Source organism: Belonocnema kinseyi, chromosome 5 (assembly GCF_010883055.1).
Source record: "Belonocnema kinseyi isolate 2016_QV_RU_SX_M_011 chromosome 5, B_treatae_v1, whole genome shotgun sequence".
Classification (NCBI taxonomy): domain Eukaryota; kingdom Metazoa; phylum Arthropoda; class Insecta; order Hymenoptera; family Cynipidae; genus Belonocnema; species Belonocnema kinseyi.
Window position 1 is genome coordinate 127,959,365 of NC_046661.1, and position 72,089 is coordinate 128,031,453.

At 27.2% G+C, this 72,089-nt stretch overlaps 2 protein-coding genes across 3 annotated transcripts in view; one reads left to right on the top strand and one right to left on the bottom strand.

Annotated features, from left to right (window-relative positions):
- Positions 1-7,855: 7,855 nt before the first annotated feature.
- LOC117173045 lies at positions 7,856-31,321 on the bottom strand. 2 transcript variants are annotated; one of them, XM_033361415.1, is made up of 5 exons: positions 31,200-31,321; positions 12,623-13,286; positions 11,695-12,150; positions 9,915-10,178; positions 7,856-8,307 (listed from the first exon to the last, which is right to left on the bottom strand). In XM_033361415.1, exons 2-5 carry the CDS (start codon positions 13,237-13,239, stop codon positions 8,136-8,138), a joined length of 1,509 nt encoding a protein of 502 aa, XP_033217306.1. In that variant the 5' UTR covers positions 13,240-13,286; positions 31,200-31,321; the 3' UTR covers positions 7,856-8,135. The 2 variants fall into 2 exon arrangements, with proteins under 2 accessions (XP_033217306.1, XP_033217307.1); XM_033361416.1 differs by lacking the exon at positions 31,200-31,321 and adding an exon at positions 28,804-28,950.
- A 26,090-nt stretch (positions 31,322-57,411) lies between these two features.
- The window catches only part of LOC117173313 (tumor necrosis factor receptor superfamily member 10B-like), a 34,735-nt gene continuing 20,057 nt past the window's right edge, over positions 57,412-72,089 (top strand). The window contains exon 1 of the mRNA XM_033361805.1: positions 57,412-57,956. Within this exon, the coding sequence (XP_033217696.1) occupies positions 57,891-57,956 (66 nt within the window). The 5' untranslated portion in view covers positions 57,412-57,890. The remainder of the gene's footprint in view (positions 57,957-72,089) is intronic.

The window sequence follows — 72,089 nt, forward strand, 5'->3', positions numbered from 1 at the left end:
TTATGTCTTTTTACTGTGCTTATTGAGCTTATATATATGTTTGCGCTTATTCTCTTTTGCTTTGCCAAATGTTGGCACTTATACCCTATTAAAGTTTTAAACTTTGGTGCTTCTAAACTTTTGCTAGGTCAAACGTTCGCACTTAGGTCCTATTGTAATTTCAAACTTTGGTGCTTATGTCCTTTTACTGTGCCAAATGTGGGCGCTTATGCCCTTTTGCTCTGCCAAATATAGACTTTTATACCCTTTTACTTTACCAAATGTTGGCGCTTATGTCCTTTTGGAATTTCAAAGTTTTGGCACTTTTACCCTTTTTCTTGGCCAAATGTTGGCGCTTATGCCCTATTGGAATTTGAAACTTTGGTGCTTATGTCTTTTTACTGTGCTTATTGCGCTTATATATATGTTTGCGCTTATTCCCTTTTGCTTTGCCAAATGTTGGCGCTTATGCCCTATTAAAGTTTTAATCTTTGGTGCTTATTGCCTTTTGCTTGGCCAAATGTTGACACTTTTATAACCTATTAGAATTTCTGACTTTGCCACTTGTGCCCTTTTGCTATGCCAAGTTTGGACGCTTATGCCCTTTTGGAATTTAAAACTTTGTGCGCTAATACCCTTTTACTGTGCCAAATGTTGGCGCTTATGTCCTTTTGGAATTTCAAAATTTGGCACTTTTCCCCTTTTTCTTGGCCAAATGTTCTCGCTTATCCTCTATTAAAGTTTTAAACTTTGGCGCTTATTACCTTTTGCTTGACATAATGTTGGCGCTTATGCCCTATCAGAATTTCAGGCTTTGGCGATTTGCCTTTTTGCTTGGCCAAGTGTTAGCGCTTATGCCATATTGGAATTTGAAACTTTGGCACTTATGGCCTTTTGCAATGCCAAATTTTAGCGCTTATTCCCGTTTGAAATTTCAAGCTTTGGCGCTTGTCCGCTTTTAAAGTGTTAAATGTAGGCGGTTTTGTATTTTTTCTGTGTCAAATATTGGCGCTTTTCCAATAAGGAAATATCAAATTCGGATCTTGTGTATTTTTACTGTGCCAAATGATGGCGGTTATGTACTAATGGAATTTCAAAATTTTGTACTTATGACCTTTTTCTGTGCCAAATGTTGTCGCTAATGCCCTTTTATTGTTCTTAATGTTTGCGCTTATTTCCTTTTGCTTTGCCAAATTTTGCCGCTTATGCCCTTTTTTAAATTTAAGACATTGGCCCTTATGCCGTATTGCTATGCCAAATTTCGGCCCTTATTCGTTTTTAAAGTGCCAAATTTTGGCGATTTGCCCTTTTGCTGTGCCAAATGTTAGCACTTATCTCAAAAATCCCAAAAATCGAATTTTTAATAAAAAGAAGAATTAAAAAAAATTTTTGATTAAATTGTGCTAAATTCAATCCTGAAAAATTTTTTTATAAGATATATGAAATTTGTATTTTTAATTAATAAATAATATTTTTGTAAGTAATTTTCTTAATTGTTTAAATTCGGAAATTTTCTGTTCGAATTTTATAATTCGGGAATTTGCCTATTCAGTTATATTATTAACTGTTTGGGAGTTTTAATAAATAAAAATTTTATTATTCAGAAATTTTCCATTTCGGAGATTTTAGTCTTCTCATAATAATATTCCCGACCAAAAATTTTCGAATTATAAAATAATTGATAGTAAAATTGCCGAATTTGAAAAATTGAAGAAATTGTTTTTTACTCAATGTTACTTATTAATTATAAACACAATAATGAAATTGTTGCCTCAATACATATTTTTTATTGTTAATTGAATATTTCATTATTGTATTAAAAATAAATAATACTTACTAAAAAACCATTTTGTGAATTGTGTTATTTCGAGAATTTTTTAATTTGGCACTTTTATGTCGGGAATTTTATTATTGTGGAATTTTTCAATTCGTCATTTGAATATTTATTATTATTTTCATTAAATGAAACTTGTTTTGAGAAACAAAAAAAAAAATATTTTACTTTTATTTTACTTTTAATTACTTCCCCAAAATCTCAGCTCACGTAGACGCTATTTGCTGTGAATTGGGTTAAAATATTATAATTAATGAATAAATTTGATTAATAATCCTCTTTGTAAGCTTTCTTTAATTTTTTTGTCCATTCCTCGGGTTTTTCAGGACAAAAGTTCATAGCCTTGTCTAAAGCTGCGCATCTTGTTTTTCATTCCTTAGCGTCATCACACCAGGCAATGAATTCATATTGCAATAAAGACTTATAAAAATAAACGATCACTTAATAATTTTCTGTTTATGATTAGAAAACATAAAAATAAAATAAAAAATGCTGCTAATCTTATTTTGTGCAAAATGAAATTATCTGAGTGATTATCGTGCAAGTAAATGAAATTTAACATATATGCTTTAGATATGAATTTTAATATACGTTAGTATTTTAAATTTTATACTATCTTAAGAGCGAGGCCTTTTAAAATTCAAGGGCAACAAATCGACAACTGTAAGTTTGTGATTGTGAATTCTCTTTTGTTAAAGCAGCGTCGGTTTTAAAGAAGTCATTTTCATCACATATCTTGTATTTCGCACAAGATTTTATCTAAAATGTCAACTTTTCTACACTATGTGCAACACCATGATATCAAATGTGTAGTATATTCATTTCTGCACCTCGCGTTGTTAGTGCTTATTCCGATATTGCAAAAGAATGTACAAATTTTATTCATCATAATTACTTTAATATTTGCTCCTTATTTTGCACTAATTTTTATTCTCAGCTACCATAAGAAACATATCATTTTAATAAATTTATATTATTACAATTCGTGGTATACATTGGTATTGAAACATACGTATTCAGATTATCTTGTTTTTAAAATTTAAAAAAGTGCGCATCATTTAATTTGTTTATTTTCAATGTCATTTTCTATGATTTAAACCAAAAATAAGCGTCTTAGCGTAAAGTGGCTCCAAGAAAATTTGTAGATACAAGCCCAGTGGGCACAAAGTTTGGCGACGTCTTTACGACATATTTACGACAACTTTACGACATCCTATGTCTATGTCGTTAAGGCGTCTTTACGATATCGTAAATAAGTCGTATGATCTAACGATGTCTTTACGATATCGCAAAGACACCGAAACGACATGGAAATAGGATGTCGTAAAGTTGTCATAAATATGTCGTAACAATGTCGTAAAGACGTCGCTAAATTTCGTTCCCACTGGGAGGCGAGCAATTTTATTAATTAAAATGTTATTGTAGCTTTTGTCGTTTTATCAGAATGTGAATAATAACGAATTTGTAGTTTTTTAGTGTCCGAAATTTTCATCCATTCTTCTTTTGTCGTATCTTGCATCCCGTGTAATAATCCATTTTGGGATCCGGTCAGGTAATCCAGCCACAAAGCGGTTAAAAAATTTTGCTTCAAACAAGAAACTGGTAACTTGCTTTGTCTTTTAAGGCTCATCGTAAATATTACGGTGAACTTTAAAAGTCAAATCAAGTGAGCCAATTCTGGCATAAAATTGGACCAAAATTTCAATCCCAGATGACGGAATCCCGTAGCAATTTGGAAACCACGTGGTGATTTAAGGTTAGGAAGGAATAAAGGAAAAAAACATACACCACAGTATTTTTTATATAGAGTAATAATTATTTGTGCACTAAGTGGAGTTTTCAAACTAATTACTGAAATAAGGTTCATTTGAATTGCGAGTCTCGATTTTAGTAGCGAATTTCAAACAGACGACGCGACGTGAGTGCCAGACCATCCTAGTTCCAGATGTGAAATTGAAAATTCCTGAGTGTCTATGCAGAAGGCGCAGACGCAGAAGGCGGTATAAATGGCGTTAAACTTGAAAGTCTACAGGCTAAACACTGTCTGGAAATAGAGAAGTTTATAAAAATTGTAACATTTCTATTGTTGCTCATAGCAGAATCGATAACAGTTTAATTTAAAGAATTGAATCATTCGAAAAAACTTAATTTTTTTGTTAAAGAATTAAAAAAAGGTAATTTCTGTTGCACTGATCTAATAAATCTTTAAATTTAAATTTTCAAATAATAATTCATCTGGCATCCATAATTACGTATTTGATAATATCGCGGCTCTTAAAAAATATGTAATTTCTACAAAAACATTAACCTGACCAGTGCCCGGTCGGCTCCCGACCATGGGATATAACCAGGGTTGGCCCGGTCAGTAACAGGTCGGCCCCGGACTACGTGATTGGAGAAAAATGTAGCCCGGGCTGCTCCCGCCCAGTTCCTTTCCATGAAACCCAGTCAGGGGTTGCCAGGCCGGGATCCGACCAGAAACCTTGTTGTATTAGGACCGACCGGGAAAATTTATATACGGGATAGTTTCACGAAATTATCAGAAAAGTGGCTAAAGCCTGACATTTGTTTATCAGATTATTTTATTCTCCAGAAATTCACTTGCTGCAGGCATCACCGTGATTTTTGGATTGTTTTCAAATATTAGAAGATTGCTTCTTACACTTTAGCGCTGAATTTCTAATCTCAGGAGATTTTAACACCAGAAGTGTTTGGTTATTTCAAAATGCTTTATTAAATGACATGAAATCATCTCTATTAAACTCTATAATTATAAATCTGAAACTAACACAAGTTAATAATATTGGTAATAAGTGTGGTCGCGGTCTTGATCTAGTTTTTTCAAGTCTCTACCATTGTGAAGTGAATTGTTCTGACCCTATGGTTAGTGAGGATCCATATCATCCATCTCTGAGTACTAATCTTGCTATTTCTAAATTGAAATCTCAGAATAAATAAATGATTAAACCTCTGGTTGCTAAATTTGATAACAAAATTTTTATGTAACTTGCACTCACTATTAAGTGGAGTTTTAAAAAAATTATCATTTGGTTGTTTAGCCCTACCAGGTGGGGTAAAATAAACAAATTCTTTTTTTTGTTGCTAAATGAGTGTGAAAAATTGTTATCACAACGATTTTTATTGTTTACAAACTGCAAATTTTGACAACAAACAATTAAATACTGAATCTGCTCTATTCGTCGCTTTCCTCCTTACTTTCTTCAATGTAAGCTTTCTTGGAACGACCACGTTTAGACCGGCTAGATAATATTTTTTTCCCTTTTTTTCATCAGGAATTTCACTTAACCAAATCTGAAAACGTCACCTTCTTACCACAAAATACAAGAGTGTTGACTTTTGTGCAAGAAATGCGGCAAAGATGACGAAATATCTCTGCGTGTACTATGCAAGTGTCCGGCATTAGCTAGTCTCAGGCAGCAAACACTTGAGGTCCACTTTATGGAACCTGAGGAATTTACTACGCGATTAGTGATTGACATACTAGTCTTAATCAAGTGTTCTGGGATCAACTATTAAGAGCAAACAAAAAGGGGCGTGGCACAAAGGTTTAACAGCTTGAACGTCAGTGGAGCTACTCAACAAAATTTATCCAAAGAATCCTTTATTCAATAATTCAACTTCTATAATTTTCCTTCCTTAGGTGATATAAATCTAAAATCTGATCCCATCCTCACAAACTCAAACTTTCAAATATGATCTCTTTTCTAATAAACTTGCTACAAAGCTTGTCTGCAATCCTTTTTCTCTTCAAAAAGATCAGCCTCGAACAATTAATTAGTTCCTTAACTAATACGAGTATTAAAGCTCGAGTTAGAAAATAATTTATCAACTTTGGATCTCTTCTGTATATCCTGATTTTAATAATAGGATATCTCCTTCTTTCAATTCCAATGAGTAACGACTGATGATGGCAATAAGAGAAGATATTCCTTTGTGTCAAGTCTCTGTCTATGAAGTTCCTGAGCATTTTGATACTTTTGTTCTCTCTATCCCATCTAACTGGAGTGATCTCCTCAAGTTAATGTCTTCAAAAATCCTAGAGCTCTAAATGACAGCTTTAACTGGGAAATTTTCTATGATTTTTTCGCGGGTCTTTGAATTCTTTTCTAATAAATATAATCTTAAAAAAGTCTTTTGAAGTGTCTTTCATGATGCTCTCAATGAAGTTAAATTGAACAATTTACAACCTCGTGAGACGCCCTTTTCGGCTCTTCATTTCGACGTGAATCTTTTTGAAATAATGAATAATGCCCTTCATAAAGCTCGACCTAAAATTGAAATTTAGCCTCAGCGAGATTATCCAAATTCCCCTCTATAGTGGAAAGAGGTGTGTACTAAATCTGAGAGACTAAGGAGGGCTAAACTTGGTAGATTCTGGCATATTGATTTTACTTATGAAAGTTTTTTAGATCTCCAAACTACTAAGACTTCTAATGTTTGGAAAAAGATTTTTGGTTTCGGGCATGGAAATTTGACCGGTTCTTCACCAACCACCTATTTGGCTAACACAAAAACTGAAAAAAATATGGAACAGTTCATTGACACATTCTATGAGTTCAGCTCTCCTTCAAATGATCTACCTGCTGTTCCATCTTTCCCGGATACTCCACCTCCCTCTGTAGAGACCCTAGATTCTCAACCTCTCCCCTTGCCTCTTGAGCTTCAGGAATTAAAACGGGCTATCAAAAACTCAAAAACTAAATCCTCCTTAGGATTAGATAAAATCAATTACGAAATCATTCAAAACCTCCCAAAAAATATCCTCAACCAACTCCTAACAATTTATAATTTAATTTTAGATGAAGGCTCGTGTCCTTTATCATGGACTAAATATTTAGTCTTTCTCATTCCTAAACCAAACTCGGTTAAATTGTGGCCTACTGCAATTGATTTTTGTTTCTTGAAACTCCTTGAAAGGTCACTCATAAACGTTTGAACTGCTAGTTGGAAAATCAGATGATTATAGACGATTCGCAATTTGGATTCAGGAAAAAGCGATCCAGTGCTGATGGTTTGTTTACTTTTCCCTACTTCCTCTGCACAATATTTTTATACAGCTCTTCTATTTCAAGAGAGGTCTCCCTTAGGGATGAATCTCCAGCCCTTCGTTATATTTCATATGTACAATAGACTTTCATAAGCGCATCCATCCTCTTTGCAAAATTTTACAATATTCTGATGATATTTAATATCCTTCAGAGCAGTCTAAACTTACCTTAAAATTTTCTAAAATCTAGAGGACTTAACATCTTAGTTCATAAGACTGAATCACCCTCGCATTCCAAAGATACGAGCTCCAAATATACGAGCGTCCCCACTTCAAAGGAGCAAGCGGAATTTTTTCCCTTTTACCCTTGCCTGATTTGAGAGCCAGGTGCGCGCGACTGCGCGTTGCCTTAAATTCGGCGTACGCGTGCGCATGCGCGCAGTAGGCCTGTGTGTGTGTTCTTACGCATTATCCCGAATACTAAACTTTGCAGGAGTTTCAGCTTCCTTCGTCCTCGCATCTTCGGAGTTTATGATTCCTGATCTGCTCGTATATTTGGATTTCAAGTGTACTTATATTTAATTCAAACAAGAATTGCTACTCTCATGAGACCAATGTTTATTAAGACTTATCCTTAGTTACTGTAGATCAACGCTTATTCTAGTTATGTTTGCCGAACTTAAAGAACCTTGTTTCCAGTTTTAAATTATTTTTGAATTATTTTAAACTCCAAAATATTTCTTCAACTTTCCTGAAGTTTTTCTAAAATATTATAATCTTTTGAATCGAGTTTTCAATTTAAAAGTCCAAATTTCATCTTAAATTATTTTAAATCTTTTCAAAATTTAAATTATTTTTGATTCATTTCATAAATTCCAAATATCTTTTGAAATAATTCATTTCTTCTGACAAAATTTCAAATAGTGCAATTTAAAAAAAAATGGTTTTAATATCTTCTAAATTATTTTTCGACATATCATGTAACGAGATTGATTGATTTCAGTTTATTCAACAAGCAATATTTACACAAGAATTAACAAACATTAAAAATTTTTTCTATTATTTCTATCACTTCGCTTTCCAAAAATACATAAAATATAATATCACTTCAAGTTTGCTGAAAACAATTATTAATATGTATCTCTATCACAGGCAATAGCACCAAAAACTCGTAAAATACAATTCTTTTTTTAAAATATTTTAGTTTGGAAATGATATATTTATATTACAGCAATGTAATATTTATCTCATCCCCATCTTGTTATAAACAACCTTATATCGACCCAAAAACATAATTTGGTAAAAATATTATAATTAAGGACTAAATTTTATTGACGATCCTCTTTGTAAGCTTTCTTCAGATTTTTTTTGTAATTCCTTGTGTTTTTCAGGACTAAAGTTCAAAGCCATTTCAAAAGCTGCATCAAGTTTGCTGTTCATTAACGACATCATACCAGGCAATCGACTCGTATAACAAAAAAAAGTCCTATAAAAATTGATAATCAATTTATTTTATGTTTATTCGTATAAAATACAAAATAGGTGAACGTTCTAAAGAAATATTTAAACTCGGCACTCAGTTATACCTGTCTTTATCTTTTTAATTGAGAATAAACTGAAAATTGAAAAGATTTTAACACGTTTCCTTAGATTGTTGTTTCTCACTATGATATGCGCTAAAAACACATAGGACTAAATTTTTAAAGCACAAAAAACCTGTAGAATTATTCCTACTAGAAGACTTTGCAAGTAATAGTTTACGAGAAGTTAATTTGTTAATTAGGGGTAGCCAATTTTTTTGAAAAGAAAAATATACTATCCAGTTGTTTATATATGCTACAAGACAAATTAGGTTGAGAGTGAAATTATACTTTTAGTGAAAAGTTTTTTTGCAACTCACAAAATAAACAAATTGTATAAACAATTTTTGTTCATCAATTAAAATTTGAAATTAGTATTTATTCGCGAAAAGTCACATCTTGATTAAAGGCTTTTTTTTGAATATTAACTTCACTGCTATGTCTATTCATTTACTTTATCAATTTAAAATTCATATCAATTTTAAATTCATGGCAATTTTTCGTTACGAAATTTCATTCTAATAATGAATTACAACGGCTTCTGTTCAAAAACATGTTTTTATACAACCAATAAGTTACAAATAAATTACTTAAAACAATTTTATAAAATTTTTGAATTAAGTAGGTTTTATTTAAAGCTCTCATGTCCTACAAGTAATTCGTTAATTATAACAAAAAAATGATCGAATTTGTTAAGGTACTGCAATATTTCTATTTAACATTTTTTTAATATATACATTTTTTATCAATTTTTAATTTATTATGATTTTTCCTTACCAAATACAATTCCAATATTAAATCGCAACAATATTTTAAAAAATTCTATCATAATTTGTTTCGCTTCTACAAAATTGTTAATTAACATTTTTAGCAAAATATATTTTTCTAACTAATCTTTTTTAACTGGAAGATTCGGAAAAATACAATTGTCATCCTACTTCCTCAATGGTTATACCCAAGTTTTTTCACATTTTTCTGACAATTGTAAGTATAAGAACAAAATTATTGTTTGTAACAATTTGTTATTCGAAATGTAAATAAATTTGCTTATATCAGCACATTGTATTTTCCCATAGTACGCTTATTGGTCAGATGATTGTTTATAATTAATTTCAAATAAAAATTTAATTACTTTCAATTACTCTCTTTCCGGATTTAGCAAGAGAAATTTGATCGGAGAATTTTTTATAACAATAAAAATGCATTAAGTCGCAGACTTCTCCGAAAAAAGGCTATCGTTAATTAACAAATAAATTTCTCATAAACTATCAGTTTAAAAAAGTTCTATTTCGGGCCATTTTAGAGGAATTATTATGCTCTAATAATCGTGTATTATGTTCTATTTACGTACATCCTAACCAGAAGCAAGAATCCAAAGAAATGTGTTTAAAAATCTTTATGATTCCAGCCTTCTTTGAGTTAATTTGACTGAACTGTAGGTCATTTTTTGTCTAGGTAATTTTAATTTTTATCCATTATTATTTTATTTATATTGTTTAGATCATATACATACTTCAACATTTTATGCCTGATCCAAGCCCCATAAGATAAAGTTGAATACAATCTTGGCGTGTTCAGATTAAGTAACTCGGACAGATATAAGATAGACGATTCATAAGTGGACCCAGGCAAATAATAGTTAGTGCCTTCCACAACACACCTCATCATATGCTCACATTCAGGTGTCAATTCTCTGAAATTAGGTTTTGCCCAAAGTTCCAGAATATCTCTGCATCGTTGTCTTACATCATTCAAGGATCCTCGACAAAGATTAAAACTGTCAAAAATAAGGAAGAATCTTAAATATTGTTGAAAAGTGAAAATGGAAAGAAAGGAGAGCGATTGTAAGAAATGAAGAATGAGGGAAGAGCAGGATGTTGAAAGAAGGAGGAGGAAAAAAGAAGAAGGTCGAAAGAAGAAAAGGAAGGTGGAAAGTAAGAGGAGAACATTAAAAGAAGGAGTAGATATAAAGTTGGAGAAGGTGGAAAGTCGAAGTAGAACGTGAAAGGAAGAAGCAGACAGTGGTAAAAATAAGGAGAAGGTGCAAAGAAGAGGAAGGTGAAATGAAGGAGGAGAATGTGGAAGGACTAAGGAGAAGTTGGGAAAAGGGCGAGAATGTGCAAAAGACAAGTAGGAGAAACATAAATTGAAAAAGTGGCAAGAAAAAGTGGAAGTAGTGAAGGAAACGAAAGATAGGAAATGAGAGGGGAAATTGAGGAAAATTAAACAAACAGTCAATAGGAAGAGGGTGGAAAGGAGTAGGAGAAGATAAGAAGAAGAATTACAAGGTTGAAAGTCGTAGAAGAAGTTAAAAAGTCCAGGAAAAAATTGAAAAGTAGAATCGGAAGAAGGAAAGGCAAAGGTAAAAAGAATAAGTTGAAAAGAAGGAGTGGATGGAAAGAAGAACTGTGTTGTGGAAAGAAGAAGAAGGAGGTAGAAAGAAAGAGAATGAGAAAATAAAAAGAAGGATTAGAAGGTTAAAAGTCGAAGGAGGAAGTGAAAGAAAAGGGTAAAAAGCAGAAGGTTGAAAGTCGAAGAATAAAGTAAAGGTGAAAACAATAAGGTAAAGGTGGTAAGAGGAAGGAGAAGTTGGAAAGATGAAGTAGATGGACAGAATAAGTAGGTACAAAGTAGAAGCAGGAAATAACAAGAAGAAATGCAAGTTTGAAATTTGAAAAAAGATAAACATCCAAAGAGAAGCTGAAAAGTAGAATCGGGAGAATGGGGAGAAGGAAAGGAAAAGGTGGAAAGATGAAGAAGTTGAAAAGAAGGTGTAGATAGTAAGAAGGAGTAGATGGAAAGCAGGTTGAAAGTCAAAAAAGAAGGTGAACAGTGCAAGGAGAAGATGTAAAGTACAATAGATTAGAGGAAAGAAAAATGTTATAAGAAGAAAGAGAAGTTCGGAACAAGGAGTTGTTTGACAGAAGAGGAAGGTACAAAGTAGAAGGAGGAGATCAAAATAAGAATTAGGAGGATGAAAGTCGAAAAAGCATGTTAACAGTCCAAGGAGAAGGGGGAAAATAGAATGCAGAGAAGAGAACAAAAAGGTTGAAAGAAGAAGGAGAAGTTAGAAAAAAAGAGTAGTTGGAAAGAAGGTTGAAAGTCGAAAAATAAGATGTACATTTTAAGGAGAAAGTGGAAAGTAGAGTTGGGAGAAGGAATGTAAAATCTGGAAAGAATAAGGGGAATCTAGAAAGAGGGAGAAAATGGAAAGTATGAACAGAGGGAGAGGGAGAGGGATGGGAGAGGGGGAGGGAGAAGGAGAAGGGTGAAAAATGAAATCATAAACCTACTCATCATCCATTCCAAGAAGATATCCCAGTCCCCGCCAAAGGTGACAAAAAGCCTCTAAATCTTCCTCAGTTGCATAATGAGCACCAAATGATTTAGGGTACAAAATCATTAATCCTACAAATCCAAATTGGGTAGCCACCATTTCTCCCTGATGTAATCCTTTGGGTCTCGTACCTTTAAAATCAGGATTTCGAAAAACAATATAAGGACACTGTCCGGGGACAGGTGCAAGACAAGCTGATTGAAAATCTTCTAGAAGAATATCCCTTGTAGGACAATATAGATTCTTAATTTTAGCCTCTTCATCTATATCCTCATTTTTGGTTTTTTCCAATCTCTTTCGAATGTTTGTATGCATTTTCCTGACTGCTTGAATGTCATTGTAAGCTGATGTATCCTTCTTCCAAGGATCCTCTAGGTTCCAATTTCTTACACGCGTATTTGTTGATAGGTATCTTGAAAGAAAAATATAATCATAAATATATGTCTTTCTCCTTTCTGCATTTAGTCACACTTCATTTGTCATTTCTCTGTGTCCTTTTCTCCCTTTTCAACCTTTGCTAACTTCTTTTGTATCAAAACTATCTTAATTTCTCTAATTTTAATTTTCCCGCTCCTAACTCTTTTATCGCTTTCCTTTATCTCATTGAGACCTTGCCAAGTTTTCCCCTTCTTTATTTAATAATTCATTTCTTAATCCTTCATTTTCCTTCCCACTTTTCTTTCTTCCGCCTACCATCCTACCCTTTTTCTTCTATTTGCATCCATTCTCTATTTCTCTACTCCTTCTACATTCTTACCTTCTCTTTTTTACCTTCATCTTGCTTCTTTTTATACATCTTTTTCTCAGTTCTCCACTTTTACCCTCCTCTTGCTAACTTTTTCGCTCCGCCTGATCTAAAGTATAAAACTTAAGCAAAATCTCACCTTTTAAAGGCCGTATAAGGCGTACTTGACTTCCCAGTGATAATCAAAGGTTTTAATGCATCCTCAAACGAAAATAAAACAAAAAGTGACAACATCTGCGAATACGCCAATCCAAATGCATAATCCCTACCAAATTTTTGTCCCCTTTTAAATTTCTCCATGTCTAACCAATCCGGTCTTTCTTCAGGTGATCTTCCACAATCTCCATCAAAAGCAATTCCAATCATTAAATCTGCTAGACTATCGGGTGTATCTGGTAACTGCATCTTTAGATTATTGTACAACCAATCTTTTTTCTCTCTTTTGGACCAACTCTGAAAATTTTCGGGATATTCGCTTTTGCTTAACCATTTTTTTAACTTGGCATCTAAATAGTTCTCCTGTTTCTCGGAAGATTCCAAATTAAGATTAATTTCATCAAGGTTTGATGTTTTGTTACTTCCTCTGCTTTCCTGAATTTTCTCTCCCTTTTCAATTTCATTGTTTAATTTTCCTGAATCTGCGGTAAAACCATTTTCATTATTACTGTCTTTTATTAGTTTTGCTTCTTGGAAATTTTTGGTTTTTGTTGGAAAATTTCGAATTTCGAGAATACGGGGAGAAATTTGGTCCTTCATTTTTACAGGATCTTAGAGATTTTTTTATTGTTTTGTAGTCTTTTTACCTAAAATAGAAAAAAATAAATTGAAATAGAGATAATAAGAGACAAAAGGTGAAGAAAGAATGAAGAATTGCAAAATTTAATTGTACTTAATAATTCTCTAATTATGCTTGAATAAGAATCAGGATTAAAAGAAGAAGGAGTGGGGAAAATAGAAAATTTAAAGAAGTATACAAATTGAAAATTAAAATAAAAGTTGATAGATGATGGTTTTGAGTCGAGAAAGGAAAAAAAGAAATGAAAATGGGAAGAAGTAGAAAGAAAAGAGTATAGAGTATTCAAGAAATAGTCCAAAGTTTTTAAGGAGATAGGAGAAGAAAAATGGAAATTAAGGCTAATAAGGGAAGAACGATAAGGAAGGTAATAAACGAAGTCTGTTTTGAAAACAGGAGTGAAAGATTCTATTTTTAGTTGGAAAAGGATTGAAATAAGATTGGAAGGAAAAAACGATTGAAGATAGGAAAATAAAGAGGAATAAAAATGAGAAAGAAAGTGTTTAAAGTAGGGGAAAGAAGAAGGGGTGGAAAAAAGTCAAGGATTAATGAAGTAGATAAATTGGGAATTAAGTCTAAAGACTTGGGAATAAAAAAAATCAATGAAAATTGTGAAAAGTATTGAAAAAGGGTGTGAACTCCACAATGAATACTTCAATGTTCTAAAAGAGACAGGAAAAGAAATACCTTCAAAACTGGAATTAGACGACAGGAAATTAGAACCCAGATAGTTAGAAGAAAAGAGAGAAATATAGAGTAATGAATTGAAAAAAAAGCAGAGAGAGGAAAATAGAAGCAAGGGGAAATTAGGAACAAGTATGTCAGTCAAAAAGAAAGAATTCCTAAAAGGGGGAGAAAAAACTACGGATGAAAGAGTAGAGGAAATAAAAAATAAGAGTTGGAAGAAAAGTAGAAAATATAAGAGTATGAATGATATAAATGGTAGAGGAATGTTAAAATGAAAAAAAAATATAAATGTAAGAAAGAAAAGAAGTTTATATTAGTATAGGATTCTGAAAAAAGATATAAATAAAGGTGCATTTCCTACAACAGGAAGGTATCGGTTTCAAGAAAGGAATAAGGAAAAATTTAGATATTGTTCTCTAAGGTAAACTAAACGAAAACCAAAAATGTTGATATTTGATGTAGAAGAGAATTTTATAATAATGAAAAATCAAAAGAAATGAAGAGAAAAATGTAGGGGCGGAGTAAAGTGAAAGATTAAAGAAGAAGTAGATAAATTAGAAATTAAGGTCAAGGGTGCTGGAGAACAACAAAGAGCCAAGAATGGAAAAAGAAGAAATGGAAATAGTAAAAAGTTGAGAAGGGAAGGGTATAAGGTCCAAAAGAAGTAACCCAAAGTGGTAAGAAGTGTTAAGAGAAGTATCATGGAAAAAGGGGAAGAAGGGTTTGTAAGGAAGGAAAGAAATGAAGTAAGTTTGAATGGAGAAAACCAATGCAAAAGCGATAAAGTAGTGAATAAGAAAGGATATAACATTCACAAATATAGAAAAATAAGAGAAAAATATTGAATTATAAATTGAAGGAAGGGGAAAAGTATAAAAAAGAGGAACTTCAGGTTTGGAAAGAGAGGTAGAGGAAAGTCTGTACGCGAAAAAGGACTAATCAAATGAGGAGAAAATCTTGGATGAACGGATAATAGAAAATAAAAGTGGAAGAGAAGTAGAAAATAAATAAGTTGGAGTAATAAAATAGGATAAAAGATTGTAAAAAAATATAAAAGAAAAAAAGGTAAGAGAAGAAGGAAGCAAAGAAGGAAAAAAACTGAGTGAAAATATGCAAATATAACGGAAGATGAAAATTTTATCTTTCATAAAGAAAAAAGAGTTTCAAAGAAAGAAGGAGGACCATTGGAAGTAGTAATGAAAAAATAAAATGAAAGAAAAGTGAAAAAATGAAAATTTGGATAAATTGGGAGTCAAGATAAAAGGTGATAGAGGGCCATAAAGAGTCCAAATGAAAAAAAAACATTGCAAAAATAGTGGAAAGTAGAGAAAAATAGTATGAACTTTAAAAGGAATAATCCGAATTGGTAAAAGAGATGAGAGAAATAAAATGTGAGGGAGAAGCGAAGCATTTTTAAGGAAGAATAGAAACGAAGTAAGTTTTAATGAAAAACTGTAAAAAAGAGAGTAAGAATTTAGAAGAGAGAATAAGGAAGGATATGAAATGAACAATGTAAAAAAAATAATCTTCAAGAAACTGGAATGAGACGAAAGGCAAGTATAATAGATAAAATAATAAGGGACGCGAGAAATATAGAATGAAGTATTAACGGAAAAGGAAAAGTAGAAAGAGAAAACAGAATAATTAAAGTTTAGAGAAAAGGAGGAACAGGAAAGGAAGTGAGTGAGAAAGAAGTGCCCAAAGGGGAAGAAAACATCATAATAAAAGTAGGAAAAGGAATAAGAAAATTAGAAAAATAATTAAGGTATCAGAGGAAAGAAGTTTATGTGAAGACAGGAATCTGGAAAGGAAAACATATGATGAACAGAGATTTCCTTCAGGGGTAAAGAAAAGACTTTCAAAAAGGAATGAGAAAAAATAGAGGAAGGGAATAAATTTAAGAATCAAAGAAGTCGAAAACTTGGGACTATACAGATGCAAGAATGAAAAAAGTGGAAATAGGGATATTAAAAAGTAAAGGAGAAAGGTACATGGTATAAAAAGAATAGTCAAAAGTGGCAAAAGAGGTAGGAGAAGAAGAATGTATATTAAAGAAGAAGAATTTGTGAGAAAGGAATATCTGTTTATTTTATATCCGTTCTTATTATCTATAAGAAAGGATAGAAAATGAACATATTTATCAAAGATAAGATATTAAGAAAGTGGGATAATATGAAGAAAAAAACTAGCATTCTGAAAGTAAGAAGGAAACAGGGAGATATAGAATGATGAATTGAAGGAAGGGAAAAAGTGGAAAATTTAAGTGTCGGAAAGAAGAGGAAGAGAAAAGTCAGTGGGAGAGAAAGTAGTAATAAAATAAGAAACATGAAAAAAAAAATTTGTAAATCATGGAAAAATAAAGAAGGTAGGAGAGGAAGGAATTTCAAGTAAGGGCAGGGTTTTTGAGGAAGGAGGGAGGCTAAGGAAAGTAGTAATGAAAGAGTATAATGGAAGAAAACTGAAGGATTAATGAAGAAGTTGACATTTTGGGAATTAAAATAAAAGATTATAGAGGACGAAAAAGAATGCAGAATAGAAAAAGAGGTAATTGGAATAGTGATAAGTAGAAGGAAAGGGAGTGTAAGGTGCAGTAGGAATAATATTAAGTTGTAAAATAGGTGGGAGAAGGAAAATATAAAGAAGAAAAGAAGTATTTGCATGGTATTAAATAATGGAAGTAAGTTTAAATAGAAATGCTATAAAAAAAACAGGGAAATTTAAGTAGTAAGAGAAGAAACAGGAAATCAATAAAAGAGAATAGATTCCTTAACGGAGGAGGAAAAGGGGTGAACGAAAGGATGGTAGAAAAAGAAAAGGAAAAATAGTAAAGAGAGGCATAAAATTACTATGGTAGAGTGATAAAAGATAAAAAATAAGGAAAATAATGATCCTTGATAAAAAATAAAGTTTTAAAGTAAGGAGAAGGGCCAAGGGAACTAGTAAGGAAATTTTATCATGGAAGAAAAGTGAAGGATTGCAGAAGAAATAGTTAACTTGAAAATTGAGATAAACGTGTATACAGGACCATAAAGAGTCAAGGATGAGAAAAGAGACAATCAAAATAGTGAAAATTAGGAAGACAAGGGGTATAAGATCCAATAGGAATAATGTCAAAATTGTAAAATAAGTAGAAGAAGGAAATCTCACAGAAGAGAAGAAGGATTTGCCTGGAAGGAAACAGAGGAAGTAAGTTTCAACGAAACAGGAATAAAAACAACAGAAAATTTTAAGTGATCAGAAAAAGAAGAAGATATTTAGTAAAAAGAAAGGGTTCCTCAAAGAAGGAGAAAAAATCGTAAATGAAAGAGTAATGGAAAAATGAAAAGGAAGATGGGAATAAAAGTATAAAATGTATAAGTTAGCCTGGTGAAGGAGGGAAGAAGACTGTAAATAATAGACAAATAAAAAAGTTAAAAGAGGAAAGAAGTTTAAATGGAGACAGTAAAGATGAAGACCAATGGAAGAAGTAATGAAATGGAATATGAGGGAAGAAAAGTGAAGGATTAGAGAAGAAATAGACAAATTAAGAATTAAGATAAAAGGTTATAAAGGACCATAAAAAATCAAGAATGAGAAAATGAAATTAGTGAAAATTAGGAGGAAGTGGGGTATAAGGTCTAATAGGAATAATGTAAAAATTGAAAAATAAGTGAGAAGGAAAACGGACAGAAAAGAAAGAGGATTTTTATGAAAGGAAATAAAGAAATTAAATTTGCATGAAACAATAATGAAAACAACAGGAAATTGGAAGGGATGGGAAAAAGAAGAGGAAAGTCAATAAAAGGAAAAGGATTCCACAAAAGAGAAGAAAAAGTGACGAATAAAAGTATAAAATAAAAGGAAGAGGAAAAATGGGGAAGAGAAGAAGAAAATGAATAAGTTAGAGTTATCAATGAGAGAAAAGGAATGTGGAAATTATAAAAATATGAAAGGCAAGAGAGGAAGGAAGTTTAAATGAGGACAGGAAATAATAAGAGAAAATGAAGAGAAATAAACGTAAAATTATTCTGCAAGAAAGAGATTATGGCAAAAATATGTTGTAAGAGTCCTGGCTTTTTTCTGATAATGTGACGGATTGCTAAATTGATTTCTGTATGTTCTAAATCATTACGTTTGCGGTTGCAATTGCAACTGATTGTGAGAAATAATCAGCATGTCCTCGCCACGATTTTAAACGCATAAAACCATGAGCGAATTAAAATTACTATTATTTTCTATTGTAGTCGACCATGTTGAGCAACCAGTCTGTTGTAAAACTCTGATTCTAACTTTTAAGTCTTGTGAAAATTTTAATGCAATCATGCGGTCGTTGAATAAATAATAATTTTAAAAAAATTGAATACGACTTTTTTCAAATGATGAAAATAAAAAATTTATGATAGCACCCGTGGCATTGATTTGATTTATCGTTCATTTATAAGTTATTATTTCAAATTTTTAAAGCGATTATTATAAATATCACATTTCTTGGTGAATATTATTATTTTTTTTTCTTATTAAAAATACTTTTTTACGAACTTTTCTTTGGAACAAATAAATCTTACAGGCATTAAATTAAATTTATTTTTCATTTTGAATAGTGAATTTATTTTTTGATCGGATCAAAATTTCTTCAATCGATTTTTAATTCATTTCAAAAGCTTGGACTTTAAAACATTCAATTTAATTATAAAATTAAAATTCTCAATTTTTAAATTTGTAGTCTGAACATTTTATATTTTGAGATATTCTAATTAAAAAATCTTTAATTTCAAATTATTCAATTTCGAACATTTTTATTAATATTATAAATTATTCAAGTCTAATTATTTTTCAATCGATTCGAAATATTGTTCTTTTTTGAAATTTTTTCCTAGCCTGAAATTGTTTGATTTGAAACATTTTTAATTCAAAATCATTTAACACATATTTTTAAAAATTATATTCGCTTTCGTTTCGAAACTATTAATTATTGATACGAAAATTTGTAAAACTTTATATTTAAAGTTTAATAATGGATTCTTAAATCTTCCGAGTTGTATTTTTTGTGAAAGACAGTTTGCAATTATTTAAACAAATAAAATCGCTTGCTCTTTTTCATACGAAAAATGAAGAAAGTTCTAGTTTTTTTGAATATTTTACAATATTTCACTCACGAATCAGTATTTTCTTACCTCAGAGAAATCGTTTTGGAAGAATAACTGATAATAATGTAACTAAAAAGAATGAAATAAAAAATTATTATTGTTAAAAAATAGTGTGAGTTGAAATTTTAACTAGATAAAATCACTTTTCGAATAAAAATATACATTTTTGCTCTAAAATTATTAAAATTAAAATTAATTATAAATTTTGAAAAAAAAAGTTTAACTATAAACCCTGTAAACCAAAGAAGTAAATTTTTCAACCTTATACATGAATCTTGACCCAAAATAAATTAATTTTCAAACAAAAAGTTGCGTTTTTTACTAACAAGGATGAAATCGCAAAAACAAAAAATAATTTCCTACCAGAAAAGACTAAATTTTAATCCAAATTAATTAATTGTTAACCAATTAGTTGAAATTTCTAGCAGAAGAGATCAATTTTAAATTAAAAATGTACTTTTTCAACCAAGGAGATGAATTTTCTACTAAAAATAATCTTTCTTTTAAATAATACATTTCTTACAAAGCAGTTTGAATTTAAACGAAAAAATCTTTAACCAGAACAGATTAATTTTCAATCAAATTTGCGTTTTTTTCGAAAAGGGATGAATGCTTAAAAATAATTTTCTACCAGTAAAGACGAGTAAACAACCAAATAGTTAAAATTTCAATGAAAAAAGATCAATTTTTCAAATAAAAATATACATATTAAACAAAAATGAAATAGTTATATGCTTAGTTCAAAAATTAATTTTCAATAAAAAAAACTCCACCACAAACGACGAATGTTGTAAACAAATAATTGAATCGTCAACCAAAACAAGTTAAGTTTCAACCAAAAAATTGCGTTTTCCCCCAAAAAGGATGAATTTTTAACAAAAAATAATATAATAATTTTCCACAAAAATGGAATAGTTAGATTTTTAGGTTTAAAAATTAATTTTTTTAATAAATATTTGAATCATCAACCAAAACAAATTAAGCTTCAACCAAAGAATTGCATTTTTTATCAAAAAGAATGCATTTTCAGCAATAAAAAATAATTTTCTACCAAAAAAGATTCATTTTCAACATAAAAAAATCAATTTTTAACCAAGTATGTTAAACTTTTAATTAAAGAAATGAAAAATGAAATAATTAAATTTTTAGTTCAAAAATTAATTTTGTATCAAAAAACTAATTTTCAAACAAAAAGTTTAAGTTCCTATCAAAAAGGTACACATTTTCAAGAAAATAGATGAATTTCTAAGAAAGATAAATTTGCAACAAAAAATATAATTGTTTAATTTTAAATTAGAGAAATTAGTGTTTGAACAACATAATATAAATCTTCAACGAAATTGCTAAATTTTCATCCAAAGGAATAAATTTCGATCAAAAATGGAATAGTTGAACTTTCTGTTAAAAAAATTAATTTTCAACCAAAGAAATGAAATTTCATCCAAGGAGCTAATGAACTACCCAAAAAAGATCAATTTTGAACAAAATATAGATGAATTTTTAACTAAAAAGGTAAATTTTCAACAACAAAAGTAAAATGACAGAATTTTAATTTAGAGAAATAAATTTTTCAGCCAAATAAAATAAATTTTCAACGAAATAGTTACATTTGCAACCAAGCTGATTGATTTTCCGCAAAGAAGACTAAATGCCCATTAAAAAGTGTTGATAAAAATTGTAATAGTGAAATTTTTAGTTAAGAAATAGTTTTCAATTATTTATATCATTCAAATTGAATTTACTAGAATTTCCTTGCTATAATAAGGAAACTTTTGCAAACCATATATGGTTTACAGAAGTTTTCTGATTTGATATTTATATCATTCATATTGAATTTACTGGAATTTTCTCGCTATAATAAAAAAACTTCTTTAAACCATGTCTGGTTTACAGAAGTTTTCTGATTTGCGATTTGGGTCTTTCATATTGAAATTAGTGGAATTTTCTTGTTATAATGAAGAAACTTCTGTAAGCCACCCGTGCAGACATTTTGGTGGGGCGCCAGTCAGGCCCCAATCGGGAAACACGTGGCCCCGATAGGGTAATCTGTCTAGCGTTAGACCGTAAATGAAACGTCTTACTTTACAAGGCCCAGATCTGGGCATGCAAAATGGGGGCCCGGTCTGGCCCAGATATAGCCCCTTCAATTTTTTTCTGTAATTCGTAAAATTTAAAAAGTATTTTTAGTAATATTTTGTTCAGATTTTGTGTATTACAAAACTTCAGTTTTTCATTATTCTACATTATTAAACTGTTTGTGTTCCTTGAATTAATCGTTAAGAGTTTGCATTTCGGAGAAAACTATTATGTTTTAAAAAACAATGTTCAAATTCAGATCTATTACACACACACAAACACCTTCATAAATGAATTTCAATAATAAATATTTTTAAATCTTTTTGATATTATTTTGGAATGTCTTTTGTTTGACTGGCGCACACAGGGCACGTGGAATGAAATTCTAAAAGTGAGGTTATCTTCGAATAAATATTAAAATCATTTAATCTATAATGTTACTAATTCGGAAATTTATATTTTTTGTATAAAGTAATGTTTTCAAGTCATGTGAACCTAGTGGGCACAAAATTTGGCGACGTCTTTACGACATCGTTACGACATGTTTACGACAACTTTACGACATCCTATGTCCATGTCGTTTCGGTGTCTTTGCGATATCGTAAAGACATTGTCAGATCATACGACACATTTACGATACCGTAAAGATACCTTAATAACATGGGCATAGGACGTCGTCAAGTTGTCGTAAAGATGCCGTAACGATGTCGTAAAGACGTCGCTAAATTTTGTGCCCAATGGGAATGCATAGGAAGTTGACGAACAACTTTAGGAATGGAAATGATTTTCTTGCAAATTGAGAGGAACAAATGAATTCGGACGTGCCCAATCTAAAACGTCACTAATTTCGCAATTTATGACATTCGACCTTGACAATATAAATATCTGAAGAATCTTTTAAAAATATTCCAAAATCAGGTAAAAATTATTATATCTTTTAAAAATACATATGGTCGTTATAATTTTATAATTTTTTCATACAATTTAAGTTGAACTGCTAAAAAGGTTGAAGTATTTCTGTGATTTTTCATACTTATCGTATACTTTCTCGAAAACTATGAGTCGTAGGGTATAAACATATTAAACATAAAATGTGTGTTATTAAAGATCTAAAACTTTTATTGACAACTTTTTTGTAAATTTTTATTATTGACTGAAATAAACGGAAAAACATTAAATTTTCATAGGTTTTTGGGGGTTTGACCTTGAAAATAAAATTTGCGGGTATTTTCACCATCATATTCGTTATCAGCGCATTAAAATACATGGATATAGGAAGTTTCGAATGAATCGAGGGTAACCCAGTGGGCACAAAGTTTGCCGACGTCTTTACGACAACGTTACGACATCTTTACAACAACTTTACGACATCCTATGTCCATGTCGTTAAGGTGTATTCACGATATCGTAAATAAGTCGTATAATCTGACGATGTCTTTACGATTTCGCAAAGACACCGAAACGGCATGGACATAGGCTGTCGTAAAGATGTCGTAAATATGTCGTAACGATGTCGTAAAGACGTCACCAAATTTTGTGCCCACTGGGAAGCTCTTTTAGTAAGTTTATTCTCGTCTTATTGCGGATATAAGACATCTCACTAACAATTCTATGCTTCCGAACTCGCAATGTACTTTTTGCTTTTGGCATTTTATTTTCGATGTAAACAAAACAATATCACGATCACAACAGAAAACTTGACATAATCTTGTCTAACCTAACCCGACCCATCGTGGTTCCGACGCGAGCCACACCATCTACCCCCTTGCGGCCACAAGTGGAAGATCCGATCAAGTCCAAACTGAGAAAAAGATCTTTTTAATTCAAGCAAAAAGATTTGATTGAATAAATATTTTTAATTAAACACACCTTCTTTATCTCAATTAATAAAACATTTGTGTAATTTCAATATGTGAAAGATATTTAAACTTATTGAATAAAAGAAATTATTTGTTTCATTCAAATAAATGATCTCATGAAGCCAAAGAATAATTTTGTCTAAACGTCTTATACATAAATTAAAGAATGTATTTTTTTTATTCGAACAAATAATAGTTCTTTGTGCATCCGCTTCAGTTTCGGGGCGCTGCAGCGTCACTTAGTTTTAGGCAGTCAAAATGGTGGTTGTATTCATCCCTGTGTATCTCTCCATATTTCAGATTTTAACTTGAACCCGCAACTGTCCTAAGTTGATTAGTCTCAAAAATCTCCAGCGCGACGCTAGTTGTCCCATCACTTCCTGTTTTTACATAGAAAGCAATGGGACTAAATCACTTTTTTAATTTTTTAGTCAACAAAATGTTATTTTCATGCAAAAAAATTCTTGAAATTAAAACAATGCTACTCATTTAACATTTCAAAATACTTTTCCAATAATTTTTTATGAATACCAAAGACAAAATATGATTCATATGGTCGAACAATACCCAGTGGGCTCAAATATTGCGACGTCTTTACGACATAGTTACGACATATTTATGACATCCTTACGACATCCTATGTCCATGTCGTTTCGATGTCTTTGCGATATCGTAAAGACATCTTCAGATCATGTGACTTATTCACGATATCGCATACACACCTTAACGACATGGACATAGGATGTCGTAAGGTTGTCGTAAGGATGTCGTAACGATGTCGTAAGATCGTCGCCAAACTTTTATGCCCACTGGGTGATGCTGGCAAAATGTAATATATCTTAGATATGAATTTGAATGAAAAGTAAAATATGATTCTCAAAGTTTAGTGTCGAAAACAAATTAACAATATTCTTAATAAAATGCAAAAAAAATCCTGGAGAAAAATTTGAATAGTACTAAGTTTAAACTTACCATGTGAAAATATGAATATATAATGCATATAATGTATTTCTAATTAAATTGAACTAAATTTACATTAGAAACCATTTTATTTAATAATCAGTGAAAAATAAAATAATAAATTTCTTTGATTGCTCTCTTCCATCATTATATCCTTTTAAGTATTTTAAACAAAGATGTTAAAACATTGATTATATTTACATCTTGGACGTTTTATAAAATTATAATTTATATTTTTTCATCTGAAAAATAGTTTTTTTTGCAACAATTTGAATTATTGAATAAACTAGTTTTGATGGTCTTCAGATATTTTTATGTTATATGTTCCTGAATAAAAATTTAATTCAATTTCAATTACATTTTTTTCATTATATTCAATAGCGTAAGTACTCGCTAAACCCTCAAATATTAAGTTTAAGCTTCTATACTATTAAAACTTTTTTCACAAAACTATTTACACATTTTATTGATATAAATATTATCTACTGAATTTTCAGATATAAAAAGAATTATACTTAACTTTTTATTCAAATTAAAATCTAATATTCCACTTCACCAAGTTTATTGGGTGACGTTTTAATTCATGTTTTCCATTAGCATTTATATCCATCGTTTAGAAAATTGTTTTGAAATATAAAATGAGTAACATTCTTTTCATTTCAATATTTTTTTTTACCAAAATAACATTTTATTTATTAAAAAGTAAAATGGTCTACTCCCATTGATTACAATGCAAAAACAGAGAGTGATGGGGCAACGAGCGCCGCGCTGAGGATATTAGGAACTAACCAACTTAGGACACTAAGGGATCGCCATTTTGTTTTCAGATGCACAGGACTGGTTGAATCGTTGAATGTGTCAGCATGTTTGTTCGCGGAGTGTGTACGCAGTAATGTAAAGGCTGTACCTAAGCGGAGCCTTGGAAATTTGCAAGTTACATTGGGCGAGCTAGTAAGGGGTTAGCTTTCAACCAATTCCAGACAGTCGTCAGTTTTATTTCTAAGTAACTTCAGACATATTTGTAAGATGTTTGAGAAAATCGCTGGAAACCTGGGACCTACCCAGCGATTTAATTGCAATCTTAAGGCCATGTGATGAGTGGGTCCCGTGACCAGATTCCTACCTTACCGCCACTTTTTTTATTTCCTAACTTATATTCACACGAAACGTCACATGGAGTTGAAAATTTGGGATACTAAACAAGAAGCACTAAGATTGGTGGTTCTGGTCCTAAATTTGTATAATTATGAAAAAAAGTTTTTTGTTGTAAATATTTTATTTTTTTAATATTTTTTTTACAATTATTAAAGTTTAGGGCCAGACCCATCTTTCTTATTGCTTATTATTTATTATCCCAAATTTTTCAACTCGATGTGGAGCTTCGTGTGAAAATAAGTTGGGAAATAAAGAATGGTGGCGTTAAGGTAGGAATCTTGTCACGTGACCCACTCGTCACATGGCCTTAAAGAAAGTTGTTTCTTGTTATATTCTTGACACTATTAAAAAGATTTAAGGCTTTATTTCGAGCTACAAGATGTGTATAGCGAAAAACATGGGTTATTAAAAACAAATTCCTTTTTTAAATCAAAATGAAAATTTATTTAAATCGAACAAAATCTGCAATTAATTTAACAGAAAAAACGTTTCGCTTAAACAAGAGTGATTTTTTAATTGTATCATGTATATTGCATTTACTGGTTAAGATAATAATAATAATAATAATAATAATAATAACAATAAATATACATATATGATTTACAGAAGTGTTTCGATTTAAAATTGATGTATTGCATATTGAATTTAAAGGCATGTGATACTTAAAGTTTCCCCGGCTTTTTTTTCACAAAAATGAAAATTTTAAGAAACTGAATTCGGACATGCTATAAAATATCATAATGGACGTCCCCGGACTCTTTTTTGAGGGATAATAACAAAATTATTGTGCTAAATAAAAAATGTATGCATATGCATTATTTTGAGGTTACGTCGTTTTTCATCTCTGCCTTTCCGATAATCTGGAAATTATTTATGAAATAAACTTTTTTGATTGCCTGCAAATAAGGTTAGTTCCGGAAGATTAGTTACTATGTTTATTAGTAAGTTCAAAGTTTTCGTCCAAAAATATTGTATAGTTTGGAAGTAACGCTCAGGTGAATTGTAACACACATAACCTCGAAATATACACGCACGTTGTTAGCAATATCAAAAACTTTTTGATACAAAAAAACAGAAAGAAGTGTGCGGGGACGTCCTAAGTTGGTTAGTTCCGAATATCTTCAACGCGGCGCTAGTTGTCCTATCACTACCTGTTTTTGCATTGTAAGCAATGGGAGCAGGCCACTTTTCAAAAATTTTTTAATAAACAAAACTTTATTTTCGTAAAAAAAAAAATTTTAATGAAAAGAATGTTACACATTTTATATTTCAAAACAATTTTCCAAACGATGTATATAAATGCTAATGGAAAACATGAATTAAAACGTCACCAAATATACTGGGTAAAGTGGAATATTAGATTTTAATTTGAATATAAAGTTAAATATATTTCTTTTTATATCTGAAAATGTAGTAAATAATATTTATATCAATAAAATGTGTAAATAGTTTTGTGAAAAAAGTTTTAATAGTATAGATTATAGAAGCTTAAACTTAATATTTGAGGGTTTAGCGAGTACTTACCTTATTGAATATAATGAAAAAAATGTAATTGAAATTGAATTAAATTTTTATTCCTGAACATATAGCATAAAAATATGTGAAGAACATTAAAAAAAGTTTATTTAATAATTCAACTTGTTGATCAAAAAACTATTTTTCAGAGGAATAAATATAAATTATAATTTTATAAAACGTCCAAGAAGTAAATATAATCAATGTTTTAACATCTTTATTTTAAAGACTTAAAAGGATATAATGATAAAAGAGAGCAACTAAAGAAATTTTATTTTTTATTTTTCACTGATTATTAAATAAAATGGTTTCAAATGTAAATTTAGTTCAATTTAATTAGAAATACATTATATGCATTATATAATCATATATTCACATGGTAAGTTTAAACTTAGTACTATTCAAATTTTATCTCCGGGTTTTTTACATTCCATTAACAATATTGTAAATTTGTTTTCGACAATAAACTTTAAGAATCATATTTTACTTTTTATTCAAATCCAAATCTAAGATATATTCCACTTTGCCAGGATTATTGTACGACCATATAAATCATATTTTGTCTTTAGCATTCATAGAAAATGATTGGAAAAGTATTTTGAAATGTTAAATGAGTAACATTGTTTTAATTTCAAGAATTTTTTTGCATGGAAATAACATTTTGTTTACTAAAAAATTAAAAAATTGATTTAGTCCCATTACTTTCTATGTAAAAGCAGGGAGTGATGGGACAACTAGCGCCGCGCTGGAGATATTAGGAACTAATCAACCTAGGACAGTTGCGGGATCATGTTAAAATCTGAAATATGGACAAGTGCACAGGGCTGAATAATACCCAGGCGGAAAAATTATATATAGTTTATATATAGTGTGAAGTTTTATATAGAATATTCATTTGTTTTATACAAAAAATGTATAAAACAAATGAATATTACATATAATACTTCAAACTATATATAAACTATATATAATATTTCCGCCTGGGTAACGAAACTTTTATAAACTATATATGGTTCACAAAAGTTATCTTATTTGAGATTTGTGTCATTCTTATTGGATTTCGTGGAATCTTCTTGATATAAAAAGGAAACTTCTTTCAAACATGTATGTTTTATAGAAGTTTTCTTATTTGCGATTTATGTCTTTCAAAATAAATTTAATGGAATTTTCTTGCTATAATAAGAAAACTTCTGTAAACCATATATGGTTGAGAGAAGTTTTCTGATTTGATATTTGTATCATTTATATTGAATTTACTGGAACTTTCTCTTTACAATAATAATACTAATGAAATACGATTCTGTTTGAGATTCTTGTAATTCATATTGAACTTCCTGGAATTTTCTCGCTATCAGAAAGAAACTTCTATAAACCATATATGGTTTACAGAAATTTAGTTATTTGATGTTTATATAATTCGTATTAAATTTACTAGAATTTCCTCACTATAATAAGGAAACTTTTGTAAATCATATATGGTTAAAGATGTTGTCTGATTTGATATTTGTATGATTTATATTGAATTAACTGGAATTTGCTGGTTAAAATATTACTAATAATAACAATAATAATAAAATAGGTTCTGATCTGAGATTTGTATCATTCCCAGTGGACACAAAATTTGGCGACGTCATTACGACATCGTTACGACAACTTTACGACATCCTATGTCCATGTCATTTCGGTGTCTTTGCGATATCGTAAAGACATCGTTAGATCATACCACTTATTTACGATATCGTAAAGACGCCTTAACGACATAGACATAGGATGTCGTAAAGTTGTCGTAAAGTTGTCGTAAATATGTCGTAACGATGTCGCAAAGACGTCGCCAAACTTTGTGCTCACTGGTTTCATATTGAACTTGCTAGAATTTACTCGCCATAATAAGAAAACTTTGTCATCTATATACGGTTCATAGAAGTTTTCTGATTTAAGATTTGTGTCATTCATATTAAATTTACTGAAATTTTCTCGCTATGATAAAGAAACTTCTGTAAATAATCAACGTTTTTAAATTATATCAGATTTTCTATAAAATGTAAAACAAAATGTTAAAAAATAAATCAATTTTATTTTTTAAAAAGGGGAATTATTGCAATCGTTGCGTGCACAATGTTCTAGTTAAATTGAAAAACGTAAAACTCACATGACTCTTTGAAGAAACTAATTTTCAGAATTGGACGATTCTTGCGAGAATTTTTGATATTTGCAGAAAACTATTATTAAATTGAATGAAAGAAAAATTGGAAAAAATTCGAGAAGTAATTATAATAAAGCTCATTGCAAAAGCTCAAGGCTCACATGACTGGTTTCGTTTTAGAACACATGTTTAGAGTGTTCCGATTCCTTTTGGCATTGATCGACGCATTCGCGCAAGTTAGGCGCATGCGCTTTTAACGCTTGCAAGAAAAATTAAACAAAAATTTCATTTATTTAAAAAATACTGCATCATTTCAAAATCTAAAATTCAAAATTTTTTCGTTTCCATTTTAGAATTTTCATCTTTCTATTTCTATTCTTAAGTACCTTAAATATTAACTTTAAACACTTTTCCATTTTCACACATTTTTTTCGATTAATAAGTTATACAAAATTGAGGAAATATTATAAAATATATACGTTTATTTAAACAAAAACATATTTTGTTGGGACCCATAAAAAATCCCGAAAAATTTAATTTACCACATTGTTAAATTCTCAGAAATTTTGTTTATTATTATCTTAAGTCCTCTTATAATTCTTAAACAGCTTCAAAATTTCATTTCGAAATACGGATCCAATTAGTCGTATTTCAAAATATTCTAAATTGTCCGTTTGGACAGTTTCAATTGTTTGAGGCTTTTCTTTCGATCACTGAAGTTAAGCAGCGCTTCGCTCGGTTTTACTCGGATGGGAGTCGTCGTACTTTAACTGCCTTTTTACTATCGAACAATTTTTGAAAATCGTAAAAATTAGAACTGATTTAAAAATATTTTTTTTTATTTAGTCGCGTACAAAAACATTTGAATTTGATGATTGAACAACTTTTACTACTACACTGTTTTTTGTTTATTTTTTATAAACCAATACTTGTGTTTTAGAAACATATTTGTTTAAAAAATAGGAGTCAAGCACTTGCAACTTCATGGATTTTTTTTGAAAACCACTAATCGCCTTTTTAACAAAAACATTTAACTTTTAACAAACAATTTCAATTTTTAAGCAAATAGTAAAATTTGCAACTTTTGAAGATGAATTGCAACAAAATTAATTAAAAACCTAAAATTTACAACCAAATAGTTAAACTTCTAAGTAAAATAACATTTATTTTGAACAAAGGATTTTAACCAAAAAAGATGAGTTTTTAAAAAACCTTTTTTATTCAAATGAGAAAAAAAATTCAACCAAATTGTTGACAAAACAGTCGAATTTTACAAAAAAAGTTTTAATAATAAAAACAATTTTATAAAGCAGTTGAATTTTCAAATCTAGAATTTGAATTTTTTACCAAACAGTTAATTTTCAACAAAATACATAATTGAATTTTCTACCCTACAAGAAAAAATTTAATTATAAAAACCGTTAAATTTAAACGAAAAAAGTTGACTTCAACAAACAGTTGCATTTTAAATTTAAGAAGTTAAAGTTTCAACGAAAAATTTGAATTTTTCAACAAACCATTTCTTCTTAAATATAAAAAATATTATTGAACATACCAAGATGAATAAAAAAAATTATTGTCAACGAAACATTTACAACCAAATAATTAAACTGTCAACAAAAAATTAAATAAGAACATTTACAGTTAAAAAATTAGTTTTCATTCGAAAACTCGAATTTTCCACACACAAAAAAGAATTTTCAACAAAATAGTTGAATTCTCAACCAAAATAGATTAATTTTTGATCAAAAAGTTCTATTTAAAAAAAATACAAACCCATTACCGAAAATGATGCATTTTTTATTCAAGAGCAAAAGAAGTGTCAACCAAATTTTTGAATTTATCAAGGCAAAAATGTGAATTTTCAATCAAAAAATTCATTCTCAGAAAATAGTTCCATTTTCATCCAAAAAATGTATTTTCAACCAAGAATCTTAATTGTCTGACAAGAAAAAAAATTGTTCAACAAAATGCATAAAAAGTAAAAAACGCGAATTTTTAATAAAATAATTAAATTTTTAAAGAAACCATTTTCAACTGATATCAACCATCTTCCACCAGAAAGATAAATCTTTAACGAAGTCGTTCAACTTTTAAGCAAGTAGTTTAATTTTCAACAACAACAAAATAAATTTTCTACCTAAAATAGAAAAGTTTAATTTTCAGTTCAGAAAAATTTAATTTTTAACAGAGAAGGTTTTCAAACCAAAAAGACAAAATTTTCACACAAAAAATTAATTTTAAATCAAAAGCATGATTTTTCAACAAAGCACTTTTTTCTGCCCAAAAAGATAAATATTTAACAACATACATGAATGAGAAAATAAAACAGTTCAAATTTGATATTAAGTTAATTTAAAAAAAAAAATCTTAAAAAAATAGTTGAAAACTATTTGAATTACCTGCGTAAATTACTCCGAAATATCTGGATTACCCTTTATTATCCTGGATTGCAAGTGGATTACGGCGGATATAAACTGGATTATTCTAGATGAGAACTAGATTACTTGGATTACCTGAAATACTGCAAAATCCCTCGATTACAAAGATTTTATTCTGGATTACGGTGAATTACAAATGGATTAAGGTGGATTTGAACTGTATTACTCTAGATAAGAGCTAGATTACTTGAATTATCCGAAATACTGCTAATTGTCTGGGTTACAAATTTTTTCTCTGGATAATGATGGATTAAAAATGGATTACTCTAGATTATAACTAGATTACCTTAGTTATCTGAAATACTGCGAATTATCTGTATTACAAATATTTTGCTCTGGATTACGATGGATTACAAATGTATTACGCTGGATTTGAACTGGATTACTCTATATTAGAACTAGATTACTTGAATTAACTGAAATACTGTAAATTCCATGGATTACATAAATTTTACTATGGATTATTATGGATTACAAATGGATTACACTGTACTTGAACTGGAATACTCTATATCAGAACTAGATTATTACCTATGAACTGAGGTTTAGCCAGATTGTACCTGTATAGAACTGAATAACTCCAGATTAGAACTGGATTACAAGTGGATTACTTTCGATTACAAGTGGATTAACCAAATAACACTGGATTACCTTTGATTACTCTTTATCACAATTAGATTATTGCCTATAATCAGAGAACTGCCTCGGATTAACTGCATTACAATTAGATTACTGCCTATTGCGTTAAGATTACGCTGGATTAAAATATAATTACAAAGGTAACTGCCGATTACAAAAGGATTATTACAGAGTTAACGGGATTACAAGTGGATTACTCTAGTTTATAACTTGATTACACCAAATTAGAACCCGTATTACACTGGATTAGTTTCATTATCATCAGATAAAAGGTGAATTACTCTGGATGAGAACTGGATTACTCCGAATTAGTACTTAATTGCAAGTAGATTACTGTCAAGTATAAAAGGATTATTCGTTTAACAATAGATTACTCTTGAGTACACTGGATTATAAACGAACTACGCTGGAATAGATATAAAATACTCCTTATTAGAGCTATATTACCAATGGATTACTGAAGTTTACAAAATAATATTTGGATTACAAGAGTATAATCGGTTTAAATGGAGTATTTTGAATTCAAAGTGGATTAAGTTCGATTAGAGTTGGATTACTCCAGAAAACAACTAAACTGCAAAGTACAATAGGATTACGCCATATTAGAATGGATTATGTAAATTACTCCGAATTTCAAGCAGTTTACCCTGGGTTACAAAAGGACCGCTCTAGTTCAGATCTGCATTATAAATGGATTACTGCTGACAAAAGACTATACTGGATTACTCGGATTACAAGTGGATGAGTAAATCTGGATTACATTGGATTATAAGTGGATTACGCTGGAAAAAGAACTGAAATACTCCAGATTGGATTTGATTACTTCAAATTAAGACCGAATCGCACGTCTGATACTGAAAATTAAAAGAGGATTATCAGGTGTACTCTAGATTACACTGGATATCAAATGAAATACGACGAAAAAAAACTGCACTACTTTGTGTTAGAACTAGATTACAATGGATTTTTGCTGATTACAATATTCAACTTGCACTGGAGAACTCTGGATTACGTCGAATTAGACGTGAATGTGTTTGGAATTAAACTGGAGTTCTTCAGCTAAGAATTGGATTAAAAATGGATTACTATCAATTACAAGGGAATTACCCCAATTACACTAGATTATGTCGATTACTTAGAATTAGAAGTGGTTTACTCTGGATTAGAAGTGGATTACTGCAAATTAGAACTGGAATGCAAGTTTTTTTTTACTGTCGATTGTAAGAGGCTTATCGTGATTACACTAGATTACTCTGGATTAGACTGGATTACAGGTAGATTAAGCTGGAATAGAACTGGAGTACTTCAGATAAAACCTGGACTACTCCATTTGGCAAGTGGATTAATCCGAATTTTAACATGACTTCTCCACATTAGAAATGGATTATTCGAAATTAGAACTGGATTACTCTAGCTTCAAACTGGATTACAAGTGGATTACTGCAGATTATAAGAGGATTACCCAAATTACACTGACTCATGAATTACACCGTGTTAAAAGTGTATTACTCTAGGTTAGAACTGAACTTCTTCAAATTATAACAAGATTATCTTGTATTACAATTGGATTACTTTCGATTACAAGATTATAACCGAATGACTCTGGATTGCACTGGATTACTCTATATTGGAAGTGGATTAAGCAGGATTTGAACTGAATTTCTCCAAATGATGGGTGGATTAGTCTGGATTAGAACTAGATTACTCCGAATTAGAACTAGATTACAAGTGGATTACTATAGATTACAAGAGGATTTCACAAATTACACTGGTCTACCCTGGATTACACTGTATTACAAGTGGATTAATCTATATTATAACTGGATCACACCAGATTAATATGGAATCACCCAGGACTACAAATGTATTGCTGTCGATTACAAGAGTATTTTCGGATAGCTCTGGATTGCACTGGATTAGTCTGTCTTTCAAGTTGATCAAGCCGGATTTGAATTGGATTTATTCACATTATAACTGAATTATTATAGACTAGAACTAGAATACTCCAGATTAGAACTATATTACAAATGGAATACTGTTGATTACAAGAGGATTTCATAAATTACACTGGTCCAGCATGGATTACACCCAATTACAAGTGGATTACTTTCGAATATTACTGGATTAAACCAGACTATAATGGGATTACGGCAGATTACAAGTAAATTACGACCGATTACAAGAGGATTTCACAATTTACACTGATCTTCCTAGCATTAGATTAGATTACAACTGGATTACTCTAGATTATAACTTGATTACACCAGAGTATGACGAAATTATGCCGGATTACAAGTGAATTTCTGACAATTACAAGAGAATTTCACAAATTACACTGTTTTACACTGGATTATACCAGATTACAAGTGGATTAATCTAGATTAGAACTAGATTTCACCAGATTATAACGGGATTACGTCAGATTAAACGTGGATTACTGTTGATTACAAGAGGATTTCGCCAATTACACTGGGCCAGCATGAATTACACCCAATTACAAGTGGATTACTTTCGAATATTACTGGATTAAACCAGACTATAACGGGATTACGGCAGATTACAAGTAAATTACGGCCGATTACAAGAGGATTTCACCATTTACACTGGTCTTCCTAGCATTAGATTGGATTACAACTGGATTACTCTAGATTATAACTGGATTACACCAGAGTATGACGGAATTATGCCGGATTACAAGTGAATTTCTGACAATTACAAGAGAATTTCACAAATTACACTGTTTTATACTGGATTATACCAGATTACAAGTAGATTAATCTAGATTAGAACTAGATTTCACCAAATTATAACGGGATTACGTCAGATTACACGTGGATTACTGTTGATTACAAGAGGATTTCACCAATTACACTGGTCCAGCATGAATTACACCCAATTACAAGTGGATTACTTTTGAATATTACTGGATTAAACCAGACTATAACGGGATTACGGCAGATTGCAAGTAAATTACGGCCGATTACAAGATGATTTCACAATTTACACTGGTCTTCCTAGAATTAGATTGGATTACAAGTGGATTACTCTAGATTATAACTGGATTACACCAGAGTATGACGGAATTATGCCGGATTACAAGTGGATTTCTGACAATTACAAGAGAATTTCACAAATTACACTGTTTTACACTGGATTATACCAGATTACAAGTGGATTAATCTAGATTATAACTAGACTTCACCAGATTATAACGGGATTACGTCAGATTACATGTGGATTACTGTTGATTACAAGAAGTTGATGCTGTATCACATTAGATTTCTTGAGTGGCAAAAAATTACAGTTCCGATAAACGAATGGTCACGGATTACTAGAGCAGTCTCTTTCTCGTCCTGAGCAGGACGCATATTAAGCGAGCGCAGAGAGAGAGAGCATATACATGCTTTAGAAGCTTGGCAGTAGTGGGGATATCGAAGAGGAGTCTTTAGAGCAGTTCAGTCGTTTTTTGTATTCACTCCCGTCTCAAGGGATGTTTCACTTCAGTAAATCAATTTTTTGTAAATAGGGGTGACCACCCTAAATAATTTATTTTAAATAAATTAGTATTTTTAATTAATAATTATCCACTGTAGGTTTCCTCGAGCGAAATGAACTTATAATTATCTTAAGTGAAAATCTATCCCCTTTGCTTCAAACACTGGTTTCCTATCCCCGCAAATTTTCACTTAATTCGACTCTATTTCCGGAGTTAAATCAAAAAAAGCTTGAGTTTTTTCTCTATCTAAATCTGAATCGTAGACAAAATAGTTAACATTTTATTAACTTTTCAATCTTTTTCATATTTTTATGTATCTGATATTTTTTATTATAATACTCGAATTTTTTTTTAAATGTAGCTCTTTGAAATTTGTTAACCTGAGTTTTAAATTAGCCCTAAAAAATGATAATTGCGACCGGAAATGAGGTCTGGAATCAGCATTTTGGGTGGGATGGTCGTGTACTTTTAAGTACTCATGCTTCTGTGAACACGTGAATAGATTAACATACTTTATTTTAAATGTAAAATTGTTAATCAAGCCTCTTTGAAGAAAAAAACTAAATCATTTTTACTCGGTTTTATTTTTTTATATCGCCCCCCCCCCCCCCTAATTTATAACTTCTTTAGTCATTTTCAAAGAATATATGTGATACCTTATATTTAAAAATTATTTCAATCATTTTTATTTGTTAATAATAGTTTTTGTCTGTGAATCGTGAAAATCGTGAATATAATTATTTTAAGCAGGCTTATCTGAATTATTCTTAATTGTTTAAATAATTTCAAACTGTCTTCTACAAAAATTATCTCTTTTAAAATGAATTACCAGCGTAATTAATTTTAGAAAATAGTAACTTTTCAAGATAACAGGATTTGAACATTGTTCAACAAAATTATGAAAATTATTTAAATAATTCCAAACTGTCCTCCACAAACAGTATCACTTTAAACATTAATTAACTACGTCCTTTATTTCAGAAAGTAGTACATTTTCAAGATTTTCAGAGAAAAAATTATTTACACAAATAAAATTCGTTTAAAAAAATTGTCACACGGCCTAAAAATTTATTACCGCAAACGGAAAAAATGTTTAAAAGAAAATAATGTTTCTTCAGGAAATTAAAAATTAATTTAAAAATACCTGGAAACTTGACATTTTTACATTAGCATGAATTTTACATAAAACTGATATTTGGTATTTTTGGGGACATTTTTCGGCCGCAATATAAGTACTTTTAGATGAAATGTGTGTGAAAGTTTTATGAAGATTGAAAAATAATGTAAAATTTAAAAAGAATTTTTTCTATAGTTTAAACGTAACGTAGATTTTTGAAGATTTTGAAATCAAATTTTGAAGTTTTTTCAAGGATTTCAGAAGGTTGGAAATAATAAACGAATTTTCTTTAGAATTAACGGAAAATTTGAACTTTTCAAGGATCTCGAAAGACTACAAGATAATAAACATCTTTTGTTTAGAATTTTCAAAAAATTTTAACTGAATTTCCATTTTGAAAAATTATTCTTACGAAAATATTTCGAAAGATTTTTAAACATTTCAAAAGGTTTCTGAACTTGTGAAAGAAGACTCTAAAAGATTTAAAGGCAATTATTTTAATGTTTGAGAATTCTACACAAATCTGAGCAAAAATTTGAATCATTAAAAAAAAAATTTACAAGTTTTGAAGAGAGTAAAAAATCATTTAAACCTTAAAACTATTTCGAAAAAATTAAAACGAAATGTAGATTTTTTAAGGTTTTGAAATTAAATTTTTAAGCTTTTTAAGGATTTCGAAAGTTCCAAGATAATGAACCAAAAGTTCTTTAGAATTCTCGGAAAATATTCAATGATTTTTCATTTAGAAAAATTATTTTTGAGAAAATATTTCAAACTATTTCAAAGGGTTTCTAAAATTGTCAAAGAAGATTCTCAAAAAGAATTTAAACCAATTATTTTAATTTTTCAGACTTCTAAATAAATTTTATGAAAAATTTGAATAATTTAAAAAGATATTTTAAAGTTTTGAAGCTTTTTAAGAATTTTCAGAGGGTTCAAGGTAATAAAAACTTTTCTGGAAATTCCTCGAAAAGTTTTCATTATGTGTTTCTTTTTTTAAATTAATTAATCTTTAAACAAATTTCAAAAAGAAATCGAATCTTTCTTTAATATTTTTTACAATGTCAAGAAAATCTGAAAGATTTTAAGTCCATTTTTTAAATTCCTAAATATCTTTTAAATTGACGCGAATTTTTTGTACAATTTTGTAAAATTTTGCAAGATAAAGAAATTATACTTTTCCGACATATCTAAAATCTTCAAAAAACTTTTTTGGTTGAATCTTTAACTATTACGATAAAAATTCATCTTCTTGGTATTGAAATTCATACCTTTTGGTAAAAATTTAATCATTTGCTATAAAAAATGCAACTGTTTGATTAAAAATTAATCTGTTTGGGTTTAGAATTATATTAATATGTTAAAAACAATTCGATTTTTTAAATAATTGAACTCTTTTTTATATAAAAATTAAATTTTTCAGTTTAAATATCAAGCATTAAATTTTTAGTTGAGAATGCATCTTATTTGGTGAAAAAATTCCGTAATTGATTTAATGCTTAACTAATTTCTAACAAATCTATTTTTTCAAGATTCATTATTTTTAGTTGAAAATTCACCTGTTTAGTAGAAAATTTCACTATTTTGTTGCAAATTTCTTTTTTTTTTTGTACAAAATTAATCTTCTCCGTGGAAAATTCATTTTTTTTTAATCATATTTTCTGACTGAACATTTTAACTGATTTGTAAAAAATGCATCTATTTTGGAAAAAACCGAATCTGTTTTTGGTTAAAACTGCAACAGATTGAAAGGCAATCTTTTTTGGTGGAGAGTTAAACAAACTTTTTAAAAATTATTTTTTGTTTAAAGCTTTATCATTTGCCTTTTTTGGTACAAAACTAATCTATTTTGTTAAAAAAATCCACTACTTAATTAAAGATGATTTTGTTGTTGGTGAAAATTCATACCTTTAGGTAAAAATATGGAACTGTTTTGTGAAAAATCTTACTCTTTTGGATAAAATTAAAGCTTTTTTGGTTAAAAATGAAAGTGGTTGAAAATTAATCTATTTGCTTAAAAATTCAACTGCTAAGTTTAAAATTATTTTTATTGTTAAAATATCATATTTTCGGGACAACAAAATTAAATGTTTTGTAGAAAATTCGTCTCTTTTGGAAAAAATCAGATCTTTTTTTGGTTGTCGTTTCAACTGCTTTGTTAAAAATTAACATTTTTGTTGAAGATTCATCATTCGTCCTTTTTAAATAAAATTAATCCACTTGTCAAAAAAATAGATTAATTTTTTTTAATGCATCTCTTTGGAAAAAACCGAATCCTTTTTTATTTAAAATTCAACTGGTTGAAAACAAACTTTTTTGTTGAAAATTCATATTTTCGGATTAAAAATATAACTGTTTTCTAGAAAATTCTTTTATTTGAAAAATTTGAATATTTCTTGTTTAAAATGCAAATGCTTGAAAATTCATTTTTGTGGGTTGAAGGTTTCAGTTACATAGTGACAAATTTTTGTTGTTGAAGATTCATCATTCGTCTTTTTCTTGTACAGAATTATTCTACTCGGGAAAAAATTTATCTGTTTTTTTTTAATTCGTCTATTTTAGAGTTTAAAATTTCAACTGTTTTATAGAAAATTTGTTCATTTTAAAAAGCCGAAACTTTCTGGGTCAAAAATAAATTGGTTACAAATTTTTTTTTAAGGTTTCAACTACTTTGTGACAAATTTATTTTTTTGGTTGAAGATTCGTTAATCGCCTTTTTTGGTATAGAATTATTCTACTGGGTACAAAATTTATCTATTTTTTTGAAATTTTTTATTTTATAAAAAAACCGAACCTTTTTTGATTAAAAATGTAACTTTTATGTAGTTATATAAAGTTCATCTACTTGGTAGAAAATTCATCTATTTGTTTGAAAATCAACTTTTTTTCAAAATGTTATCATTTGGTTGAGGATTTAGCTATTTTATTTAAAAAATGATCTTTTTATTTGAAAATTCAACTATTTAGTTGAAGATTCATCTCACTTGGTTGAAAAGAAACTTTTTTGTTGAAAATTAAACTTTTGGTCTTGAAAATTCATCTATTAGGTTGAAAAATTAAATTTCTTGTTGAAACTTTATATTTTCGGTATGAAAATTTTAACTGTTTTTTAGAAAATTATTTTATTTTAAAAAAGCCGAATATTTTTTGGTTAACAATGCAACTGATTGGAAATTAAAATTCGTTGGTTTAGGTGTCAACTATTTTATTAAAAATTCTTTTTTTTAAGACTCATCATTTTTTGTTGTTTTACAAATTTCATCTCAGTAGAAAATTCATTTGTTTGGTTGCAAATTAACTTCTTTTGTTCAAAAATTATATTTTCGGGTTAAAAATGTTATGTATTTTGTAAAAAAATCGTTTTGTTTTTGAAACAGAATATTTTTTGGTTCAAACTTCAACTCGTTCAAAATTTATTTTTTTGGTTGAGGTTCCAACTACTTTGTTAAAAGTTCATTTTTGCTTGTGTATTTGAAGATTCGTCATTCATATTTTTTTTGTACACAATTATTGACTTGGTAGATAATTTGTCTATTTTTGAGAAAATTCATGTCTTTTCGAAAAATTGTACCTTTTTTGGTTAAAAATGCATTTGGTTCAAAATTATTTTGGTTTTTGGTGGAGGGTTCAACTACTACTTTGTTAAAAATTAATTTTTTGTTTGAAGATTCGTCTTTCTTCTTTTTTTGTATAGAATTATTCTACTTGGTACAAAATTTAAATTTTGTTTTGAATATTCATTTTTCTGAAAAGCCGAACTTTTTTTTATTAAAAATGCTCCTAGTTCAAAATAATTTTTTTTTTTGTTAGGAGGTCCACGACTTTGTTTCAAAATCATTTGTTGTTTAAAATTTCAATTTTTTATTGTTGTTGCACAAAGTTAATCCAATTGATAGAAAATTCATCTATTTGATTGAAAATTAACTTTTTTCTTGAAAAATTATTTTTTCGGGTTAAAAATGTTAACTGTTATGTAAAAACTTCGTTTATTAAAAACAAACCAATATTTGTTTGTTATAAATGTAACAGGTTCAAAATTATCATTTTTTTGTTAAGGTTTGAAGAACTTTGTTAAAAAATAATTTTTTGTTGAAGATTCAACGTCTAAGTTAGAAATTTAACAACTTTCTGGAAAATTAATTTTTTTCTTCAAAATGCATAATTTTGGTTTAGAAAATTTAACTGTCATGTTTGAAATCCGTCTTCTTAAAAATTTGACTGTTTTATGGAAATGAAATATCAAGTATGCACTGCACTTTTCGTTTAGAAATAATCACTTTTATTTGAAAATTCATCTGTTTGGTTGCAAATTATCTTATTTGTTGAAATTTTAATTTGAAATATCTAAAATCTTCAAAAATATTTTTGAATTTTCGCAGGAATCTTAGGAAAGAATTTTGGCCTGGGGGGGGGGGGGGGGAATGAAAAAAATATTTATTTTCAGAATAATGTTAAAATTACTATTTTATAAAAAATTACTACTTTCTACAAATTACAGTTTTATAAAAAAATTATAAATAATACAAAGTAAGGCAAAGTGGTATTTATATTCTCGTTCATTTTCTATCCATTCATGAACCTTTTTGCGTCATATAGAGGGTAGTTTCCAATCCACAAATAATAACCACTGCCCACGCCTTCTATACAATATTGCCCCATTATGCCTTATCAATATCAGCCTATTATATCTAATACTACTCTTAAAACACACACACAAACGCGCATACACACACATACACACACGCATATATATTTACTAATAATATTATTTCCATCAAATGTCGACCTAACTCGATATTGATAAATTATTTAAATTTAAAAAATATCTTATTATCTTTATTGACAGAAAATTTTTTCGAAAATATTTCATGTTTTCTAGATTTTCCATTATCGAAAATTAAAAATTCATCTGTAATGTATGTGCATAAGTATAAATAATATTAGAAAAGATAGGTTAATGAATTCTTTACCGTATCTTGGTAATATTATCTTTATAGATTAAAAAAAAGAACTCGTCACGGCTATTTTATTTTTTTAAGCATGTATTGAATTTTGAAACATTTTTTTATATAAATATAATAAAAAATAAATGAGGGACATTAGAATGATAAAAAATGATAAGATTCATAAATTGAAAAATTCCAAAATAATAAAATTTCTGGAATTATACAATTGTTGGGTTATAAAAATCTCAAATTGGAAAAGTCCCAAACATAATAAAATTTCAGACAGTTTATAAAATTACCGAATTTAAAAAGTCATGAATTTGAACAACTAAATTTTTTTGCTAAATATTCATTTATTAAAAATAAAATAATCCGATATTTTCATCTAAGAACGTTTTTTTAACGTTAAAAGTTTTAGAAAATTATTGTTTTAATTTAAAATAACAATAGTTGAAGAAAATATATTTCTGAATAAAAACTTTTGTTTAAAAATTTGCATATTATTAAAACAAATATTACAACAAATTTTCTTAAAAAACGAATATTAAATTTGAAAAAAAATTAAAAAAGAACTTCCAGATAATTCAATTCTAAACTGAAAATTGAGGGAAAATTTATTTTTTCGTTCAAAGTGTACGTGTTTTAAAATTAATGTTTTTATACCATTTTCATACAATTATTGTTATTTTGAATTCAAACAATCATTTTTTAAACTTTAAAAATTAAAATAACATTTTTTTATAAAAAGAATTGACTGTCGTATTTTTAATTTAAAAAATTATATTTAATTAAAGACAGTTTAAAAAAAATTCATTTGGGAATTTTATAATACAGAAAATTTCTGCCAGGAATTTTATTATTCTGGAATTTGACAGTGTCGGGAATTTTATATTTCGACATTTTTCAGCCATCCCATATTCGTATTAGAAAATTCCTGATATTAAAAAATTACCAAAATATAAAAATCCTGCATTTGAAAATTCACGAACGGTTTATAATATTATAAAATTATAAATATTATAAAATTATAAAATATCCCACACTGTTAAATTGCCAATGTTAAAAAATTCCCCGAATTATGAACTGTCCGAATTTAAACAAATAAAACAATTATTTCTTAATTCATATTATTTATATATTGAAAAAACCATAATGATTTAATTATTTCTTTTGTCATTAAAATCTTGCTGTTGTATTATTCTTTTGTATTAAATGAAAAATCCGAAAAAATAAAATTCCTGACATTGCAAAATTCCCGAATAACAAAATTCCCGTATACTAAAATTGGCGAACGATAAAATTGCCGAAAAATAAAAATACCGAATTGGCAAATTCTCAAGTATTAAAATTCGCTAATAATAAAATTTTTGAAAAATAAAAATACCGAATAATAAAATTCCCGAATTATAAAATTCTCGAATTGGAAAATTCCCGAATAATAAAATTCACAATATTTTATATTATTACCGAATTGTAAAATTCCCGAATTATAAAATATCCAACTTGAAAAATTCCCGAAATTAAACAATCAAGTTTTTTATAAATATATTTTATTGATTACAAATGAAATAATAAAATATTATTTTTACAAATTATTTTTTATGTTTAATTTCGGGAATATTCCAATCGGAATATTTTATTATTCGGCAATTTTCGAATTCGGCAATATTATCAACTGCCGTGAATTTTATTATTATGGAATTTCCCAAGTCGGTAATATTATAAACAGTTTGGGAATTTTCCAATTCGTAATTTTTATACTTTGGTAATTTTATAAATAAGGGAACTTTCAATTTCGAATATTTTCTTTACCGTGAATTTCAAATTCCCAAAATTATAAAATTTACAAAATATGAAAATACCGAATTTAAAAATTCCAGAATATTAAGATTCTCGAAAAATTATAATATTACCAAATTCGAAAATTCCCGCATTTAAACGATTAGAAAAATTGTTTTTGTATGAATTCGGGAATTATCTTGAAGAAATTTTATAATTTCGGGAATTTCCTGTTTCGAATATTTTATTTTTTGGGAATTTTACAGTATCGGGAATTAATTTTTTTTAATTTTCTAGTCACCTTATAGTAATCACCCGACAAATAAAACATTCAAAAAAGAAATTTTCTTTCTCGAATATTCCCGAAATAAAATTGCCGACACAAGAAATATTCCGAATTTTATAATTCCTGAATATAAACATTTGAAAAATTTTTTTAATAATAAATAAATTGTCAAATAAAAAATATAGCAGGTAGAAATTTTTATTTATTCTTTTCGAATCAAGAACTTCTTAAATCGACCATGTGACGGAAATTTTATTTCGGGAATACTCAATAACAGAAAATTACTTGTCTGAGTGATTTCCATTACAAAAAATTTGTTATTTTTAAACTATGAAATTTTATAACATAATATTCTCCAAAAAATAAAAAAAGGTTAAATTTTAGAGTTTCAAATAAAAATTAACTTTTGTCGCATTTGTAGAGAATAATTTATTTAAATATTTGCCACACTATAGGTGGAAAAAATTTTCTAATTTTTAGAAATGTTTGCTGTAATTTATTGCATTCCACTATAAAAATGGTTTTAAGTGATTTTAAGGTATTTTTATGCATCTTAAGGCTTGAAAATGGTGATTTACATTTTTAATAATTTTGAAAACCATAAAAAAATATTTTTGACCTTTTTCAATCCTTTTTCGATTTTTCCTCAAAATGTAGAAGTTTAATTAAAAGAATTTATGATGAAAACATGACTTTTCAAATGAAAGAGATAAATTTTTAACCGAAAAAGAAGAATATTCCATAAAAGCACGAAATTTTCAACAAAATACATACATGATTTTTTTAAATTTAAATTTTCAACCAAATAAATGAATTTTCAGCCATCAAATTTAAACTAAAAAAAATTAATTTTCAACAAAAAAAGACTAAAAATATCGGCAACTTTTCAACCATTTTCAAACAAAAAGAGTAGCATTCTTCCAAAAAGGCAAACTTTCAAAAAAAATTATTTTTACATGAAAAAGATAAATTTTTAACAAAAAATTATATAGTTAGATTTCCAATCAAATAATAATCAACAAAAAAATAGAATAGTAATATATTCAGTTCAAAAAATGAATTTTGAAACTATAAGAAAATTTTTTTAACAAAAACGATAATTTTTCAACTATTTTCAAACAAGAAGAATAACTTTCTACAAAAAAAAAAGAGAAAAAGTTTCAACAAAAATACACGATGTTGCAACTAAAAAAAGATAAATTTTTAATAAAAAATGGAATAGTTAGCTTTTCACTTATAAAAGATCATTTTGAACCAAAAATTTAGTTTTAACAAAACAGATGAATTTTCAACAATTAAAAAACGAATTTTCAAAGAAGAATAATAATTTTCTGCCAAAAATACTTTAAACTAAATTCTTAAATTCAGTTATTTTTTAACTAAAAAAGATAAAGTTTTAACCAAAAATGCATTTTAAGCAAAAAAGATGCAGTTTAACCAAAAAGATTAATTTAATACAAAATAATTTCATTTAACAAAAAAAGGTGAAATTTTTACAAAAAAATTATAATTTTGAACCAAGCAAGATTTTTCAATCAATTAGGAAAAAAAGTTCATCCAAAATGTTTGATTTTCAAGATAAAAATTTGAACTAACTTATAATTTGAAAGAAAAAATAATTTGCAGTAAAAATTTAAATTTTTAAGAACTTCTCATTTTTAAATTTAATTTGTTTTTAGGGTTACATGAAAATCATTTTCCTAGGGCTCTGGAGAAAATTAAAAAACATTTTTTTTTAATTTCAGATTTTTCGGAAATGTTTCTAAAAATTGTTTAGAAAGCTTTTTTATTTTACAGTATTTGGCCACATTTTAGCATTTAAAATATTATGTTAATCTTTCAGTGAATTTAAAAAAAAATGTTTTTCGGGTTTTCCGGGGTTTCCCATCATTCTTTCTGTATTCAGAACCAAAAAATTAAGGGAGAATGCAGCCTAAAAGCTGATAAAAAGAACCCAGTGGGCACAAAGTTTGGCGACGTATTTACGACATCTTTACGACATCTTTACGACAACTTTACGACATCCTATGTCTATGTCGTTAAAGCATCTTTACGATATCGTATATAAGTCGTATAATCTAACGATGTCTTTACGATATCGCAAAGACACCGAAACGACATGGAGATAGGATGTCGTAAAGTTGTCGTAAAGATGTCGTAACGATGTCGGAAAGACGACCATCTGAGTTTTAACCGAGCCCAGCACTGCTTAACTTCGGTTATCGAAAACGAAACGTTAAAGACTTTTTTATCTTACATTCGATACTTACACACTTTCAAATTCAAGTCTTTACAATTTGAACCCTTAAATAAACCTTGAGCCCTTTAAAATTATCAAATTTTTTTACTTTTTTCGTTTTTTTTTCTATTTTTCTCGATTTCCGGACAATTTTCGAGGAATACCTACGACATTTTTTTATAATACTGTTTTACTTTAGAAGATTAATTTTAAGTTTTGAGCATTTCAAAATATGTCGTAAATGAATCTGGAAGATTTTAAGACAATTTTTGTAATTTTGAAGGATTTAAAAAAATTTCGGGAAAGAAAAGTCCCGAAAAATTCTGAGAAATTCTCGGGATGACAAGAAACTTTATTTTATGTGTCGAGAACAATTTAACTCTTGAAAAGATTTTTAAAAAATTAAACAAAATGTAGATTTTTGAAGATTTCAGGAGCAGAAGCTTTTAAAGAATTTTGAAAAGATTTCATGACATTTTAAATTAAAAATATGGTTAAATACTGTAAAATTAAAAAACTTTCTAAATAATGTTTTACAAACATTTCCGAAAAATCTAAAATAAATTAAAAAATTTCTAATTTTCTCCAGAGCCCTAGGAAAATTATATCCAGTTAACCTTAAAAACAAATTAAATTCAAAAATAAGTAGTTATTCAAAATTTCAATTTTTACTGTAAATTATTTTACTTTTCAAATTATAATTTAGTTGAAATTTCTAACTTGAAAATAAAATATTTAGAATGGAATTTTTTTCCTAATTGACATAAAAATCTTGCTTGGTTCAAAATTCTAATTTTATTATAAAAACTTCACCTTTTTTGTTAAATAAAACTGTTCTGTGGAAAATTGATTTTTTTGGTTAAAGTTGACCTTTTTTGCTGAAAAAATCATTTCTATTGTTAAAAATTCGATTTTTGTATGTAACAAATGATTTTTCAAACTCAGAATATAAGATTTTAGTTCTTAGTTCGAAATAAAACTATTTTATTACAACTACTTTTTTAAAATAATTTTCCTGAGTGCAAATTGAATTATTTTATTTTTTAGTAAAAAAAAAGTATTTTCTTTGGTTGAAAGATAAACTTTTTGTTCAAAAATTTATTTATTTTGTTCAAAAATCGTATGTTTGATGGAAAAATACTCTCCATGGCCCAGAAATATGAATCTTCAACAAAAAAGTTAATTTTCTACCAAACAGTTTAATTTTTAAACCAAAATAGTAAATCTTTAACCAAACAAAAAAGTTTTTTCACGAAATAGTCTCAAATCCTCAATCAACACAAATAGAGCTTCTACCAAAATTTCTTTATTTGATTGAAAATTTAAATATTTTTTTGGAACTTTGTTTGGCCAAAAAATAATTCTTTTAATGAATCTTTAATTATTCCATTTATGGTTAAAACTTGATCTGTTTTAGTTAAAAAATGACTAAATTTAACAATTTAGTTTAAAGTATTTTTGGCAGAAAATTATTATTCTTCTTTGAAAATTTCTTTTTTTTTTGTTGAAAATTCATCTATTTTGTTAAAAATAAATTTTTTGATTCAAAATAATCTTTTCGTAGTGAAAATAAAACTATTCCATTTTTTGTTGAAAATTTACCTTTTTTAGTTGCTACATCGTGTATTTTTGTTGAATATTCTTCTCTTTTTGTTCGTAGAAAGTTATTCGTCTTGTTTGAAAATATTAGAAAGATTATCGATATTGTTAACAAAAATTTTCTCATTGTTTGAAAATTAACTTTTTTAACTGCACATTTTACTATTCTATTTTTTTGTTAATTATTATTTAATTGGAAATATAAATACATCATTTTTGTATAAAAATTTATCTTTTTCATGTAAAAATCTTTTTCGTTGAAAATTTGTCTTTTTCGAAAAATGCTATTATTTTTGTTTGAAAATGTTTGAAAAGTTGCCGATATTTTTGGTCTTTTTTTGTTGAAAATTAATTTTTTTAGTTTAAATTTGATTAGTTTGTCAAAAAATTACTTGTTCTTATAAAATATTCTTCTTCTACTTTTAAAATATTTAAAAATTGACAGATTTTGTTCAAAATTTTTTTTTACAATTAGTATTTTTTTGCTTTCAATTCTGTTTTGTGGTAAAAAATGATTCATTTTGAAAACTCATCTTTTTGGTTGAAAATTTAAATATTTTGTTAAAACTCAAATTCATTTGTTCAACATTTTTTTTAATAAAAATAAAACTATACCATTTTTAGTTCAAAATTTATCTTTTTTAGTTGAAAAACCATGTAGTTATTTTTTTGAAAATTCGTCTTTCTTTTGTAAAATATTATTCTTCTTGTTTGAAAATGGTTGGAAATTTACATATTTTGTTAAAAAGTCTTTTTTGGTTTAAGAATAATTTTTTTACAATAAAATTCGCCTTTTTGAAACAAAAATTATTTGTCTTGAAAATGTATTTGTTACGTTGAGAATAACTTGTTGAAAATTCCTTTTGTTCTGATTGAACATTTTTTTTTACTGAAAATGTAACTGTATCATTTTGGTTAGAAATTCGTCTTTTTTGGGAGAAATTATTCTTTTTCTTTAAAAATTTATCTCTCTGGGTGAATATTTAACTAGTTTCTTGAAACCCCAATTTTTTTGTTCAAAATTAATATTTTGACTGAAAATTAAACTTTTCTATTTTTGGTAGCAATTTTATTTTCTTAGTTAAAAAAAAACAAATTTTTGTTGAAAAATTGTATTATTGGTAGAATGTTATTCTTTTTGTTTGAAAAATGTTCAAACTTTGTTTTTTTGTCAAAATGATTTTTTTACTGAAAAATAAACTATTCCATTTTTGTTTAAAAATGTATTTTTATGTGGAAAAATTAATTTTTTTGTAGTTTAAATTTCGTCTATATGGTAAAAAATTATTTGTTTGATAAATTCATGGTTTTGGTAGAAAATTATTCTTTTTGTTTGAAAATTCACTTCTTTGTGTGAAAATTTAACTACTTTATTAAAGATCTATTTTTTTCAAACATATTTTTAACTGAAAATAAAACTATACTATTTTTGGTTCAAAATTTATATTTTTTCTTTGAAACATCATGTATATATTATTTTAAAAATTCATCTTTTTGGTTGAAGATTTTTTTTTATTGAAGACTTAAATAATTTGTTAAAAATTCGCCCTTTTTCTTATTGAAAATTTTGTTACTGAAAATTTGATCTATAATTTTTGGTCAAAAATTCCTTTTGTTTTGATACAAAATTATTCTTTTTGTTTGAAAATGTATCTCTGGGTGAAAATGTAACTATTTTGTTTAAACTCTATTTTTTCGGTTCAAAGTTAATTTCTTACTGAAAATTTAACCATTCCGCTTTTTGTTAAAAATTTATTTTTTTGTAGAAAAATTTTTTGTTTTTTTTTTAGTTCAAAATTTGTCTTTTAGGTAAAAAATAATTTGTTTTATAAATTTATATTTTCGGTAAAAAATTATTCTTTTTGTATAAAAATTCACTTTTTTGGGTAAAAATTTAACTATTTTATTGCAGATCCATTTTCTTCAAATTTTTTGTATCTGAAAATAAAACTATACCATTCTTGGTTTAAAATTTATATTTTTTAGTTGAAAAATCATGTGTATATTTAGTTTAAAATTCGTCTTTCTTTTGTAAGAAACCATTCTTCTTATTTGAAAATGATGAAAAATTTACCAATTTTGTTTAAAATAAAAAATTTCGTTGAAAAGTAATTCTTTTAACCAAATGTTAAACTATTCCATATTGTTGTTGTTAATTTATCATTTTTTACATGAAAATTAAATTTTTTCGTTAAAAATTGAATTATTTTGTAGAAAAAATATTTTTTTCTTTAAGATCAAAATAATTTATTTAAAATCATAATAATTTCTTAATTTTTGAGATGAAAATGATGATTATAATGTTTCTGGACATCGCCATCAGTTTCTTCAGCTGCGGCGCAGCAGCTGACTCTTTCTACTGTGGGACAGGTGTAGTGCCACGCGACAGCCGGCTATCGAAAGGCACGATTCGTCCACTTCAAATAGAGCAGGAACGTTATAATTTATTTTTATATTTGAAAGAAATCTAAGACAAGTGCATCGAGTTGGAGGCTCTCAAAAAATAGTTTCGTTACATTAAAAAAATTCGTAATTGGCACAAAAATCTATTAAAATAATGAAAAAAATTTTTGGTCTGGAAAAAAAAGATTTAGTTGCTATGGAAGAAAGAGATTTTTTTGTTATACCAAAAAAACTTAGGTTCCTCAGAAAACAAAAAAAAATCACTGGCCAAATCTCGTTTTTGGTCGAAAGGAATTGTGACGAAAAACAGATTTCTGTAAAAGGTGAGTTTTCTACAAAATAATTAAACTTTCAACAAAATAGTTTAAATTTTACAAAATAACTGAATTTTTAAACTAAAGAAGAAGAATATTCAAGCAGGAAAATTAATTTTCTAAAAAAAGACGAATTTTAAAAAAAAAATGTTCTACCAAATAGTTAAATCGTCAACTAAAAAGGATACATTTACAACAAAAAATGGAATTTTCAGGTGAAAAAATAATTTTCAACCAAAGAAATATTTTTTTTAACAGTTGAATTAAATTAAAAAGATAAATTTTTAATAGAATATTTGAACTAAAATCCAAATAGATGAATTTTCAACAAAATAACTTAATTTTAAAGCTAAAAAGTCCAATTTCTAAGAAAACAGTGATGTTTTAAACCAGTACAGAAGAATTTTCAAATAAAAATAAAGCTAATTTACAGTCGAAAAGGTTGATTTTCAACAAAATTGTTAATTTTTCAACGAAAAATAAATTGACAACCGAAAGTGAATGTGTAAATTAAAATTTTTTGAACATAATTTTCAACGAAAAAAATGTTTTTTTTTTAAATAATTGAATTCAACTGAAAAAAACGATTTTTTAACAAAATAATTGAATCCTCGATCAAATTTATAAATTTTGAACAAAACAAGTAAGTCTTTCACTAAATAGTTGAATCTTCAACGAAAAAAGATAAGTTTACAAACGAAAATAGAATAGTTAAATTTTCAGTTTAAAAAAAAAACAATTTTCAAAAAAGTTTTTTTTCTAAACAGTTGAATTCAACTAAAAAGACAAAGTTTTAATAAAATGTTTGAATCCTCAAATAAATAGATGAATTTTTAACAAAAATGTTGAATTTTCAATGAAAATATATAAATTTTCAACTAAAAGTGGAATCTTTAAAGTTTTGGCCAAAAAAACTGATTTTCAAAGAAAAAATCATTTTTAATTAATTGAATTCAACTTGAAAAGACGAATTATCAAGAAAATAGTTAAACCTTCAACTAAAATGATGAATTTTCAACGAACAAGATAAACTTCATACCCAAATATGCGGATTTTTCATCAGTTTAATTTTGAACATATGAAGGACAAAAAACTTCATTTTTTCTATCCAAAAAGATCAATTTATTAACAAAATAATAGAATTTTTGAACAAAAAAGATGACTTCATAAAAATAGTTAAATTTTCAATAAAATAATAGATGAATTTTTAACTAAATAAATTAATTTTTAACCAAATAGTTGAATTTTCTAACACAGAAGTTTAAAATTTAACTAAAATTATGAATTTTTAACAAAGAAATTAATTTGGAACCAATTAGTTAAATTTTCAACTAAAATGGTTCATCTTTATCAAAAAAAAAATCGTTTTTCCAAATATAGTGGATTCTTAAACTGAAATAACTTAGTTTTTAACCAAGAAGATTATTTTTCTACCAATAAAGGAAAATTTTTCAATAAAATAGTTAAAATTTTTAATAAATTGTTAAATCTTTAACCATAATATTTACATTTTAAAAAAAAAGTTAATTTCGAACCAAGTCGTTTAATTTTTAACCAAATATTGAATCTTCAACCAAAGAAAAATGAATTTTTACAAATTAGGTTCATTTTCAATGAAAAATAATGAATTTTCACTAGAAGATTAATTTTCGACTCAAGATGACGAATTTTAAAGAAAATACATCATTTTCCAACCAGAAAAAATGCATTTCCAATTTAAAATATCTGTTTTCACCAAAAATGAAATAGTTACATTTTCCAATTAAAAAATTAATTTTAAAATAAATAATTGAATTTTCAACTTAAAAATATAAATTTCCACTCAAGAAACTTATTTTTCATAACAAAATAAACATTTCAACCAGTTTAATTCAACTGAAAAAGACGGATTTAAAAAAAATCGAATCCTCTATTAAAATGAACATTTTTCCATAAACAAGATCAATGTTGTATTTAAATAGTCCAATTTTCAACAAAATAAATCAATTTTCAACTAAATAGTTGAATTTTCTAACACGAAAAACGAAAATTTAAATAAAACTACGAATTATTAACAAAAAATTCTGCTATAAAGTCAAATGTTTAAGAAAACAATTGACTTTTAAATCAGAAAATAATAATTTAAAAAAAAGGTAATTTTTAATCATAAATAATGAATTTTCAGCTGAGTAGTTAAATTTCTATAACTAAACAAAAATTAATTTTTAATCAAAAATGGAGTCGCTAAATTTCCAACCAAAACTATGAATGTTCAACAGAAAAGTTATTTTTCAACCACAGTGTTGAAATTTCAATTCAAAAAATTTAATTTTTGACAAAAAAGTATATTTTTAGCCAAAAGAACGAATTTTGAATAAAAAAAGTGCCTTCAACAGCATACTTCAATTTTCAACCGAATAACTTAGATTTCAAAAAAATAGTGAAACTTTTTACAAAATAGATAAAATTTTTACAGAAAAAAGAAGAATTTTCAATCAAAAAGATTAATTTTAAATAAAAAGACGAATTTTTAATCAAATAGTTGGTTTTTCAATTTAAAGATATAAGCTCGCAATTGGAAATTGAATTCCTAAATTTTTAGTTAAAAAATAATTTTCAAAAAAAGGGAAAAACTATCAACCAGTTGAATTTAATGGAGAAAAACGACTTTTTGAAAAAATTGTTCAATTTAAAAAAAATGAATTAGCTAAATTTTCAGTTAACAAATTAGTTTTTAACCAAAGAAAAATGAATTTGCAACAAAATATTTACATTCTAAAATGAATAGTTTAATTTTTTACTAAATAGTTTAATATTTTACCAAAGAAGTTAAATTTCCAACAAAAAAGTTAATTTTCCACCAAATTGTAGAATTTCGAACGAAAATGATGAATCTTTAACGAAAAAGATTAATTTACAACCAAAAATGAAATCGTTCATTTTTCAGTTTAAAAAAATTGTTAAAAATAATCGTTTTTTAAAACATTTCAATTTAAATAAAAAGGCCAATTCTAAACAAAATTAATTAATCATCAACGAAAATCATAAAGTTTTAACAAATAAGATAAATTTCGTACCCAAGTAGACGAATTTTCAACAAAACGCATGAATTTTCAAGAAAATTGTTGAATTTTCAACTAAAAAAAAATATTTACAACCAAAAACGAATAGGTCAAATTTTCAGTTTAAAAAAATAATTTTCAACAAAAAAATGTATTCTTTTTTAAGTTGAATTCAACTAAAAAGAGAACTTTTTAACAAAATAGTTTAATCCTAAACTAAAATAATGAATTTTTAACAAACAAGATAAATTTAGTACGCGAAAAGACGAATTTTTAAGAAAATGCATAAATCTTCAACAAAATAATTTAATTTTTTGCTAAAAAAGATAAATTAACAACTAAAAATGGAATGGTTAAATTTTTAGTTTAAAAAATAATGTTAAAACAATTCATTTTTTTAACCAGCTGAATTCAACTAACAAGACAAATTTGTAACAAAATAGTTAATTCCTCAACCAAAATTATGAATTGGCAATAAAGAAGATAAATTTTTTACCCAAATAGACCAATTTTCATCAAGATACATGAATCTTCAACCAAATAATTAAAATTGTTAAATTTGCAGATCAAAAAGTTTAGTTTTCGAAAAAATGTTATTTTCAGCCAATATAGATGATTTTTTAGATAATAAAAATTAATTTACTATTAAAAATGAAATAGTTCAATTTTCAGAAAAAAAAATAATTTTTGACAAAATGATTGAACTTTTTACAAAATAGCTGAATTTTTAAACTATAAAAGAATAATTTTCAACGAGGAAGATTAATTTAAAATGAAAAGACGAATTTTTAACAAAATGTTAATTTTTTACCAAGTTGTTGAATTTTTACCAAAAATTATGAATCTTCAACCAAGAAAATTAATTTTCAAAAAAATAGTTAAGTTTTCTTAGACCAGAAAAAAAGAATTTTTAATCCAAAATGGGATCGTTAAACTTATAATTTAAAAAACTAATTTTGAAGCTTCTCAACTGAAAATCAAATACTTAAATTATACACCAAATGTTTGAATTTTCAAACAAAAATATAAATTTTTATCCAAAAATTGAATAGTTGAATTTTGAGTGAAAAAATCAATTTCCAATCAAAAGTGAAACAAATTTCTAACAAAATAGTTAAATTTTCAACATAAAAAAATGAATTTTTATCAACATAGTTAAACTTTTATCTAATTAGTTTAATTTTTGCCCCAAAAGATAAATTTTTAACAAAATAGTTGGATTTCCTACTAAATAATTAAATTTTCTTTCAAACAGTACAATTTTGTACCGAAAGAAATAAATTTCAAACTAAAAATATTACTGACTTTTTAATCAAAAATAGTGCCCCCCCCCCCCTCAAATTGGAAACTTAGTTTACAGACGGTCCCCTTTTAATTACTCTTTTGCAATTTTTATTGTAATTGTTTTATTAAAATAAGATATAAACTTTCGAAATAAAAATTTTATCATTTTTTAATCTTTATTAACATTAAAATACAAAATACAGTTCAAGTTTAAAGTAGAGGAGCCCTCCCTACAGTGGATAATAATTTATTAAAAATAATAATATCTGCAAAACAATTAGTTTAACTTAATCAATAAATAAGGGCACATAAGTATTATTAAATTTGAATTAATTATTTATATTTTATTTTTCCTCTTAATAATTGATTATCCGCTGTGGAAAAGTTTCCCTTAACTTTATTGTTATTATGATGCGGCGAATGATAATATATATTTTTTAATAATTAAACAAAAACGCACCTCTTCCTTTCCCCAACTCGTAGCGACATGAAATAATTAAAAAGTCTCAAGAAATAATACTTATATAGGCGTATTCAAATTTACCCATTTTATCACTTCATTTAAAACATTAAAAACGATTTGCAAAATTTGAAATTGAAATTGTCTTATCTTTTCTAATAATTTAAAAATGGTATTCAGAATTTCATATTTCAAAAATGTAGCAAACCTTCTATCATTAATTTTAAAGAACGCAAAATTTGAAACTTTTATTGTAAAAATTTATAAATTTTAAAATGCTTTTATCTAGAAAAAGTCTACATTTTAAGTTTTTTCAATATTTAATTTTGAAGGACCTTAGATTTAATAATATGGAATGACTGAAAAATCCAGAGAAAGAAAATTCCCGACACTGTAAAATTCCCGAATAATAGAATTTCCCAAATTATAAAATTGCCGAAATATGTACTTCCCGAATTTGAACATTTCCAAATTTAAACAAATAGAAATATTGTTTTTAATAGATATTATTTTTTATCACAATAATCAAATATTTTGTAATATTTAAAATTGTTATAAATTGTTTTTGGAATTTGAAATAAAAATAACTATAATATAAAAAGTGTATACAAAAATAAATGTTAAAATCCATGCGCATAAAGTGAAAAAATTTCAATTTCAACAATTTCAACCAACTTTGAAGGATTCAATACAGAACATTTTTATTGTTGTAAAAACAGTTTATAATTTTATGAAATTTAAAAAGTCTCAAATAATTAAATTTCCAATAGAACATTACCAAATTATAAAATATCCAAACTAGAAAATTTCTGAATATAAACCATTCAGAAAATTGTTTTTAAAACAATATTATTTCATTATTAAACATAAAAATTCCAAAGATTCTTATAAAATAAAAATAAATTACTTGATTTAAATTTTAAATAATTTGTTAAAAATTAATTGTTTGTTGAAACTTGAACCACTTTGGTAGAAAATGAAAGTATTTATTTGAAAATTAAACTATTTGTTGTAAATTCATGTTCTTTAGTTAAAAATTAATTTTTTATTTTGGTAATGTAGCTATTCTAGATTTGGTTGAAAATTTAAAATAGTTAGTTAAAAATTTGAAGAGCTTGGTTTCAAATTCACAAATTTGGTAGATGATTCATCTTTTTTATAAAAAAATAATTGTTTTATTAAAAAAACGAGCTTTTATGTCATGGTTTTAACCAGATAAATTGTATGAAACGATTTTAAGTTAATTTTTTTTGTATACTGGTATAAAATCAGTTTTTTCTTTAATATTCGTTTTTATTTCTAAATTGTGAAAAAAGTTATTTCAAGCTCTGCTGGGATTCGAACCCAAGTCTTTCAGATTGCCAGTGTAAGATTAAATTCTCAAACATTTGAATGCTTCATAAATTTTGATATTATTTATTTATTAAAAATACAATAAGGAACTATTTAGAACAAAGAAAATTTATTTTCTATGTTTAATTTTTATTTAGTTATTCTTTGAATATTTTATTAATCTATTCTTATTAAATGAATAATATGTATTTAAAAAAAATTGTTTATTTTTAATTATGAAATTTTATTTTTTGGCGGAATTAAATTATTTGGGAATTTTTAATTTTGTAATATTATAAGCTTTTGGAAATTTTATTATTCGGAAGTTTTCCAATTCGGGATTTTTATGTTTCGGGCATTTTCTATTTCGAAAATAATTTTTTTCAACTTTATTTTTCGGGATTTTCTAGTCATCCCCTAAAGTTGTTTGATTTGAAACGTTTTCAATTAAAAATCGTTCAATTTATCTAAATAATTATTGCTTTAAAATTTTGATAAATTTAATGTTTTATAATATGTTTAATGGTGCTAGTTGTTTTAATAATTTAAACTCATCCAGGATTTTATATTTTAAATAATTTGATACTTTAGTATTTAAAACCCTCGAAAAATATAATTCCTGACACTGTAAAATTCGCGAAAAAGAAAATATGCGAAAGTTGAAACTTCACGAAATCATAAAACTGCCGAAAGAATAATCCCAAAATTTGAAAAATCCCGAATAATAAAATTCCGAATAAAACAAAATTTCTTCAAAAAGTACCACCGTACCAAATACAATTTTTCAAATAAACTTTGCAGGATTCAATTTAACACTGATTTTTGTCAACATTTGAAGAAAAAAAATTTTTATTAAAAAATTCAAATTCTTAGAACTTTTTTTGTATTTCGAATTTTTTTTCTTTTTTCAAGGTTTTTGCAACGTCCCGCTTTAGAAATACATTTATTAAATGTGTATACCTGATAAAATATATTTCTTTCAAATTTTCAAAAAAAAGGTGTTTCCACATTTTTTTCCGATTTCACAAAAAGAATTTAAATTTCACCCCCAAAACTGATGAGATGGCGGGGGTGTTGTTGCCACGTGACCGAGAACCGCGTGCTCGCCAGCAGCTGTCCGAATAGCTCCTCTCCTCTCGTTTCATTCCACGAGAGGCGATCCCCGAGGAAGGTCGCGAACTTTCCGCACACACTATAAGTCATTTTTTTCAAAAAAAAAAAAAATTATTTCCGAATTTAAAATTTTCTTATCAATTCAAAATTGAAAATAAATACAACTTTCAAAATAAATTGTTTAACTTGACCTCATTTCCATTTTGGACTATTCCGAATCCTTCGTAAATTTCTAAAAGGATATCGCTTGCCCGGAAGAGAACTCATAAATACGAGAAAGGTGTTTCTATTTCGAGAATTTGGTCCATCGAATCAATATCGAGTTTCGAGTGACGAGGAAAAAAATGTTGTGGTTCATTTTTCTATCTTGTGAGATAAAAGTGATGAAAGTTGACTGAGAAAATTTAAGTTAAATTGTTATTTAATCAATTTAAAAAGAAGCAATTTAATATATTAAAAAAAGTGAGTGTGAGTGAAGAAATAACGAAGGTTTGATTATAAATTTGTAAGTAAAAGTGAAAGAAAAGTACAAAGTTTGTGAAAAGAAAATCAACTGGAAGAGGAAATAAGCTGTTTTACCAGAAGTTGAGGAATTTCACTTAGGATGGAATCCAAAAGGGAATTTTTGGCTGTGCTCTTTTTAGTTTCTTCTATTATCTTCTTACTAGGGGTAAGTTTTTTTTTTTTTTTTTTTTCGGTCGATTCTTTCGCACTAACAATTTAAAAAATCTCTTTTACAGGTCTCAGAAAAGAATATCTAATTTTGTATAATTGAAAAAATGATTATATTTTATGAAAAATATTCGAAACTTAAAATATCGTTAATTTAAAACATTTTGTTTTCAATCGAAGTATGCTTATTATAGCTTCTTACCAAATTTGAAAAAATGTTACGATTATTTAATGATAGATTTTTTTTGGACTACTGAAAAATCGCGAAAAATATTATTCTTGTTACTGTGAAATTTTCATAATATTGTTTAAAATTCTCAAAAAATAAAATTCCCAAATTACAAAATTTTCGAATTTCAACAATTACAATTTTGTTTTGATAACATTAATTAGATTGTTACAAATAAACTTACGTTGCAATTGAATTTGTTTATTTATTACAAAATTTGTTTTGTTTAAACAAAATTCCCCAATTATAAAATTTCCGAATTGGAAAATTCCCGATGGCAACCGAAAAACTCCGAAAAATAAAATTCCCAATACTGTAAGATTCCCGAAAAATAAAATATTCGAAATAGGACATTCCCGAAATTATAAAATTTTCTGAATATAAAAATTTCGAATTGGAAAATTCCCGAATAATAAAGGGGTGATTAAAAAATCACAACAATGAAATTCCCGGCACTGTAAATCCTCGAAAAATAAAATATTCGAAATAGGATATTCCCGAAATTATAAAATTTTCTGAATATAAAAATTTCGAATTGGAAAATTCCCGAATAAGAAAGGGGGGCAGAAAAATCCCGAAAAATAAAATGCCCGATTATTAAAGTTCCCGAATAATAAAATTTCCGCTTATTAAAATTATCGAATAACAAAATGCGTGAATTATGAAATTTCCGAATTCGAAAATTCCCGATGGCGACTGAAAAATTCCGGAAAATAAAATTTCCTACACAATAAAATTCCCGAAACAAAAAAATCAAAACCAAAATTTCCGGAATTATGAAATGGTCGAAATTTGAAATTCCCGATTAATAAAGGGGCGATTGAAAAATCTCAATACAATACCTGGCACTGTAAATTCACGAAAAATAAAATATTCGAAATAGGAAATTCCCGAAATTATTATATTATCTCAATATAAAAATTTCGAATTGTGAAATTCCCAAATAAGAAAATTGTAGGGTATAATCATGAAATTTAAAATTTCCGACACTGTAAAATGCCAGAAATGGAAAATTCTCGAATAATAAAATTATAAAATTTCCAGAATATAATATTCCCAAAAAAAATTGTCAAATTATAAAATGAGGCGACTGAAAAATCCCAAAATAAAAAATTCCCACACTGTACAATTCATGAAATTATATAATTTACGAAATATAAAAATCCCGGATTAGAAGTTTCCCGACAGTTTATAATATTACCGAATTTAAAAATTCCGAATTATAAAAGATCTGAACTAGAAAATTCCCATATTTAAACAATTAGAACATAGTTGTTCATTTAATATTATTTATTTGCAAAAATACAAGAATGAAATATTTTTATCAAATCTTTTAAAAATTTGTTTCAAAACTGTTTGAATTTAAAATAAAAATGTTTGAAAAAAATGTTTTGGGTAAAGTTGATTTAAAAATGTTACCAAATTCATAGAAAATTTATGCAAAAAATTTCGTTTTCGTTCGTGGCGTACATTTTTTAAAATTATCTTTTACCATTTTTTATTCAGTTATTGTGATTTTAATTCAAACAATATTTTTAAGAGCTTTAGACATTAACCAAAAATAATCTTTTTTAAGGATATATTTTTTTAATAAATGAATAATATTTATTTAAAAACAATGTGTTTTATTGTTTAAATTCAAGATTTAAATGAGAAGACTGAAAAATGACGAAATGTCAAAATCCCGAATTAAAAAATTCCCGAAAGTTTATAATATTATCAAATTTGAATTTCCGAATTTAAACAATAATTTGTTTGTAATTGTCATTTATTCATTAAAAATACGATAATGAAATATTTTTATAAAAAAAGTTATTTCTAATGTTTCTAAAATTTTTGTTTGAATATAAAATTAAAATAATTTTTTTTAAATGTCATCCAGAAATATATTTTTTCTATTATTGTTATTTTAAATTTAAATAATAATTTTAGAAACTTTAAACCTTCCAATTAATTATTACTTTAATAAAAATATTTGATTTTGGTATTTTAATAATTAAGTAACATTTGTAAAAAATGTTTTAATTCCTTAAATTCGAAAATTTTATTATTTTAACATTTTCCAATTCAAGAATTTTATTGTCGGGATTTTGTTTTTCGGAATTTTTTTTACACCTGATAAAATTTTATAATTCGGGAATTTTCTGTTTTAGACGTTTTATAATTCTTACAACTTTCTTTCAGGAATTTTCTAATTCGGCACTTTTAGTGTCCGAAATTTTATTTTTCGGGATTTGAAAATTTTAAAAATTCTAAATTCCCAACAGAAAATTGCCGATTTTGAACAATAAAAAAAATTATTTTGTAAATTATTTATTGTAAATTTATTGTTGATTTATTTATTTATTAAAAAACAATAATGAAATCTTTTTATCGGAGATAATTTTCCCAATGTTCAATGTATTTTTAAAAATTATTCTTATTTTAAATTCAAACGTTACTTTAAACAAACATTAAACATAGAAAAATTTCTTGGATTCAAAGTTGGGAGGTCTGAAAAATTGCAAAAAATAAAATTCTCGAAAAAAAGATTTGAAATATAAAATGCCGAATTTGAAAATTCTTGAATAATAAAATTCCAGGCATATTATTCATTTATTAGAAACACCATAATAATAACAATAATAAGATTTTAATTAGTGACCACTTATTTTGCTTAGGAAAAGATTCTTTAAAACTTTATCTGAATAAAATTTTAATAATATATCAATTATTGTTGAAAAAATTTTGAAAATCAATAATTGAAAGTTTAGTCGAAAAAAAAAACTATTAAATAAAGAATTTTTCAACATTTTAAATTTTTTAAATAGAAAATAATAATTTTATGCAAACAAGGAATATAATGTATAGGGAATATATTTTGAAACCTTTTTTAGGTTTCGACCAAAAAAAAAAAATTTAATAAAAAAAATATTTTCTTTCATAAAACATACTTGTAATAAATATGAGGATACGGTATATTTATTTAAATATTAAAATTTAATTTAAAAAGAAAGGGTAAAATAATGGAAAATATTAAAATTTTTATAAAACAATTTTACGACCACAAAACCGGAAGCCAGTCAAGCAAATCGGATCGTTCAATTTTAATGCTCAGTATGATTCGTCGCGGTTAATCGTGAGAAAAAGTCTATTCATGCACTTTCTTTATTTATTGCTATTTCCTCTTCATGGAAAATCCTTCCATTTAATACTAAATAAATTGTTCTAGCGGTGCTTTTTTTTAATCTACATTTTTATGCTAATTTTGATGGATTAAATAAATAAACATTTTTTTATTATAAATTTTGAGAAAGTTTTTTTTTAATTTGAAAATGATAGAAGGGCGGGATAAATTCCACAAAAAGCCGTTTTAAACCATGACAGGAAACTATAAATTTACGAGAATCGCATTCAGTACTCAATTCAGCTTTCCGGAAGAAACAAATCTTGTCTGCATTAATTTTTTACCGAAAAATACAATGCCCAATCCTGTAAAATTCCCGAAAAATAAAATATTCGAAACAGAAAATTACTAAAACTTAAAATTTTCCGATAGTGTATTCTAAGGAAAATTAGATAATAATATTTATAACAATAATATTTTTTATTTTATTTTTATAACAATTTTTTAATTATTTAGATTTGAACATTTTATAATTCGTCTATTTCGACAATTTTAAGTTCCAGAGACTGTATAAAATTGTCGAATTTTTAAATTCCCATTAATAGATAACAATTTTACAGTTGTTTACAATTGGAAATTTTTTAATTCGGACATTTTCCTATGTTAGAAATTGTATTGTGTTTGATATTTTGTAATGTCGAAAATATTATTTCAATATTGGCATGCAATAATTTTGGTGGTTTTTCACAATCCCAAATGTGGACCCTACTAAAACAAAAACTTCCAGAAAAATTTTAATTCCCGAAAGAAAAAAGGGAATTGCCGAAATAACAAAAATATTCAAGAGCTTTATTCTGTTGGAATAATTTATTTTATTTTATATGGGATTATTTATTATTGCTTAATTTTATTTTATTTTTTTGGGGAATAAACATTATCAGTACTTTTATTTTCTTTCGGGAATTTATATTTTTTGAAAAATTGTTGTTTCAGTAATTATTATAATCATCCCGTTATATGAACATATTATTAATTTAATTATTTATTCATTATGACCACAATTTTTTAATAATTTTGTCAAATTTTCAAAATCTTGAATGTGGAAAAATACCAAAAAAATAATTGTCGAAAGAGAAATTTCCCAGAATATTTAAAACTCAAAATCTTGAAATTACCGAAAATAATAAATGACCGAATTTTCAATATTTTGACTATGGTAAATTGTCAAAATTTCCAAATTCCATAAAATAGTAAATTTACAAATGTCTGCACAAAAAAAGTTAAAATTTTTTCTATGGGATACACTAATAAAATAGTTACAGAAACTTTTGTGAAGATTAAAATTTCCAAAAATTCAAATTTCCAGAAAGAAAATCAAACTGTCGAAAGTGTTTATTCCCACAATTTGAAAAACCCAAATTTAAATATTACCAAAAATAGTTCATTCACAAAATTAGTAAATTTCTGAATTTTAAAATTTCACTTTTACCCGGAATTTGAAATTTTGGTAATTAACTATTTTCGGAAATTAGAAATTTCGGGTATTAAAATTTCGGGAATGAAAACTTTCAGTAGTTTTATGTTCTTTCGGGAAATTTTATTATTCCGAAAATTTATGTTCCGATAACTATTTTTTCAGTCTTTTTCACATTCGCAATTTTGATATTTGGGCAAAATTATGTCAGCTCTTTCCTGTAGAAAACACTTTAATTTTATATAAATTATTTATTCTCAAAACTATTAAATATAACATTTTTTTCGTTAATATAAAAATTCGGAAATTTACCATTTTTGAGAATTTGATAATATCGGGAATTTGAAAATAACATTTTTAGTACTTTTGGGAATTTGAAATTTAGGGAATTTTCATTTTTAAGACAATTTCTGTTGTGGTAATTACTAGTTACTTTTTCGGTAAATCTCCAAATTCGGGAATTAAAAATTGTCCGAAATTTTTTATTTTAAGGAATTTCAGTTTATGGAATTTTTCAGTCGTCCAAAAATAAAAATTCAATTCGAAAAATATTTTTATATCTTTTACCCGGCAAAAAGGAAAACAATATAATTGGAAGGGAAAAGGAATATCGTAAATCGAGATACGATCATTTCACATGCTACTTTCTGCTAACGAGAAAAATAAAGTAAGAAGGGAATAAAAAATACAAAAAATAAAATAAAATAATAAGGTTGAATTGGAAGAAACGAGAACGCGAAAAAAAGTAAAGGGAATGATCGTGGGGGTTGAACCGGAAAGATCAGTGTTGGTCAAAAGTCTAGGCTAATAATGCCTAGAAGTCGTGGGAGCGACGCGAAGGTCCGCTCTTTGTTGCCAAATGGCCCTTTATTCTCCACACATTAGCAAAAATAAATATATGTGAGAATCAGGCCCAAACCCATTCCCGCGAACTACATTGAGCCATCAGAGAAAATTTATTGTTCCTCTTAAGTGATTTATACAATTTTAATTAGTTATCAGGAGAAAGTACACTTCTACAATTACAGTTTTTAACCTACTAGTCTAAGAGCAAAATGGTTTTAACTTTAGTCCTTAGAATCAAAAAAATCTAACACCGCTGAGATTCGAACCCTAATCGTCAGATGCGAATCCCAGCGGAACTAGAAAGGAATTTTTCCAAACTGGAATTCTTTTGAGATTTAAATTCTTTGAGTTTAGAGGGCTTAAGATTAGAATTATTTAAATTAGGGGATGCTTTTAAACTATAAATCTTCAAACATTAAATAGTTTCACATTTTAAATGTTTGGTCTGCCAAATGGTTCTTTATTTTCCAATTAATAACAATAAATATATGTAAAATCATACCCAAACACATTTCCGCGAACGACATGGAGTCATCAAGAAAATTTATTTATTGTTCCTTTTCAGCAAGTTATAAAATTTGAATCATTTATCAGAAGAAAGTGCACTTTTACAATTACAGTTTTTTATTTACTAGTCTCGAACCAAAATTGTTTTTGTTTTAATCTTTGGGTATGAAAAAAAAATTATCTCTAGCTTCGTTGGGATTCGAACCCAGGTCTTCAGATTTGAATCCCAGCGGAGCTAGAAAATAACTTTTCCCAAACTGAAATTCTTTTCAGATTTGAATTGGGTCATTATAAACTAAAAATGTATTCATATATAAAATTAGATCAAATTCTCGCCAACTTTATTTGTTGAAATGAAAAAGTTGCAAAATCGGATTTTTTAAATTAATAAAAAAAAAGTGAAAAATATAACGAAAGCGTCTCTAATGACTTCCGATCGAGAAAACTTGAGACTTTTCACTTTTCGTATTTCCATCGGATTTTCTGATTTTCTCGACATCCTCAGGCCGACTCGACACTCATTGAAGATTGAAATCCCTCGTTAACGACTTTCAGATTAACTCACACACTTAAAACACGGAAGAATTGCAGATTTTGTTCGTCAAAGGGAATGAAAAATACGCAACTCAAAGGAACTTTACTTTCACATCATTATAAAAATCTGATTTAAAAAACACCCCCTCCTCCCACAACCATTTCGAAGAAAAATTTGTCTTCGATTTTATTTGGTAAATAATTATTTATACGAGATAAATTTTGAACCAAATAGTTCAATAGTTTTATACTCAAAAATATCAATTTTCTACTAAAAAAAAAATAATTTTAAATCGAAAATGGAATAGTTAAATTTTCATTAAAAAAGAAATTTGAACGAAAAATATGAGTTTTCAGCATATAAATTTATTTTTAATAAAATAGTTGAAACACCTACCAAAAAAGATTGAGTTTTAACCAAGCAATTTTTTTAACCAATAGGATGAATCTTCAACCACAAATTTCCATTTGAACCAAAATTATGAATTTTTAACAAACAAATGTATTTCAACCACTTTGTTGAATTTTTTAGTCAAAAAGACTGATTTTTAAAACATGAATTTTGAACTTGAAAATATATGAATTTTTAATAAAAAATTAATTTTTGATCCGAAGGTTGAATTTATAACTATAGTTATGAATCTTCAACCAACGAAAAATTAATTTTTTACAAAGTAGTTCTACTTCAAACCAAACAGTCGATTTTGCAACAAAAAAATTAATTCTTAACAAAACATTTAATAGTTAATATTTCAACAGAAAACTATTATTTTTTAAATAAAAAACAGTTTAATTCAACCAAAAAAACGATTTTATAACCAAATAATAAATTTTTCAACTAAAATGATAAATTTTCAACGAGAAAAGATCAATTTTCAATTTAATATATGAATATTCAACCAAAAATTGACTGATTTCTTTTCAATAAAGAAAATGAACTTTTAAACCGCAAAAAAAAATTTCAACAAAATAATTAAATTTTCAAGAACAAAAAACAAATTAACAACAAAATTGTTCAATTATTAACTAGAGAGATGAATATTTAACTAAAATGATGAATCATGAAAGAAAAAATAATTCTCGAGAAAAGAATTCAATATTCATCTAAAAAGTTTATTTTTTAACAAGAGAGATTAATTTTTTTTACAAAAAAAAAATTAATTATCAAACCAAAATGGAATAGGTAAGTTTTTTTTCAAAACAGCCTTTTCAATAAAAAATAAAGCGAATTTTTAATAAAATAGTTAAATCTTCTATTAAAAGTAAAAACTATTTTCAAACATATAGTTTAATTTTCAGTTCATAAATATGAATTTTCAACCAAATAATAGTTTAATTTTTTAACTAGAAAATGTCAAGTTTCGACCAAAAACGAAATAATTAAATTTGCAGTTTAAAAAAGTTGATTTATATGAGGAAAACACAAAATTGTTGAATTTGCAACCTGAAAATATAAATTGTTAACAACAACATTAATCTTCAAACAAATATTTTGTTTCTTAACTCAAAAATATCAATTGCTAACTAACTTTATTTTAAAAAATAAATTTTCTATCGGAAGCTATATAATTCTAACAACATTTTTATATTTTCAGATTGATTTTCAAAACCAAAAATACTTTAATTTTCTAAAAAAAAGTTACAATCTTCTGCAAAACAGTTGAATTTTTAAACAAATTTTTTTATTAAAACTAAAATCGATCAATTTTGATTCAAAAATAAAATTAGTTTCTATTAATTTTGTTCAATTTTGAACAAATTAGTTGAACTTTCAATGAAGAAGATTAATTTTGTATACAAAAAAAAAAGAAATTACAACAGAACACTTGTAAAATTGCAAAGTACTTACCTAAACAGTTGTTTATAAACTTTTTTTTTGCCCCACTGAGCATTTCACTGAGAAAAAAAAATTATTTCAGACTTATTCCTATTTTTAATTAAAAGAATACTACATTAAATAATATTTCTAATGAAACTACGATTTTTATTTAAAAAATCATCCCCTTAATTAATGAAAGTGCAATAGAAAGGATTGTCTGAATCAATATTCCGTGAAATTTATTATAAATAGGGCGCTGAGAGTTCGTTATTACTTTAAAAATCATATTAAAAAAATGGAAGCTTTGAAATTATAATTATCTCAATTTAGCTGGCAACGTTGAGTGCAGGCAGCTGCAGTATTTTGCGTATTTTACCCTTTGCCTGGAACTTCCTATCGGAAGTCGAATTGAAAAAATGTGTGTAAACCAGTGTAGCGTGACCTTCCGACCTGTGCAAGTGAAGGTATTCCGGAATACGTTACCACTTGCTACCCCTCGTCACTGAAAGGATATTCTAGTAATTATAAAAATAAACAGAGCGCACTCATTAAAAAACTGAAAAACCTCAAAAGTACACAATATTGCGTCAATATTGCTTCAATGATGCTGCAATGCTGATGCAATGATGATGCAATGTTGATGCAATTTTTGTGCAATTTTAATGCAATGTTGCAGCAATGTTATCGAAATTTTGGTGTAATGATGTTGCAATGTTGATGCAATGTTGATGCAATGTTGACACAATGTTGATGCAATGTTGACACAATGTTGATTTAATGTTGATTCAACGTTTATAAATTGTTGATTTAATATTGTATCAATGCCATCTCAATGTTGAATTCGACATTGTTGCAATGTTTCAGTCGTGTTAGTACAATGTTGATGCAATATCGATGCAACGTCCATGCTATATCCCTAAAATGCAATTTTGATGAACGTTGGTATAATGTTATTGCATTGTTACTGTGATGTTACCGAAATTTTGATGTAATGCTGCTGCAAGGTTGATACAATGTTAATTCAATACTGATTAAATGTTGATTCAATGTTTATGAATTGTTGATGCAATATTATATAAATGTTATCGCGATGTTGAATTTAAGATTGTTACAATGCTTCAGCAGTGTTGTAGCAATGCTGATGCAATATCGATGCAAATTTAATGCAATTTCGCTGAAATGCAATGTTGGTGCAATGTTAATGCAATTTCGCTGAAATTATACTGTAATGTTGCTGCAATGTTGAAGCAATGTTAGTGCAATGTTGCTGTAATTTTATCGAAATTTTGATGTAATGCTGCTTCAATTTTGCTGCAATTTTGATGAAATGTTGATTCAATGTTTATAAATTGTTGATGTAATATTGTATCAATGTTATCTCAATGTTGAATTTAACATTGTTGTCATGTTTCAGCAGTTTTAGTACAATGTTGATGCAATATAGATGCAACGTTCATGCAATATCCCTAAAATGCAATGTTGATGCAACGTTAGTGTAATGTTATTGCATTGTTGCTGTAATGCTACCGAAATTGTGATGTGATTCTGCTGCAATGTTGATGCAATTTTGATTCAATACTGATTCAATGTTGATTCAATGTTTATGAATTGTTGATGCAATATTAATCAATGTTATCGCGATGTTAAATTTAACATTGTTGCAATGTTTCAGCAGTATTGGTGCAATGTTGATGCAATATCGATGCAAAGTTAATGAAATTTCGCTAAAAATCAATGTTGGTTCAATGTTAACGCAATGTCTTTGAAATTTTACCGAAATTATACTGTAATGTTGCTGCAATGTTGATGCAATGTTAGTGCAATGTGAATGCAATGTGGCTTTAATGTTACCGAAGTTTTGATGTAATGTTGTTGAAATGTTGATGCAATGTCGCTAAAATGTTACCGAAATTTTGCTGTGATGTTGCTGCAATGTCGGTGCAAAGTTACTGTAACGTTGGTGCAATTTTAATGCAATGTTGCTCTAATGTTACCGAAATTTTGATATAATGTTGCTGCAATGTTGAATGTAATAGTGATGCAATGTTAAGTTCAATGTTAAATGCTATACTGGTGCAATGTTGCTACAATATTGATGCAATTTTGCTGAAATTTTGCTTTTATATTACTGAAATATTGAATGCAATGTTTAATGTTATAGTAATGCAAGATTAATGCAAGGCAGACGCAATTTTACCGCAGTATATAGTTAAATTTCCTTCTAAAATATTTGAATTTTGGACAAAAAAAAAGACTTTTTTAAAAACTGTTCAATTTCCTACAAATTAGAATAATTTTTCACGAAATAGTTGAATTTTCAACAAAAACTAATCATATTCAACAGCAAAAGATGAATTTTTAACAAAAATAGAATAATTTAATTTTCAGTTAGGAAAATTAATTTTTAAAAACCAGGCAAATTTTAAACAAAATAGTTGAAAACTATTTGGATTGCCTATGTAAATTGCTCCGAATGATCTGGATTATTTCGGGTAACAAGTGAATAACTCCACATCAGAACTAAATTGCTGTAGATTAAAAGTGGATTAAAAGTGGATTAAAAGCAGGTAACTCGGTGTAAATTGAGTTTCTCGAGATTACAAGTGGATTTTTCTGGATTACAACTGCACTACTAGCTAATATATCTGGATTACAGGTGGATTAAGGTAGATTACAGATGGATTACTCTGAATTACTTAAGTTACTACTGATTACAATTGGATTAAGTCGAATTAGAACTGCATTAAGCCCTATTAGAACTGGATTACAATCCGTCTACAATGGATTACAAGTGGATTATTCTGAATTATCATAAGTCAATAACGCCGGATTACAAATGGATAACTTGTGTTAAAGCTACATTACTCAAAATTATAACGGGATTACAAGTATATTACCTTGGATTTCAAGTGGATTTTAACGTATTAGAACTGTAATCCTCTATATTAAAACTTAATCACAAGTAGATTACGATGCATAGTAAGTGAATTATACAGAATAAGATCTGTATTAATCCACATTAGAACTGGATTACAAGTGGATTCCGTCGCATTATAACTGTATTACTTCATATTATATCTGGATAACAAGTGGATTACTGCAGATTTCAAATCGATCACCTCGGGCTGGAACAAATGTATTACTTTCTATTATAAGTGGATTACAAGTGGATTATACTGCATTCGAACCGTATTACTAAATCTTATAACTTTATTACACATCGGTTACGACGTATAACAAGTGCATTACTCCGAATTACTTAAATGGCCTCTGATTGCAAGGTGATTACGATAGATTAGAATTGTATTCCTGCATATTATAACTGGATTACAAATTGATAACGCCGAATTTAAACCTTATTATTTTATATGATAGCTGGATTACAAACGGATTACGAAGTATTACAAGAAAATTACGATGCATCACAAGTGGATTACGGCGGGTTACAAGTAGATTGCTCCGAATTATTTGAATTACCCCAGAATACAAATTGATTACGCCGAATGAGAACTGTAAAGTGGATTACGCTGAACTATAAATGTATTACTGCATATTATAACTGGTGTACAAGTGGATTACGTCTCATTTTAACCGTATTACTCCATATTATCACTGGATTACAAGTGGATTACGAAGCACTTCAAGTAGATTACGATGATAAACTGGAACTGTATTACTCTATTGCAGAAGTGGATTACAACTGGATTTTTCAAATTTCAAGTGGATTACCTCGCATTATAACCTTTTAACTGTATTGCAAGTGGATTACTCTGAATTACTTGCATTAACCCAAGTTAAAAATGGATTGAGCTGGATTAAAACTGTATTAAAACTGTATTAAAACTGTATTACTCCATATTAGAACTGGATTTTAAGAGGATTGTGCCTAATTTGGAATCTCACTGCTTAATTTCAGAAATGGATTACAAGTGGATTACAACGCATTTTAAATTTATTACTTCGCATTAGAACTGTATTACTCCATATTATAAGTGGCTTACAAGTGAATTATCCCGCATTAGAACCGTATTACCTAATCTCATAAATGTATTACAAGTGGGTTACAATATATCACATGTGGGTTTCTGTGAATTACCTGAATTAATCTGGATTAAAAGTGGATTAATCTAAATGTAAACTTATTACTTCACTATATAACTAGATTACAAGTAGATTAAAACAAATACCTTTAATTAAGCATATCAAAAGTGGATTATCCTGGATTAAAACTTATAACTCCATGTTCTTGATGAAATAAAAGTGGATTACAAAAAATTACCCCAGATTAAATGTCGATTACGCTGGATTGAAACATTTCTTCAGAATAGAACTGGATTCCAAGTGGATTACAGTAAATTACTTAAATTACACCAAATTAAAAGTGGATTACTCTGGATTAAAACTTATTACTTCATAGTCTTGATGAATAAAAAGTGGATTACAAAAATTACTAAAATTACCCCAGGTTAAATGTGGATTACGCTTGATTAAAACGTATTTCTCCATAATAGAACTGGATTACAAGTGGATTAAAACAAATTACCTTAATTACGCCTTATTAAAAGTGGATAACTCTAGATTAAAATTTATTACTCCATATTATAACTGGATTACAAGTGGATTAAAACAAATTGATGTATTTACGCCATATTAAAAGTGGATGACTCTGGATCAAAACTTATTACCCTATAGTTTTGATGAATTAAAATTTGAATACGAAAAATTACTAAAATTACGCCATATTAAAAGTGGATTCATCTGGATTAAAACTTATTACTCCATATTATAACTGCATTAAAAGTGGATTAAAACAAATTACTTTAATTCCGCCATATTAAATGTGGATTACTGTGGATTAAAACTTATTACTTCATAGTTTTGATGAATTAAAAGTGGATTACGAAAAATTACTTAAATTACGCCAGATTAAATGTGGATTACCCTGGATTAAAACATATTTCTTTGTAATAGAACTGGATATCAAGTGGATTAGAGTAAATTACTTTAATTAGACCAAATTAAAAGTGGATTACTATGGATCAAAACTTATTACTCCATATTATAACTGGATTAAAAGTGGATTATTACAAATTATATAAATTACGCCAGATTAAAAGTGGATTACTCCGATCAGACTAAATTATCCTAATTACACCGGATTACCAATTCTGATAACTGGCGAGATTGTTTACGCAATTTTCTTTTAGATAAGAGAATCCTATTTTTTAAATAAATACTTTTGTTACTACAGTTTTTTTATATTTTGTTGCATGCAAAATTAGAACTAACAATTAAAACTACATAAAATTTTTTAAATATTTTCGTGTAGCAAATAGAGCGAAAGAAACGAGAACAAATATGTGAAAACAGTCGCAATGACAAAGTGTCAATGGACTGATAACAAAAAAGCAATAGTACTATAGGAGACAGTAGTCCCAATTACCATTTCCGTTTTATCAACGTCGGAAGTTCCAATTCAGATACGTCATCGTATTTATTGGTGCCCTCATCACTTTTATACTCGATTTCATATAAAACTCAATACCTCGTTTACTTTTTGGAAAAAAATTACTTTTGTTCAAAAAAATAAAAAAATGTTTAAAAAATGAAAATTTT

Excerpts from the sequence above, each read along its gene's own strand:
- LOC117173045 (XM_033361415.1), bottom strand. The coding sequence starts at position 13,239 with ATGAAGGACCAAATTTCTCCCCGTATTCTCGAAATTCGAAATTTTCCA. Across the intron at positions 12,151-12,622 it reads CCTTATACGGCCTTTAAAAG|ATACCTATCAACAAATACGC; the intron begins GTGAGATTTTGC and ends TTTTCTTTCAAG. Across the intron at positions 8,308-9,914 it reads ATCAGGCATAAAATGTTGAA|GACTTTTTTTTGTTATACGA; the intron begins GTATGTATATGA and ends CAATTTTTATAG.